Below are 72089 nucleotides of genomic sequence, written 5' to 3'. Positions count from 1 at the left end.
AAGAAGAATTTCTGTAATGAGGTCTTGAAAAGTGGTCCTATCTGTGGCAGTCAGCGCCGTAGCAGTCGTCGGAGCACATTTAATGGGCCGGTTGTGCTGGCGGTACTGGTTTTGGAGGGCTCGCTATATAGCCGTAGCGTCCTCTTCAAACTCACTCACGGTTTTAGGTGGGTTGCGTACCAAGCCGGCAAACACCTGTTTTTGACACCATGCATGAGATGCCGTAGCTTCCTTGGCTCACTCATATCAGGGTCGGCACAGCAAAAAAGGCGAGCCATGTCTTCCGCAAACATAGCGACGCTCTCATTTGGCTGCTGGACGCGCACTTCAAGCAGGCGCAGCGCATTGTCTCGCCAATCACTTCTCACAAAAGTGTCTACCAGCTGGCGGTGGAAGTCATTTCATGTGGATAAGCTGGAATCGCGGTTTTCGAACCATTTTCTAGCATTATCTTTAAGGCAAAAATAAACATTGCAAAGCTTCTGGTCTGCTCTCCACTGGTTGATATTGGCCACTCGTTCTAACTGGTCGAGCCAGTCCTCCACATCTTCAAACGGTTCCCCGTGAAAGCACTCTGGCACTTTTGTGTTCTGAAGAGTCACTGGTGTGGGGTTGGGATGTGCCATGGCTTGGGAGACCTGAGGAACTTGGTTGTTTGAAGAGTCGTTCGGCAGATGGCTGTACTCCGGGGCTAGGCCTAGAAGGCGGCGACTAGCGCGATGGACAGCGTGTCGATGTCTGGGATCTGCTGTGGACTGCCGGAAGGAGTCTTATGCACACCATGCGCGCTCCACCAGTGTCACGTCTCGACAGATCGCCAAGGAGGGCATAAAGTTAGACGGTTTGAATGGTCAACCAAAACGAGTCTTGCGTTGAATCATCTTTCTCTTCCAGGCTCGCGCTTGTGGTCCCAGTCATCATCTTTGGCACCGTCTTTTATGCGGCAATATATATATATATATATATATATATTGTAGTGTGGTAATCTTCGTCATCATAGCCACTGACATGCATCGCGTGCTGGCGCACTCGAGGACGGAGACGTTGGTTGTTGTCTTTGTGATTCGCTACGCCTGACGCTCTGCTGTGAGTTCATCCTGTACAGCTGAAGCTATCTGCGTCGACTGAATAAACACACCCACTGCAATTGGTGCAGGTGCTGCTAGGTACAATTCCGTCCACCCTGGAAAAATAAGCCGCACATTACCATCTGCTTCTACAATGCCGGACGATACTTCTTCAACATCGCCGCCCCTCCCAACCACGGTCCTGTATTCGAGAGCTCTACGGCAGCGTGATCCATGTCTCTTCAGTGGCACCGCCTTTCAAGACGTCGACGATTGGTTGTCGGTGTACGACCGTGTCAGTAGTTACAACGGATGGGACGACACTATCAAGCTAAGTAACATAATCTTTTTTTCTGACTGAAGTGGCGAACCTCTGATTTCTCAACTATGAGGCAGACCTGCCATCTTGGCCAGCATTTAAGAAGAATTTTGCGAAAGTGTTCGGCCACCTTGCGGCGCAAGCTCCGAGCTTGCGCGCGCGCACTCAGCATGCCGAAGAGTCGTTCACCAGTTATATAGAAGACCTCGTTGACCTGTGCAAGCGTGTCGACCCCCTAATGTCCGAAGCAGATAAGATCGAAAACATCTTGAAAAGCATATCAGAGGGCACGCGCCAGATGCTCTGGGTGAAATGTCCTGCCACGGTCAGTGATGTGATCTAACTTTGCCAGAGTTACGACGAGGTTCGTAAAAAGCGGGCTTCTACCCGGCAGTCCGGTGTTAGAGACGACGCCATCTCCACACTAGCGCTGGGCGGTTCTACTGCATCAGAGGACAGCCCTTTGCTTCAACAAATCAAAGCCTTCGTTCGAGAAGAGGTCGCCCGCCAGCTATCACTGGTCCCTCAGTTACAAGATACTGGCCGCCTTGTTCCTGACATGGCTCCGTCTATGGAACCTACCATACGAAGTGCCATGCAAGATCCCAGCTCCATGCTCCCATCTAGCCCTGTGCTGCCGCCCAGCCCCGTGCCGGCGCAAGCAACGGCACCACCGACTTGCGCCCAAGTTGCGTCCAGGCCGCTAATGCTATCAGCATCTCTTTCCTACCAGGCGGCTCCTTCCAACCTTCTTTCGCCTTTGCCTGGGTCTGCATTCTATGTCCCTACTCCAAGGGTACGCCAACGCCCTACGAACCCTTGGCGTACCCAAGAAAATCGGCCAATCTACTACTCTTGCGGGCTGCCGGCCCATGTCGCACGCCTTTGCCGCCAACGCCTTCCACCTTCTCGCCCTGACCTCTGGAACTACTCATATGATAAGCAACAGCCCTCGCCGAGAACTCCGCCCGTTTCCAACTTGGTATTTTGCAACAATCAAACGAATACCACTCGCCGATCATCTTCCCCTCGTCGCCGTTCCCAGTCCCCGCTTCTCCAACGTTCTGCCGGTGCTGTTGAGGGAAACTAATAGTGGCAGTTCCCGGGGCGAGAACTGCGCTTGGTTCGAACTCTTCAAGTCCTCCGTGTTCTCCCGCTAACATATTACAAGTGTTTGCCGACGGCGTCGCAATACTTGTTCTTGTCGACACGGGTGCTGCCGTATCCGTCATCTGTGAAGCTCTCTGCCGTCGTCTTCGTGAGGTGACCACCGCGCTTTCCGACTTTTCTCTTCGAACCGCCTCATCACAGCGCATTCATCCCTCAGTGGCGTGCACGCTCCGTGTTCTCATCGAAGACGTCTTATAGACCATCGAGTTTATTGTACTGTCTCACTGCTCACACGAGATCATCCTGGGCTACGATTTCTTTTCCACTCATCGTGCCATTATTGAGTGCTCCCAAGCGGAAATTTCCTTTTTTCCTCTTTGAGATACCGTCTTGTGGGACGTCCCTACCCGGTCTGCGAAACTCCTTGTCGCCAATGACACAGACATTCCTCCATTTTCTGGTGCCCTCATGCCACTCTGCTGTGAAAGTGTTACTACTTGGACTGTTTTCTTTACACCTTCCGATGCCGCTTCACGCGATCCCTGCCTCCTGCCTCCATTTGCTGTTCTCAAGTTCAAAGATAGTCTTAGTGCAATGTAGGTCTCGAATCCATTTTCGTGCCCGTCTGTTCTGCTACGCGTTGAGTACCTCGGTCCTATTGAAGAACTTGATCCGGCGCTTTTAAATACTCTTCCTGCTAGGACTACTTAATTGGACGTTAATGTTCTCAGCTCTTGCGATTTAGCGACCGCTTCCACACTACCTGATGTTCTTCAACAAGCTAATGACGCAGATCGTTCACCCGCGCAACGCGATCAACTCGCTGCTCTTCTACGGAGCTTCACGTCTGCCTTCGACCCTCCCCACACTGCTTTGGGTCGCACCCCAAGCGGCAAGCCTATGGTCGGCCCGCACTCGGCCCTTGCCAATATGGCCGACTGAAACTCACCGGGCCGACCTAGGCCACCTACCTCAGCCCGAGGTCGGGGATTGACAATGGCCTAAGAACGGCCGAGCATCGGCAGTCGACCTCGGGCCGACGAGTACGGCCGACTTGGCCAGCCTATTGCCGCGCTAGGGTCATGCATGGGCCATGGCTTGCCGACTTGACCAGCCTACTGCCGCGCTAGGGTCATGAATGGGCCATGGCTTATCCACACATGGCCCAACCACTTCGGCGGTACTCGCTGGCCGGTGGTTTATCCACCGTCGGCAATGCACCTCGGGCCAACGAGTATGGCCGACTTGGCCAGCCTACTGCCGCGCTAGGGTCATGCATATGGGCCATGGCTTACCCAGACATGGCCCAACCACTTCGGCGGTACACGCTGCCCGGTGGTTTATCCATGTATAATTGGTGGTCTACTCATCCATGGCCTATGGTGTACCCATTAAAACGTCTGCAGTTCAATTGTGCATAGACAATTAGCGCTGCGGCAGTATTTTGAGATGCGCATCTTCTCCTCCAAGCGGGCTCTAACTTTGTGGCATCAGTAATGGTGTTCTCCGGGCAGGTGAAAAGCAACCCATACGTATGCAGCTCAAAAAAGCCTGAGCATCGGCAAATGTAGGTTTAAACAGCACTTTTTATTGGTTTTTCTTAAATATTCGAAACATGCTCAAAGCCCTGCTAATAAAAAAATGGCACTTACAGCTTACTAAGTTTGTGAGGCTTCACATCAATTTATTCTGGCTTTCAGCTTCTAGACTGAGTTGAAGATGTCACGTTTCCCTGCTCGTTGTGCCCGCCATCCTATTACTTCACTGTCACGAGCCATCGCTTGATTGCTGCCGCGGTCTTCCTGGAGAGGACGTCACTCAGGTACATGCTACCTCTCCTCAGGCATCCTAGAAAATATACGAAAGAAAATATCAGCCTTCATTCCGTATTCATATGAGTTTCCTAGCCTGTTAAAATGATAAAAGGCTCTCACTCAAGCAATTATAAGGACCTTCAGTGGTATCAGTAGTGATGTAGTCATCCGATGATATGTGAAGTCATTTGAAATATGAGGTGCACCATTTTTACACATATACTGCTTGTCCAAGCAAATTTGATCCAAGGGATAAAAAAGACATTTCCGAGGCAGGGGAAGGAAACCAGAAACATATTGCTGGAAGCTACCTTGAGCGCCACAGAAAAGGTTTTGTTTGGAATCCTTAATTGACATTATTTACCTAAATTACTGATTAATGACTTACACAATAAATGGTGTTGCTACTTTGAAGAGTACCGGCACAAACCGCGTTTCATTATTAGCGACAAAGAACCATCCCGTCTGCATTTCGTTCCCCAGATACAATAGGAAACCCCGAAAATACAAAAATCAGATTGCCGGACAATACAATCGAGGCCTTGGCTTGGCTCGACAGCCCTGTGTAGCGTTAGACCTATAAGTTGCCTATGATTTCTTTGTCCGCGCCAGCCCAACCGTTCAACAAGACCGTATTTGTACTTTACAGCTGAAAAATAATGTATTTGTATCCTTACCGCTTTGTAGTCATTATCCGCATTGCAAAGTTCAGCGCGCTCAGTGTAACTCGCGCCTTCATGTGCGCCAAAGGGCTGACGCGAGGCAACCATCGCCAGCATATCACCCTTACTCATGCATGGGACCAGCCATCATAGCGGCAGGTTGTTTCGTCCGCTCAAAATCATGTTGAGAGCAGCACAATTGAGGTGTGCGAATGGTCTGGTAACGGTAACGGTATCTACATAACCGGTATGTACATAACACCGCAGATAAAAAAAAAAGGTACACATGAGGTTTCTAACCGCAAATATCGAAACAGAGGTTTCCGAACGTGCTCACCGACTTTGTAAGTCGTATTTATTGTCTAAAGTGAATATTTAGTACTTGGTGCGAATAACCTCACTTCCCTACGTACAAAATAAAACTTTACTGTGCTGTCCTAAGAGGCTGCCGGCAATGCGTCATCGGTTTCCATCGCCTGTTTCTAATGGTTTATTTCTAACCCTTGGCTCAAGCTATCAAGCAGAGCAGGTGTAATGTAACTTGAATAAAACCTGCATGAGATCATACATATGGGTATATTTTTAAGCTTTGCAGATTTCACTTACAAATATTACGAGAATCGCGTCACTGCGGTCTTTCTTTAAAATTGACACCAATATTCGTGGCTAAAATAAAGTACTCAACGTATTAATTCAGCTTCGCAAGTGCAGCTGTAACAGAAAGTGAGGGCTGGTGACACCGAAGGTGTGCCTAGCTTTCAAATTTTCTTAGATGTCCCAACAGTTCGAAATATGCAATTTTAAAAATAAGCCCTTGATAGTGGCTTTCTCATAGCGTATATGGGTGCCTTAATAAGAAACATAATAGAGGTCCCATGACCATCTTTCGTTTCAAATGAATTTTTTATATGTGGTGGGCAAATATCTGCACACAAAGGAATTAACCTTAGTTTTGCAAGATACGGCGTAGTTTCGTCGAAAACAAAAAAATTATTACGGTATATCTTTAGAGGTAGAAAACGCTGTTTTTGCCATTTCAAAATGTTGCAAATTTGGATACCATGATTTTGTCATCTACTATTTTTTACTCACTAAATATATGGAGGTTTTACATTTACAAACAGTATTAGGAACCTGTTTTGTTTTTGCAGTTGAGGTATTAAAAAATCGCGAACTTTGGTTCAGGAGCGATGCGCTGTAAAAATATGCATTTTTAACCTTTTATACTGGAATGTGATGCATTAGGTCGGTTGCACTAAATATGTTTCCACATCCTAACGCATGTTCTTAATTTCAGGCAATATTTGGAGCTCCAGACTGCTAGGTGTGTTCTACACAACGCATCAAAATTGCCCAAAATTCGAAAACAGCAGTAAAGGGTAAATTTGCTGCAATTAAAAAAAAGACCACCTTCGATCTTCAAATACCTCTCAAGAATCTTCAGTACCTCAACAATATCGCGGACTAAAAAGTGTTGCGTTATATTGTTTAAAAATATAACATTAAATATTAAACCAAGTGCTTGTCCTGATAATGGCCAAATTCAGCCTGCATTCTTGCAAGATCCAATACTATCCTGGCACTGAAACTATTTCTCTGCATTATCTAGGTTCCATTCTTTATTTCTGGAAAAACTTGAAGCTCTAGGTTTGTTTTGTTCTACATATAATATTTAAATCGGCCAAAATTTAAAAAAAATGGTAAAGTAAGGAGAACTGATTAGGACTGAAGAAAATGCCGCAACATCGATTTTTATCGAAATCTCTGGAAACAATGCAAAGTACTTTGTTAATATGAGTCAGTAAATATATTGAATTCTGCAAAATGTAAAATTAGAAATATAAAAATGCCTGTTTTTAATCTATAGATTTGCTTATATGACTCCCCCTTATAGAGTAGGCATCAAAACTTCAATTTAGTATTTGCTGAATTTAGTTACATTTTACTGTAAGTAAAATATAAAGCCTTGTCAGCGCTAATAAAGCCTTTTTCTGCTTGTCAGCAAGGACATAATCTAGCTTAAAACGGTATTAATTCGCTATTTCTGTCAATTCCATGGCAGAACGCAAGTGAAGGCTGCACTTTTTCTCTGTCTTTCATTCTTTTTTATTTCTAGGTGCAGTAGTATTCAATCTAGTCTATTAATATATTATTCCATTTCTCAGCTTTGACCATAACTAACGATACTATATTTTTGAAGATGGTTTTTAAATGTGTAATTTTTATAATGCAATCATAAGCAAATTGCTTTCCAGCGTTACAGAGAACACACATAGCAGCTTAGATCTCCAGATTCTGCCTTAAATTAACAATATAACCTGCGTAATAAAGACAGAATATTTTAGTGCAAACAACGTAACGCATCACGCCAGTATGTAAGGTTGAAAATAAACATTTTTGTAGCGCGTTGCGCTTGAAGCAACGTTTGCGATATTTTACTAAATCAACTGCATCAATGAAACAAGCTTTCAATACTTCTTATACAAATAAACGTTATGTTGATGTGGTGAGTAAAAAACAATGCATGACAAAATTTTAGTGCGCAAGCAGCAGGCCTCCAAACGTGCAACATTTTGAAATGACAAAAACGGGGTTTTCCAGCTTAAGTGATAGGTTTTTTTTTTTTTTTTTTCTGAGGAAACTACGCCGCATCTTGCATACCTAAGGGTCTTTCCTTTGTGTCGAGAGATTAGCCCACGACATAGGAAAATTTAATTAAAACAAAATTGTCATCACTCCACGATTACTGTTCCTGTCCAAAGACATCCATATTTATTTTCATTTCGTCTCTTCAAACAGGCTGGTTTAGGCAATGCGGTGAATAAAAATGTAATCATATATATTAAAAATTTCCGCGCTACACGTTGTACCTAAAGCTACCTATTTTGTCACAACTGTCATTCGTTATTTGTAGCTGAAACAACATCACAAAAGGAATTCGATTGCAAATTGTTCGCGAGTTAAATAGGCGTACGGGATGACACACGTGTACTCTGCAGAATACAATTTAACAAATGGCAGTCACAAACTATAGGCAAATAAGGCTATGATACGGAGCATATGTATTACTCCGGTTAACAGTAAAAAAGTCGACTTTTACCATATTAACATATTCGACAAACTATTGCATGTTCACATAGGAACACAATTAATGAACTCATTCACGCATCTAATGTCTATGGGCATTAGATGCGTGGATGACTTCGCTTTATTCCAATTCGAGCGTCACTGAAAATAATTGAACGAGGAAAAATTTAATGTCTACGCAATTTTCAGCGAGTATACCACAAAATATACTAAGGTGCTTCATATATAGTCACATCACCTAGCAAGTGAAGTGGGATAACAGAACTAATCAGACACTCACCCTGATCAGCATTTCGCTTTTGCGTCATCTTTGTAAGTTTTTAGGCAGGCTTCTCCACTGATTATCCTCTTCTATATACCCTTGCCACCCACAGGACACAGATCTTCTGGGGGCACCGAACTGTTGGTTTTCGCACCAGTGATACAACTTAATCGATCCATTTCTACGTTGAAAACATTCCGATGCGCATCTAAAAAAATGAAAGCATGTATGTGTAGGCTAAATCATTCACACATGATAAAACAATATTATTTGAACAATAAAATCAAATGATCACACTCGAAGCAACAAGAAAGTGGTGGAGAGATAGGAATTGAAGCAATGAAAGGCGGTTGCTTACTGCAAAAAGCCAATAGCAAGAGGTCCACCGTCTAGAAGAATAGGCAATAAAAATAAGGCACATTTAAAGGTGCATGCAGCAGTTACAGTGATGCAGTGCTACCTTTTGTTAGGCAAGCTTTTCCGCTGATTATCTTCTTCTTTATTCCCCTTCCAACCACAGGACACAGATCTTCTGGGGGCACCGAACTGTTGGTTTTCGCACCAGTGATACAACTTAATCGATCCATTTCTACGTTGAAAACATTCCGATGCGCATTTAAAAAAATGAAAGCATGTATGTGTAGGCTAAATCATTCACACATGATAAAACAATATTATTTGAACAATAAAATCAAATGATCACACCCGGAGCAACAAAGTGATGGAGAGATAGAAATTGAAGCAATGAAAGACGGTTGCTTACTGAACAAATTCAATAGCAAGAGGTCCTGCGTCTATAAGAATAGGCAATAAAATTATGGCACATTTAAAGGTGCATGCAGCAGTTACAGTGATGCAGTGTTACCTTTTTTGTTTCACTGCAGCGGTTGGTATAAATATTGCAGAAATTGCTAGGCATCTCAGGTAACCCCATTGAAAACCTCATCCAAGGTTGCTGCGGCGTGCTATTTGCAGCTGTTAACGGTAAGACAGGCTATCCTATGAGTGCATGTTCATTTCCTCCTTTTTGTATCTTGAATGAAAGCGACTGAACAGTGGGTGTTGTAAGAGGTGCAGCGTCCCTAGGAATAGGGAACAAAATTAAGTTTTGCTTGTAATAAACAAAGGTACAAAAAGGAGCAAATATGCTTACAATAATAGCATGATGACCTACCTTTTCATCAACAGCTGTAAACAACCTGTCACTACTAGTCGGTTCTTTGGATAGGGTTGTCAATGCCAGAGCTTAAAGCTGAGAGCAATATGATAAATATTTATTGCGGTCACGGCCGTAAAGAATTAGCACAATACTCCAGTACTGTAACTATTCAATCGTCCATTTATACATATTGTTCATTAAAGAACCATGAACATCTTATTAAGTTGCTCTTTTCTACTCCCAAATGATTTCCTATACAATTAGAATACGTGGATCGCTGCTTCGGTTTAAAATTTTTGTACGATGGCTATGACGTGCACTTCATGCATACAGTACGTGAGGCACAAAGAGCTATAACTGCCGAACAGGCGGACCTGACGTCCTGTCCCATTTAAAGTGCGCGCCGTGATCGAGCGCTTCGCGAGCTATATATCTCGGACGATATGGTCGCCTCATACCGGCCGTCAGTTTTTTGTACAATGTGTCCCACGAGCACGTTGTTTACTTTCCAGTGACAGGGGCGCAGTGCACACACGACTGATGCGCCTTTTTGCTTGTTTTGTTATTTTCCTCAGCCTTCGAAGCGCGTCTGCGAAACCGCTCTCCTATTGTCGCCGCTTCCTGACAGCGCGCCCTCACCTGAAGGTGCGTTCTCAGAAGGGGGGCGTCGATTAAAAAAATTTTGAAAAGGGGCTCACTTGCGCTGTTCACGGCTTTCAAATCCTCAATATGATATTAACCATTATAAACGTGGAGGTTCATTATGACTTAATCATAGCCTAATCATCAAGCGGCATCACGCACATAACGTCTGCCCCACTGTCAAATTCGCTTGCACAGACCGCACGGACAATTTTCAAAGCATCGTCTGTAAATTTGAAAACAAAAAAACTGCCCTAACTCTTAAAAAAATAAAAAACTGAGCGAACATGGCTTCCTGCACGCAGAAAAGACGCTGTCCAAAATATATGTACAAAGCTGAGCGCGTAGTATTCGGTTACTAATTGATTGCGGCGCGCTGCGCAGTCAAAAAACTGCGCAAATGGCTGCCGGTAGTGTTCTGTCGCGCGTTGGTGGCACACACACCTATTATGCACGGCTTCTCTATTTTCGGCGCAAATGTTGTTCATATCGCAGCCGGTAAATAATTCCACGCCCTTGCTTGTATGTAACCCGGACGAAAATTCGCTTAGTTCTTGAAGTCATGCTTCGCGCAGTTGTTTCGAGGAGAATACGGAAAGAGAACATTTGGGACTGGTAGGAGATTATATAGAACCAATTATGAAGCAATGGCATGCTGCAAAGATATATACTCACGGTCTAAGATGACGGCTTTCACTTAGTCCGAGAATGCCGATGGTTTCCCGCCGTTGCTGTAATCCTACTCCGGCGACATTTCACAGCTCTACTATTCACAGATATGTAGCAAGCACAAACCGGAGCACCTGTAACGTATATAGGCGCAAGAAAAAAAAATTATGCACAGCACAATGAATAAGAAAATTAACGAGGGAAGCAATTAAAGAAAGGTATAAGAAGCAGTGACAAGTCTTGTAGCGTCTTCATCAAGCTCTGAAATGAACGCTTCGGGAGGAGGCCGCACAGCCGCGCAGCGGGGGATTCGTAGACGAGGTGGAACAATGAACTGCTCAACCAGTGCGCGTCGATTCCCGCCGCGGTGTTGTGTTCGCAAGGGCTGCGCGTGGGAACGAAGGACCAACGACCCTCTCGACATTCCATTCCTCCTTTACCCCAGCCTCTCCTGTCTGCATCGGCCAGCCGTGCCCAGAGATTGGACCGCGCCGATGAGCGGCCGCCAGCGCGCACCGCTCGAGTCGAGGTCTAATAAATAGTTTTTTTCTGTCCGCAAAAGCATTGTTTCTTCAAGCCAACCGCGGACATAACATTTAAAAAAATATAGAAAGCCTCCCCATCTACCATCCACAGCGTTGGTAAATCTATAGAGTTGGTGCATCGACAAATGCGCACGTCATCTTTCCCCTCCCGCTTCCACCTATGATCGAACAAAAGACGGTCGTTCGACCTTTTATATTTACTTCAAAATATTATATATTGTTGCATGATGACTGATTAATAATATCGAAGAGGCGGAGTTCCGAGCTTCTGTGCTGTTCTGGCCAAATTTAGTTATAGATTACACAAACTATGTTCAAGTTAGCTAGCTGACAATTATCTGACTGAATATGTACAAGTTTTTATTTGTATTCAGTTAATTTTCGCTATTCGGGTAAGAGTAGATGTTTTTATAAAAATTCTCAAGATCGGCCCAAGAAACGAAATTTTCCTAAATTGCAGGCCTTTGTTTCAGAAAAGGTTCATGGTAGAGCAGCAATAATTCCACACTATGTTCTCGGCATAGTTATCCGCAAACAGGTAAAGCTTATATTTTTGTGACATTTGAATACAGATACGATCGCGCTAGTTTACAGAAAACAGCGAACATTGAAAATTTCTTAGGACAATAAAAAAAAAACTGTTTTAACACTGTTTAAACTTTTTCCGCCTATTCTACACTACCTCAGCTTTCAAAATTATTAAAAACACCGTGCATAATTTTGTTGCGCTAGTAATTATGGCCACTTTGATAAGGCCTTTGTCCAATTATAGCGCACCGCGCAGATCGGAAGTCCCGAATTTGTGAACCGTTCAAGGTTTTTAAATTTTGGCATATTATTGTAACAGGGAGAAATACATTTATAAAAGAGGATTAAAGATATATGCATTGGGAAACAGCCAAGGAGCCTGGCAATGAGGGCCCCCAGTTCGACGCACTTCTTTTTCTTAATCTTCCACAAACGAGCGCGCCACTTCGTCCTCATCATTCTCCAGCTATAAAAGTATTTCTTCGGTTATTGTTTGTCTCGACTTCGCAAATTGACGGTGACAGACACAGCAATGAATGATTCAGAATCAGTTTTGTATGCGTCGAATTCCTGATGCGCTGTGGCATCAGGCACCACACAGACGTTTTTCGCAATCACCTTCACCTTAATGCGAATTACAGAAGGAAGCGATAACGTACAATGAGCAAGCAACGTATTCCAAATCATTTCAGTAGAATGGAAAAATTGTGAAGGGCATGGAAAACTGCCTCAGTAAAACACAGTGTTTCTGGGCTGCATCCGTTTTCTTCGAATGACTCGACAGCGCACATTATTTTCATTCCTGTACAGTGTCTTCCATGCAGTCCTGGCTAGCGTGAACGCGCGGCAAAAGGCCCACTTCAGGCCGTCTGGATGCCGTCATCTGAGAGAGGCACGAGCATCCGGTTACCAATTGTTTTTTTTTTCCTTTTTTTTAGCATTCCATACCTTGCTTTGCCACTGCAGCACCAGTTATGCCTTCCACCGATCGCATCTGGCGCAGCAGTTTCTCATGCGGCAGAGGCTGTCGCCCGCGCTGGTGAAGCGGGCTTCCCGACAGTGGTCGCATCTCATTAACTTCACCCCGTGTTATTGGCGTCCGGTTGCGGTGCGAAAAACAGGCGGATAGAATAGTGAAGCTCTAGTGCCGATGCGTTGAACTGCTACAAGGAAGTATTTTTTATTAGTTTTGGGTAGCTTCACCATAATATATGCATCGAAGTCTGTCGGTCTGAAGACGCAAAAACGAGCTCTCACTGCTCCGCCTCTTAAAACGAACGTCTAGGGTGAGCACACCGCCGCGCTCATGGCCGCTCCGGTTATCTCAACATCTCAACATTACTGTCCTCATTTCCGTCGACATCTTTTCCCTACTGTTGGACATATTTTTAGAACCTGAAATCCAATCCTGCTTGCATTTTATTCGCTTAGTGGCCAAGAAGTCAGACCTACAGCAATTGCAAATTCCTGTTTAAGGGTCTTATTGGACTGGTCGTAACTAACAGTGCATCAATATTGTGCAATGTGTTTTGATTGACATTGCAAATTGATGTAGAGAAGAATACGTGAACAAAGTTTAAAAAGATATCATAAACGGTTTTTTTTATTCTCCTCAGAAATTTTCATTGTAATAACGGTGAAGGTGATTGCGAAAAACGTCTGTGGGCTGCCCTATGCCACAGCGCATCAGGAACTCTATGCATACAAAGCTGACTCCGATTCATTCAGTGCTGTGTCTGTCACAGCTAGTTTGCAACGTCGAGACAAAAAATGACAGATGATGATGAGGACGAAGTGGCGCGCTCGTTTGTGGAAGATCAAAAAAAAAAGAAGTGCGTCGAACTCATTGCCTGGCTCCTTGGCTGAATACAAGTACCTTCGCACTTGTATTCAGAACTCGAGCGTAACCACGGAGCCATCACGCCTTATACGCTTCAGATTCGGATATCAATTTTGTAGACATTTTGCGGAATCCTTGTGGATTGTGGGCGAATGTTCTACTTATCATGGGTCCCGAAAGCGATAGCGAGCATGCATAGGCGGAATTTCTCGCCGTTCTTCCTAAGGCTCAATAGGCCTCACTCTGGAAGCGACGGACCAACTGAGCATAGGCATTAAAAACAGTTGAGCAGAGGCAATTTACGAGACTTTTGTGGCCACAGGCCGACAAAAACGACCTTCCTTTTGAGACGTGTGTTAGCGAGGTAAGCACACCTGCGAGAAAAAGTGGAGAGGCCGCGCGCTTTGAAAAAGTCTGCACGTTCGCCTTTTCTGACGGTGAAGCGGTTATTTCTCTTTAAGGTACTCTCCTAAATGTACTTGCCATCTTGCCCAAACAATTTTGTCTGGCGCATTGTTTTGTATAAAATAAAAAAAAAGCAATCGTAGCTGTTTGCTCGAAACTGTACGTGTTGGTTCAATGCTGGGAACTAAAGCTGGAACGTGAAACCGAAGAAGGTTCTTGCCTCTATCAGCCTCTCTCGCCTCCCTGCTGTTCACCGGTAGTCTGCGCAGAGCGTGCGCAAGCCAACAGCGCATGTGAGACGCGCCAGCACAGTCGGTGGGAAACAGGCGGAGGAAGAGGGTGGATGTTTACTCTGCGGGCGCGTTGAGGCCAAATTACAGACGCCGAGGCGCGCGTTTCATCGTACTGGGCGCGCCGCTTTCGAGCTCGCACGATGTCGACAATCGCCGAACCTTTCGCTTTCGCCGTAGTCCTTTTATGTTCTCTCTCCGAGTGCGTTTTTTTTTTTCATTTTTTTTTGTCTAGATATATAATCTCGCTATTACTGCCTGTAATATATAGATATTGATGCTTATTCGCTTATTTAGTCGAGTTTGCATTTTTCCTCCTTTTCGCGTTTCAGGGTTTGAACTGTTGTCATATTACCTTTATGGATTCCGTTACGCGTGTTTTTAAGTTGCGTTTCTTCGTGACAGCAAATAAATGCATATTGTAGAGCCCGAAGAAGAAGCGCGATCGCTTTGACAAAGACGGCGACGCTGCTGCCGTGACTCGCACGCGTGCGCTGTTCCGCTGCTGTTGTCCTGCACTGTGCAGTTGCCCCTACTTCGAACCATTCTTTGCTGTGTCTGTCACAGCTAGTTTGCAACGTCGAGACAAAACGTTGCTGGATGATGATGAGAATGATGAAGACGAAGTGGCGCGCTCGTTTGCGTAAGATTAAGAAAAAAGTGCGTCGAGCGGGGGGCCCTCATTGCCTAGCTCCTTGGCTGTCTCTCATTGTATATATCTTAATTCCTCTTTTGCAAATATCTTTTTCCCTGTTACAATATTATTGTCACGTCTCGGTAGAACGCCAAGGAGGGCCTAGCGTTAGATGGTTTGGATGGTCGACCAGAGCGAGTCTTGCGTTCAAGCTTCTTTCTCTTCCAGGCTCGCGCTTGTCGTCTCATATGTCATCTTTTGCTTCGCCTTCTATGTGTCATTTGCCCCCCTCCTCAGGAAGCATCGTCTCGATGAGGTCGTGGGCGATTCACAAATGCCTAGAATCTTCAGATCTGCGTGGTGCGCTACGCCTTGCACCAGGGCCTTATTGAAGTGGCCGTAATTACTTGCGCACCAAAATTATGTAAGGTGTTTTAATGATTTCGAAAGCTGGGGTATAGTGGAGAATACGTAGTGAAAGTTTAAACAATGTTTAAACTATCTTTACTTTCCTAAGAAATGTTCAATGTTTGCTGTTTTCTTTAAATTAGCACGATCGTACTGTGTATTGAAAAGTTATATAAATATAATACATAACTATGCTGACAACATAGTGTGAGTTTTTTGCTGCTCTGCCATAAACCTTTTTTGAAATAATTAGGTCTGCAAAGTAGAAAAATTTCGTTTCTTCGGCCGATTTTGTGAAAATTTATAAAAACATCTACACTACCTTGAAAAGCGAAAAATAACTGAATACAAATAAAAACATGCATATATTTAGTCCGATAATTTTCAATTAACTGTAACATATCTTGCGTAATTCAAAACCAAAGTTGTCCAAAAGAGCAGAGAAGATAAGCGCGAAACTCCGCCTCTTCATTATTAATTTCGTGTGGCCGTAAAAATGTTTTGGCAGCAAAACCAATTGCAGATCTCTCCTTTCCATTTATCTGACAATGTTATATAAACTTTGGAAATTAATATAAAAGGTCGATCGACTATCTTTTTTTTTTTCTTACGTGGAAACATTCTACTATTTTTTTCTTCCTTTTCCACCGCCTAGCGCGGTTGGAATGATCGGACTCTAAACTAATAGGCGGAACAAACTAATTTGTTTTTATTGCCGATATATATGTTGAGCGCCATATAAATGTACCGGGGCTTGTCATGCTCGCAGTCTGCGCGAAAAACTGTCATTTCTTTCTTTTTTTACCACCGTGTGAATGCCCAAAGCTAAAATGGCAAACTCGGGTCTTCCAGCTTTTCATTTTCCAGGGATTGCGTCTAGAAAGTACACACATCGTATTCGTTCCTTTCCCAGGTAAACAGACGATGCTGCACGTAGTTCCTTATGGATAATGCAAAAGCACTAGGACAAAAAACGGCTGAGAAAACGGTCATTTGTTCGATCAACTTGCAGCAACGTTTTCTTTCTCGGCAATGAAAAAGCTACCTTCTAATCACTAATTTAATGTCACATAATCGTGCTATGGCCACATGGTTTCGTTTTGTATGCGCGTTCTCACTAACAACTGGATTTGTACTAGAGGTTAAGTAGATCCAGGGATGTAATCGGCATACACTACAAGCATATTGGGTCGGGAGTGCTAGCCAGCTTCCTGGCCAACATGGCACGCGGCCGACCGTGGGCTGCCAAATGCCCGAGCAACCGTTGCCAAACAGGTCGGCATTCAGTTGGGGTTAAAAGCTCGGGCCATGGTTGCTGGCCGACATCTGCCCAACCTAGTACATGGCCGACTATGGGCCGCCCAATGGCCGAGCTACCATGGCCAAATTGGTCGGAGTTCAGTCGGGTGCTCGAGCTTGGGCCGTGCTTGATGGCCGACTTCCGCCCTACCTGGCACATGGCCAACCATGGGCCGTCATTCGACCGAGCCCTGAATGCCGGCAGGTCGGCTGCCGACCAGCTGCCGATGACCGGCATAGGTCGGCAGTCGGCCATTGCTGCTTGGGACGTCTGTCGTTACGCACACAATCGACACTGGAACAAACGCACCTTTACGACAGCATCCTTATCGCGCGTCGGCCTCTGAGCGCAAATTCATTGCTAATAACATGGATGATATGCTTCGCCAGGCCGTCATACAGCCATCAAACAGTCCATGGGCTTCTCCGGTTGCTTTGGTCACCAAGAAATAATGTTTCATTCGGTTTTGCGTTGATTACCGCGGGATAAACAAGATCACGCGCAAAGATGTCTATTCTCTGCCGCGAATCGACGACGCCTTAGACTGTTTACAGAAAGCCAAGTATTTCTCCTCTTTGAATTCGTGCTCTGGCTACTGGCAGGTGTCGACGGCTGACGATGACCGCTCGAAAACTGCCTTTATAACACCGGACGGCTTATGAGTTCAACGTTATGCCCTTTGGCTTTTGCAATTCCCCGGCTACTTTCGAGCGCCTGATGGATATTGTTCTTCGTGGACTCAAGTGGCAGACCTGTCTTTGTTATCTGGATGATACAGTAGTTTTTTCTACCGACTTTTCTTCTCACCTTCTCCGCCTTAAGCATGTCCTCACGTGTCTCGCCGACGCTGGGCTTCAGTTGAATTTGAAGAAGTGCCCCTTTGCCGCTCAAAAACTCACAATTTTAAGCAACGTAGTTCTAAGGGCGGCATTATTCCTGACCCCACCAAAGTTCGCGCAGTTGCATAGTTTCCGAAGCCAACCTCCCTGAAGCAGCTCAGGAGCTTTATCGGCCTCTGCTCCTACTTTCGACGTTTCATCTTCAAATTCGCCTCTATCATCGCTCCTCTGACCCAGCTCCTTGCCGGCAGCTCCGACCTTTCCACCTGGACTCCAGGCTGCGATAAAGCCTTCGGCACTTTACGCCACCTTTTGGTTTCACCTCCTATTATACGCCACTGATCCGACTGCGCCTACGGAGATTCACACTGACGCGAGCGGTATTGGGCTTGGTGCCGTCCTCACTTAACGTAAGCCTGGTTTCAGCGAGAATGTTGTGTCATACGCCAGCCGAACATTAACGACAGCAGAGTCTAATTATCCAGTAACAGAAAGAGAATGTTTGGCCATTATTTGGGCTATCGGAAAATTTCATCCCTATGTGTACGGCCGACCGTTTTATGTCGTGCCCGATCACCATGCTTTGTGCTGGCTGGCCTCTCTGAAAGACCCTTCCGGTCAATTTGCTCGCTGGGCTCTCTCTCTCCAGGAGTATGACATTCATGTTATTTATCGATCAGGTCTGAAGCATGCGGACGGGGATGCTCTTTAACACTCGCCATTGCCTAGTGATACCTCGTCTGCCCATGTCTGTGCTTATGATTTGTCGACTCTTGTCACTGTCGACATGGCTACCTAGCAGCGGATTATCAGTGCATCACTGGAATTTTCGAATTTTTTTAAGCCCTTCTCCAGATCATTCATCCAAAGCGCTCATCCGACAAACCCACCACTTCTCCATTCGTGACGGTCTTCTCTGTCACCGCAATTATTTCCTTGATGGACGGAAGTGGCTCCTAGTCATCCCGCGTCATCTCCGTGCCGACATTTGTGCTGCGTACCATGGTGACCCACGGTGTGCCCACGGTGGCGTATTGAAAACCTACACACGCCTACGTCTGCGATTTTATTGGTGTGGAACGTACCGCTTTGTACGACATTTTGTGTGTGCCTGCGAATCTTGTCAACGCCGAAAAACTCCTCAGAAGATCCCTGTTTCGTTGCTGTCGTTGCCCTGTCCTGCTCGTCCGTTTGACCGCATTGGCATAGATCTCTATGGGTCTCTTCCTACTACTGCCGCTGGAAACCGATGGATTATCGTGGCAGTAGACCACCTTACTCGCTATACTGAAACATCACCGTTACCCTCTGCCTCCGCAAGAGACATTACTTTGTTTCTTCTCAACAACTTGATTCTTCGCCACGGGACTCCGAAGGAACTACTCAGTGACCGCGGACGCGTTTTCTTGTCCGATGTTCTTGAGGGCCTTCTGAAAGAATGCCGCCTCATTAAGCGCACCGATACTTTTTACCCCCCTCAGACGAATGGCCTGACCGAACGCTTCAACCGTACTCTGAGGGACATCCTGGCCATGGACGTCAACTACGCTCATTCCAACTGGGACCAGGTTCTTCCCTTCATATCCTACGCGTACAACACTGCAATACAGACCCCCACTAGATTCTCTCCCTTCTTTGTTTACGGGCGCTAGTCAACCTGCACAATGGACGCGCTTTTTCCCTACCGCCCTGATGTCCCTGAATCGACGCCACTTTCGGACGCCGCCAAGTACGCAGAAGAATGACTTCAGCTCGCTCGTTTGCTTACAACGGAAAACCAGTGTTTACAAAAGCACCACCTCGACGCCGTCGAGGCTTCTTCATGTGCACCTAACTCCCTGGTGTGGCTCTGGGTCCCTGCCAGAACCGCCGGATTTCAAACAAGCTTCTTGCTCATTATCACGGTCCATACCGAGTCCTCCAACAAACATCTCCTGTCAACTACGTAGTTGAGCCTGTTACACCCTCTACGGACTTCCGTCACCATGGACCCGAAACAGCTCATGTGAACCAAATCAAGCCTACTACGATGTGTCTGTCCTTTTGGCTCCATAAGTCGCCAAGATGATTCCTTCTCTCCCCGGGGGGAAAATGTAGTGTGGTAATCTTCGTCATCATAGCCACTGACATGCATCGCGTGCTGGCCCACTCGAGGACGAAAAAGTTGGTCGTTGTACACGCAGCGGCAAGAGCGTGCGCTGCCCCGGCTGCGGATTAGACGCCGAAGCGCTGCGCTCAAAAAATTATATGGGTTTTATGTTTTCAGTATCATTCATATCCTCCTTTCAGTTGTCCATAGCTGTCATTGTTTAACTTTCTTCCGCATTGCATCTCTTTCATCAATCCAAATTTTTTGTTCGTAATAGTTAGAACATAATTAGGTTGCGCCTGTTCCCTCACCTAAAGTCGTCTCTTCATGTCTTTTAACATTACACCTAATATAAATAACACCACACTTATTGGTTTCGTCGTCACTTTAAATTTAACCCTTTTGGTTAAGATTCACGGATCCACCCTGCAGGTGTGTGTTGGAAAAAATGCTGCGGTTATATAACTTTATATTAAGATTCACGAGCACCTTACGTTCGCGCTCCTTCAAATTCTTTTTTTTTTTGCTACCTGTTCCACTTGTTTGTTTAGGTGAGCGGGGAAAACTGTCATAAAATACGCTTTGCCTTTTCCAAATTCTTGCCTCTAGTTGCTTATTAGGAACTGTTGTTCTCTACTATGGCGGCTCTGCAATTGGTGTAGATATCTGCTAATATTTTTAGATATAGCGCTTCGAAGCCTAGTTCTGTGAGGTCTGCTTGATGGCAAACATTTTGCTTCATTAAAGAGCTTTCTCATAATCTCTTAGAGCTCTGCTTAGCGACTGGCTATATTACAAGCAATCCTGTACCACTTAGTTTGTAGGTGAATATATTTTATGGTTTGTTAGGCACAAAGAAATCACAGCGGCGTTTTTGTTCATGGAAGCTGCGGTTTTCCTGATTTTGTTGAATAATACATTACTATATAGCTTGCATGCATAATCGACAATAATGTAGATGCACCCTAAAATTTCATTTCTACTCTTTGCAGGCCTGTTATTCTTAAGACATTCTTTACAGGGAAAGGCATAAGGTACTGCATAAATAGGATTCTTTCTTTTTATTACTATTAGATTTGGTAGTCTCATCACCCCGGCATTCTCGCTATTAGAAATCAGCCGATAGAAACAGCGTTAACACCTGCATTGCCTAGGATCGGCCAATCACTGTTAAAAATATAAGTGAACACGATACGCACAAACATGTAATCACTCAGCATGTAATTGCTATCAATTAAGAGCTGCCATCATAAAGAGAAAGCCCTAGAAAAAAAACGACACAGCTGACTCATTTTAATTTTTCCTTGCTACACTTATTTCGTCATTATTGTCAACGGAGTATAAAAAGGCTCTTTCTGAAACCCATTGTCTACGCTAACGTGCTGGAATTGACATAAAAGTCTTTCAGGATGCGTTTTTTTGGGACCACTTTCTCCATATTCCTGGCTTTGGCTGTTCTTTACAGTGACGTGGAAGGGAGCGACAATAATATTAGCAGTAAAAGAGGGAAGCAAGAAAAGTCGTCAGGTAAGATTTATGCTTATTGATTGTAAACCGTAGCAACTGTACATCCAAGTGTGTTATGAAGAGAGATTTATTAGACATATAAAAACGTATTGTTTTGTTTGTTGTGAGCTCTACTGCACTTCCGCCTGCTGATATTTGTACTGTGCTAATGCATTATTGTCACGGCCAAAACTCATGTTGTGTCACTTATAATAAAGTATAAGCTTGAAAGAAAAAAGTGCACATTCTCTCTCCAACACTTTCTTGGTACATGAACACACATTATAGCTCCTGTCTGCTATCTACCGGGGAAAATGCTGTACTAATATAATCATACATTCTAAGTACTTTTTAAGAAAAACAGTTATTTTCGAACATGCAGACGCATCACACCTTTTTCGACTTCGGTACCGGCCGTGATAAAGTATCGAAACAAATCTCTTTGCGCATGCTTGTTCACGTACATGAAATTTGCTTTTCGCCTTATTATGAAGTAATGTTTTGATAATTTTTCAAGCATAATATTTAGTATGCTATATCCTTTGACAGACTAGCTAACATTGTTATGAAGCCGTGTCTAACGAAGCTGCACGGAAGTTCGTGCGCCACCTTGGGAAGAGTGTAAAGAAGTCCGGTTCTGCATGGAGAGGCCTTGTTTGGCAGCTCCTGAAAACTCTTTCTTGTCATGTGGCCGCGTGACTCCAGACAATCTAGGGAGACTCAGATCCGGGCTATGGAATCCACCAGCTACTAGTGGCAGTGCTTTCCCCTTCATTTTTTGCTCACACTGCTGATACCAGATTTTTCTATGGAATGGGACCTATAACGGTAGCCAGTTCAGACTGACCATGTATTTCCCTGTCAGTCCTCCTCATCAAATGCCCCCCCCCCCCCCTCCACCAAGGTTGCATGATGGTCAGAGCAGTCGAATTCATAACTCTTGAAGGAGGAATTAAATTCAGGTTTCTGCGGCCACTTTTCGAATGAGGCGAAATGCAAAGCACCCGTGTACTGTGCGATATCAGCGGAAGTTAAAGAAGCCTGGTGGTGGAAATTTCCCGACCCGTCCAATACGGCGTCCCTGATCGCAACAGTTGCTTTCGGACTTTAAAATATACAAACAGCATCCACTAAAGCTTCTACAGTGCAGTACATTTCTGAAACATCTACGGTGGCATAAAATGGAGGGTGCTTTCTTGTTTCTCTCTACCTGCCACAACTAAGACTTGCTTCTACAGGAACACAGGTTAACTTTCACACTTTATCATTATTTAATTTTTGCCGTGATTTTTAGTTTGTGACTATATACTTACTCTATCTTGTGACTATATAGACTTGGCGACTATATATATCAAGTGCTTCGGTTATTAACATCACGTGTTTTCTCTTTTTTAACCAGTATCAGATTATGGTATTTTGCCTTGGTCAAAATATATCTATTTATCAAACTGTTTCTATTAACAAAGTCTTTCTGTCCTAGGGATGAAGAAGAGGAAAAAGATGGCCACGCAGTAGGAAAGAGAACTGAAAAAGGGTTGAGAAGGAGCCTCAGTTCTAAAGCCTAACCGTTTCAAAATGGTGTCTTCGTCTGGGCAGCGCGATCATCACTAGCGGGGGTTTATATATGGTTTTGGTTTCGAAGAAGAGCATTCAGGGAGGTGAGAGGTTGGAGGGTTGAAGAAAAAAGCAGGGCAAGAAGTGAAATATTGTTTCCTTATCTTAAGGTATTATTCCCCAGAGCTCACTATTCTAGCAGATACATGCCAATCGAAAGAAATGGTATGCCAGCCCCAACCATGCTGCTCGAAGAACAGTTCTCCAACAATTTCGGTATGAAAGATACCTAACCTGGCACCACATGGAGGTCTGTTAGTGATGCACAAAGTTTAAATGACGCGCCAGAGGCAGTAAGCGTGGAAGGTTCACGACACAATTGAATATCACCATGTGTGACGTTGCATACTAGTTTTATATGTTGTCGATGCCGTTGTCCAATTCCCCGCTTTAGTGGCTTGACAAAGGCTAGCATTGCAGTTAGTAGAGGATCGCCGCTGGTTTACGTTGAGCTCCGCTGCAGCCCCGCTGAGGAGTGCAAGCGCAGCGTAGCGTTCTGTATCACTCGACTTAAAAAACCATATAACTCGTATAACTTCCAACAAAACATGGACCGCATTGAAAGCTAGGGCAAAAAATGGGGCATGGCTTTGAATGCTGCAAAATGTCATTCTATTTCTTTTACGCACAGGTGTACTCCTATTTTGTATGACTATCTTTTAAACAACCAGGGTTTATCTAAAATGACAAATTTTAAATATCTCACTGTTTATTTTTTGGCTGACCTGACCTGGAGAAAACAGGCTGAATACATAACGACTAAGGCATCAAGAATATTAAATTTTTCGAAAAGGAATTTCAGAAACGCTGCTCTTAAGGTTAAGGAACAATTATATTTCACTAACATCAGACCAATTATTTTCTCGCCTGTACAGTCTGGGACGCTCGCATTTAAATTTATTGTGCTATGCTTGAATGCGTGCAAAATGCCGCAGCGCTGTTTGTCACTAACAAATATTGTTTTATTTATCGAAGTAGCAGCATTAAGCCGACGCTTAAATGAGACTCTGGAGGAACGTCGTTTACGAAATAAGTTACAATTTCTTTACCGCATTTATTAAAAAAAAAAACCTACTCTTAACCCAAAAACCTATTTGCTGCTATCGAATTTTGTATCTAAAAGGCGCGATCATAAATGGAGAATACGCAAAATTTAATGTCGTACTGATATATTCAAACGGTCTTTCTTAACGCATGCCATCAATGAGTGGAATAAACTACCTCAATGTATTTTTGAATGCGAGTCCGAGGCTAAGCTTCGAGCATTGTTGTCAGGCTAGTGATGTGCATGAATCCGGAGTTGCTATTTTCTATTTATCATCTTCTTTCCTTTTTTCCGTGAAACCTGACTGATGTGAATGCACAGTTAATGCTCTCGTTAGTTGTTTTTTTGTTTTCATGTGTCATATATTATTTTCCATCCAATACAAAAGGTTGTCACATGCTGTATCATTCATTTCTGTATCTATGTATCCCCCCCTTACAATTATGCCTTCACGGCGCTGCAGAAAAAAAATAAGTAAAATAAAAAAAGAAAAAGAATACTGCAACGTATACAGCGCCATATTGCGCGTACTGGAGCGGTGCTGAGCTGCGCCACTTATTGCAGAAAAAAAGAGTTATGCTGAAACAAATGTGAATACCCGTTGCTTCATTATAATATTAGAGCTAAATAAGGACGTCATTTTGGTGTCTAGTGCATTGCCTAATAATATTGGTTCTTTTCATCCGCTAGTCACTATGCCGTGGTAAGTAAAATATTGTAGGGCATTTTTGTTTCCTACAGGAGGCCTCCCTGTAGCTCTTCGGAACGTTGCGCGAACATTTCATAAATCAGCGGGAAAGCTGCCTTCATTGCTTTTTTCTTTAAGTTGAAACACATAGAAGTGACCAGAGTAACGCCGCCTTCAAAAATTGGCCTTTAACCCCTTCTTCGTGAGTAGTCGACAACAATCTGATCGTACGCACTTGTAGTCTGCTGCTCACGTCATGACCTTTATGGTCAGTCTTGTACCTAACCACAGGGACATCAATACAGAAGTTAGCTTTAGACGGCATGTTTATATGTTTGGCACTTACAAACTTTACTCTAGAGGTGCCTGTTCTCAATTTTTGCCCGCAATTATGTATATGATAGCAATAATGAATTATGGCGAATCAGGAAACAGCAAGCATAGTTAACAATTAGCTGCCCTCGTTACATCTACATTCTTTATAAATTAATTTTGGGTGTAATTAATGTTTCACTTCTGTAAGGGTTTGCTGTCAAAATATTATAAATGTGAATACTATTGCATTCGCTATGACTTGCAGCTCTCCGAAAAGTAGCGCAGTGCTCCTGGGGCAAACCCGCAGAGCCGAAACCTGAGGTCCGCAAGACGTAAATGGAGACGGTTTCGCGGTTCAAGAGATAGGCATCACCCCAGATATTTGCTTTGCTATCCTGCTCTCCTTCTTGCCCTCCGAAACAAGAAAATCCGGTGCCGAACTGATAACAGGGCGGGCCGATGAACGCGTTTGGCATATTTAACGATTTGGCTTATTAATTATTATCATTATATTAAAATATTTTACATTACGTTAATGTATATATATATATATATATATATATATATATATATATATATATATGAAGGAAAGAAGCCAACAGTCGGCGAGGCCAAGGAAAGCGTTGGGGATGGTCCTTTATGTCTTTACATATATATATATATATATATATATATATATATATATATATATATATATATATATATATATATATATATATATATATATATATATATAAAATTTTTATTATAAATTATTAACGGAATTAAGCGGAATATATATATATATATATATATATATATATATATAATTTTTATTATAAATTATTAACGGAATTAAGCGGCAAATATGGAACGTATCAGGAATTTCGAGACATAAAAACGACGTTTCATTAACAAACGAGAGAAAGAGAGAGCACCCTTTAATGAGAAACAGAGAATTTAGCCGGCATTTAGGTTTTTCTGGCATTCTACTCTGTGCAGGAAGGAGAATTCGGGAGGGAATGATTGAAAAAATAATGGTGAAAAAAATAATAGAAATGAAGGGGGAGATAAAATCCGGCCATTAGATACGTATTAAGGGGCATGGATTAATGATATAAAATGAAATGATGAAAGGTATGATCCGACAAATGTGCTTATAGAATTCACAGCTTGAAAAAATGGCACTGGGAAACATGCAAAGTGAATTCAGAGTTTGTCAAGGAGTCAAATGTCTTTCAAATAAGTTATTAAAAAAATAATTGCAAGTCTGCTGCCTAGAGCAGGCTAAGGGACCTAAATTACTGTTCATTGTCAAAGCAATGGGGAGAACTTCTCCATGCTATGTTCATAGTACGCACGCTCGTCAGCGTACGCAGGGCACGCAAGTAGGATATGTTCACATTTTTAATCGAGCCACAGTTGTCACAGTTCGGACTGTTTATTTCACCGAAGCAGTAGCGGAAGCCATTTGTATATGCACAGTTAAGGTGAAGTCGGTGTTAAAACGTTTCTAGTTTGCGAGGAAATTTCAGGAGTTTGATCTTAGATGTGGGTCAATTGAGTAAAGAAAATGGTAGTGTCGTGTCGGCAAGCTGCAAAGCCGATACTCTGCAGCTGGTTTGTTGACATGGTTTGTTGAGGACATGGTTTGTTGAGGGTGCATAAAGGGCACAGGATGAAGTGCCTTGAGCAGTTGAACCCTCGGTAAATATGTGGGTGTACTGAGTATATTCCTTAACTAAGTAAGCGAGCGTGGCTTGCAGAAGTGCTGCCTCTCGCATCTATGCCAGGAACAGATATGTTCACCTTTAGAGAAGATAGTGTTCATGGAAGAAAGGTGAGTGGTAGTAGATTACGTGGCTGAATAATAGTAGGAAGGGCCAGAAGCTGTACAGCTTTACCAAACCCAGAGTTGGAGTGAGTTTGGTCAACACGGTGCAAGAAATGCTTTTTCCCTTGGAGGACATGTCGGAAATGGGTAGCATAGTTTCTAGGGCGGCAATCACATATAGCGGGAGACATCCTGCTTCTGCAAGTGTTCCTGACGCAGAGGATCTCTTTGGGAGTCCAAGGTATATCTGCAAACAATTGTTCCCTGCGGCTTCAAGGATATTCTTGCTTGTTGGAGACAACCCATGAATACTGGTAAATAGTAGCGTAACGCTCCTTTAGTGTAGGCCTTTTCAAGCAGAACCATGGGCCTGTTGTTGCTGCCCCATCGTGTTCCCGCCATGACTCTGAAAACCTGCGATGCTACTGTGGTTCGTTTGTGGAGGTTGTTTAATCAAAGGTGCCCCAAGAGAGGTTACTGTCGATAATAACACCTAGGAATCACTGTGATCGTACATACGATAGTCACCGTCCACCCAGAAGGGGCGGGTATGAGTCATTGCTTTCCTTATAACAGCCATAGCCATACTTTTCTGGTGAGAGGCGAAGACTTTGTGCAGCCAGGTACATTGAGATCTGCCGCAACGCGCTCAAAATTCGCTCCTGCGTTGTATAACGCGAGCCTGATGCAGTCCAGATGCAGATATTATCTCCGAAAATTGTTAAGTGTACTCCTCGTGGAAGGCTTCTTGTTATATGTATGCGGGCAATATTGAACAGGAGAGGGCTGAGAACAATTCCCGGAGGTGCGCCCCTCTTCACTGCTTGAAAGAGGGTTAGACGATGTGGTGGGCTCATAAAAATGTGCCGCTGTTGTATATAGTGTCCAATTCAGTTGTAAAGCTTTCTTCTGAGGCCAAGGCTGGCCAAGGCTGCGAGAATTTTATGATGAAATGCAGTCAAGAGCAACCTTGATGTCAAGGAAAATGGCTCCCGGGATGTACCCAGCGTGAAGGTACTCTTCAAGTGATGAGACAAGGGTAATTACATTATCTTTCGCAGACGTATTCAGGTGAAACCCGTTCATTTCTTGAGGATGTTCATTTCGGCTCTCGAAGAACCAGACGACGCATTCGGAGATCATTCGCTCCACAAGCTTATCTACGAAACTGAGTAGGAAGATGGGTCGGAAGATTGCATGCCTTGTTGGCTGTTTAGAAGGTTTCAGAATGGGCATAATTTCCGCCAACTTCCATTACGTGGGAACCTCACCCGACATTCAGAAAGAATTGTAGTATTCCAGAAGTCGAAGGCGGCAATTGTGAGGTAGCTTTGCAATCGCGTCATAGGCCACCTCATCATGACCCGGAGACGTCCGTCTGTTTAATTCCGCTATAGCTGTGGATACCTCTTCGATAGTGAAAGTTAGGTCCATCGCTGGCACTGCCGCCTGGGGGATGCCTGACAGACCATCTGTCGAATATGCGGAAGGCCGTGACCCCGCGGACGAGTGTGCGTACTATGAACATAGTCTGCAGTATGCTTCTGAGATTTCTTTAATAAATTTTAGTTCATGCAGAGGTACTGGTGAAGCTGTTGAAGGGGCTTGCGCATACCGCGAACTATCTGCCAAATTTTGGCTACTGATTGGAGCATATCCAGCGTAGAACAAAGGTCACGCCATCTTTGCCGACTAAGCTTATCGAGGTAGCGTGGAATGTGACATTGTGTTCGTCGGCAGGCACGAATATCTTTAATGTTTTTTTTCTGCGCAAAGCTTTCCTTTCATCTCGCCTGCGAATAGCGCACAGCCTTTGAAATCTTTGATCATTTGAGGGTGAGCTATCGCATTTAGCTGTGATTCGCGTGATGTCTCTCAGACAATACGGCATTGTCGATATTAATTCCTCATTTCGGATTGCGGTAGTAATTTCTCTGCTTGCATCGTCTTTGTATATATCCCAGTGTGTAGATTATGAAGGATGCCTGGTACATGTCCTCTGCGTGGCCACCCAACGGCGCATGTCTGGCTTCTTCTTCGCGTGGTCTTTTGTTAGCAGGGCTCTGATCTGTTGCCGCCACTAGAGGGGCCGCATGAGTAGCCGGTGGCTCTGCAGCCATCAATGCGCCATGGAGTGCGGCTGATGGTGGTGTTTCGTGTCGAAAGGCATACGGTGCAGAGCGCCTAGCAGGTCGCTTGACATGCTTCCGCCGGTGGCCAGGGACCCCCAGATCGTCGCACGTTGTGGACACCAGCGGCAAAAACACGGAATACTCTAAAACTACGCCGAAACTTAGAGACCCGTCGGAGACAACTATCAAATATTCATCGTATTCTTCTCTTTCCATTAATTTTCATTAGGAAAATTTAGGCGAAAGCAGTAGTGCGCCTTCATTCTCTGATGCAGCAACGTCGCGTGCTCCAAGAAGCGAGCTCGCGAGAGTAGTCGAACTTTATTTTGAGGAATACTCGCAACGCCAATTCGCTCCTATGGATGAAAGATGTACTGACATAGTGAAACGCATTATTCAGGCATACCGGGATGAGTTCGCCTGTCCGGCGCTCCTCATAATCGGCCTCCTGGTGCAACAAGCCCTGACGAGGACGAGCTTATATATAGTGGCTGCCGCGCATGCAAATTCTTCAGATACAGCAAATGAGATCGAAGAAGGCACCGAGTGTCCGCCAGTAATTGCACCGTTACAATTCAGCTTTTAGAAGTAGGCCCCAGGAACCGAGTAGCAGTCCGGAAGCCACGCATGCCTTTCGCTAGGAAAGGAGATAACACGTTGGATACTTGCGCATGAACGTAGGTAACGGAATCTTGATGATTAGAAACAATTACTCTTTAGTAACGAAAGCACTGTCCCGTGTGGGACTCAAGGCGGCATGCATGGGGTGCCATCAGCTCTCGGTATAACCAGCAATACGTTTAGAGAGTTGCCTCCTGTGTTAGAGCCTTTGTGAATGTGTGTGTTTGTGGGGAAGGGGGGGGGGGGGGCAGTGTCCGGTGTGTTTCTCCTTGACATCCACAGAATTGCCTCATCTGGCATCTAAGTACCGTGACATAATCAACTACGTGATAATATTGTACTTGTTGAGTGATTCATTACGAACTGCGCCTACTTGTTTCAATAGGATCTCTCTTCGATTCAAACAGCGAAAACATCAGAGAAAATCTGAAAAGTCGAGAAGTGCCGCAAATTGAGTGGGTCCCAAAAAGCGTCGATCTGAGTATTATTCAAGCTGAGTGGGGTCGCTGAAATTGTGTCTGATCAAATGCCCTCTGTCGACATCATCTGCTGATACCCTCTGTGGTATAGTGAGAGCAGAAAGGAGCCTTCTGCAAGGTGACACGGCTAACCACTGTATGCCTTTCTTCCGTCAAGAATCGAAACATTTATCGCCGTTCACAGAGCAATGACACTTTATTAAGTCCTGGATGTAGTTTGTAATGATTGTTTTATAGCCAGATGTGTTGGGTTACTGAACTTTGGAGCGAAGAATAATTGAATAAACATTGATTGTTAGTGTTTCATCAGTCCGTTTTATTTAGTATACTATATCGGACCTTTCATGATAGCGTAGATAACAGTGCAAACTGCTTGGCCTTTTTCATGAGTCGCTAAAATGCGAGAGCCAGACTAACACTTTTACCTGGTTAAAAAACAGAGAAAATTAATCGGACAAAGCGTAGATAATTGTCACACAACGTGCTCGCCATATGTGTTCTCCTAGATAGTGATTATAAAATGAATTTTACTCTTCATCAGGTTATATATAGTACATCTTGTTTAGTATAATTGCTCTCGTTTTAATGTAGCTTTTATTATTATTCGTTAACTAGAGTATCGTGGTCAAAAATACTCTCTATGCTATAGCATAAGGTCATTTTGTACTTAATAGATTGTCAAGTATAACTGCCCTGACACTTTCCGAGCGAATAACTACTCTTCAATAGTGATTGTAATTAAAATTTGAGCTATATGCTCTAGTGTCAAGTCATATATTGTTGAAAAGTCTTGGACAAGTAAAATCAGGAGTTAAACCTCCTGAAAATCATAGACGAGCTAGCACACTTCTATCTCGGTTCAGCCACGGTTAAACAGCTGTCATTTCTATTTGCATAAAGTGGCATACTACGTGAGATCTTTTTTATTTTTGCGCGAGGCATCATTTACTGTGCTCACAATAATGCACTAAAAACTATCGTAATATCAAGATGAAGGATACCAAGTTTACTTCAAAACAAGGGAATTAGTTTTACATGCAGCAAATTTGTAGCAGTGTAACATTTTAACTAAGTTAGATGAGCTAGCTTGGTTTCACTTGGTATCTGTGTAGGTTATTGTTTAATTTTGAATTTACTTGTTGATACGTTTTCAATTATATATGTGCGGACGTTGTGGCGTAGAGCTTATTTTTTGTCACAAAAAGTGAATAGTGGTATAAATTTAGACCTTCAAATAGTGTGGAGAAATTGTGACCTTGTTCCCTCACAACAAGTTTAGTTTAACTTACATACTCTAAATAACACCAATTGTTAAGGCTTGCAATCAATTCAATGCAGGTATAGTCGGAGTGAGCAGTCCTGAGCGGTCCTGAGTGAGCGGAGTGAGCGGACTTGATTCTGCAGTGCACACCTCAGTTTTATACAACATAAATAATTACAGTAGTCAATTAGCACGTATATTTTGTTCAGCGCAATTATGCTCGATATCAGCTACAGATCAATGTATGAATTGATGACGTAGCGTGAAGCTAACATTTTATTGTGAATTTACGAAATGCAATGAATTACTGCGAGTAATTAGCAGGCTGAGTCCTATAGTCTAGGCTCAGTTCGAACTTAAGAGCTTTGTAACAGATGGAATAAATTTTCATTTACGACATTCAGTAAAGCCAACTGGGTCTAAGAGCTGGGAGTTCGTTTTGTGTGCAATGTGTCTTAGTGTGGAAAGAGCCCAATGGGTGGCCAACAGCGCGTATTTAATTTTGCCTATGGAAGACAGTATCATCTATACAGAAATGATTATTAGCGGCGAAGGTTTTGTTGCAGGCTTGTTGGTTTCGCATTCCTTAAAAGTTTTAATATTCCTCAAACACAGCACAAAGTGAGGAAAGAACAGCGCCTGTGTGGGTCTTTGCTGTCTTAGTCGAGTGTTCAAGCTCTTCCTTATTAAGAGGTTATGAGCGACAAGCGCTGTAAACTTCATGTGCCTCCTACATTTCACATATTTAACTTGGCAAGCATCTGGACTTACGATACCATGCTTCATTTGCCCTTGCTTTTTTTTTTTTTTTTGCTTGCAAGAAAAAGAAGCGAGCCTTTGATACAAGTGCGAAGAGAGGAGGGCCAAGATGACATCAAGAGGCGTGTCGAATTAACCATACAAGAAAGAAGCATGTCGAAAGGGCGCTTGAGACTTAGATTTAAAGAAGAAAGACGAGGAGATAAGGGTAATATATCAGCGGTGATGCGTATTTCTGGAACGCCAAAACGTTCTCCCTTTTCTCCTTGCCGGCGACACATGTAGACGCTGCGAACTCGACCCCTTGAGCGCTGGGGGACACTTCGGAGCATTGCGAGTCGTACTGAGTGCGATAGTGCGTTTTAGGGATTTTGCATAAATCATTAATTCTCCAAAGCCTGCAAATATATGAGGGTTTATATAGCATGGTATAATGAGAAAGCCGTGATGTAGCTTTAACACGCATGGTTTTGGTATTTTATGTATTTGCTATTTTCTTGTGTTTCGTATCATGTGAAATGAGTGTGACCAAATGAAAATGAAACCGAAATATATGAATGCAGTTTTTACGCATAGTCAACCGAGATTATTTTTTGTATTTCAGGAAGTTGTGAAGTAGGAAATGAAGCCATTCCTAACAACACGACCAGGAATTTGACACACCCATGCGTTCACGTCATGTGCCTTGAAGGCATACCGATATTCACCGAGTGAGTATCTTTCAAGATAAAGTTTTCAGCGTGTAGATTTTCTCGTTGTGAACAGATTCTAATTGCTCATTTTCCAACACATGTTCGGAAAAACAGTGTGTATTGACAATCAGTTGTTTTGAGGATGGTTTAAAATAGTCTGAAGAGAGGATGGAAACCGGGTCACTCATATGTTTAATGACTCTCAATACCTCTTAGTAATGTAAGGTAGAATTGCACAACACATTCATTAATAATTTATTTAGGTGTTTTTTAATTGTGCTATTATCCTATAAAAGAATTTGCAAGCCACTATTTCACTGTAAATTTGAGTCAGCTACGAAAAGGGGCATTAAATGTAGCAGGAACAAATAACCAATCGGTTTATCTTACGACCACTCAGGTGATATGGTATAAGTTGGCATTCTATATTTTTGCCTGATTAGCACTGGATTACCTCGGGGACGTGATGTAAACACCACCATGCTCACAGAAGTGGCCCAGATTGATTTTAGATGAAAGCAAGATTTGCGCAAGTTCTTGCTGACAGTCGGAGTGTGTATTATTCGAGTTCTAAAGGTACAGATGACATTGATTCCCATCTCAAAAGAGCTGACCGGGTTAGCAGCTCCTGGCGATTCTGGCAGGGCATGTTGTCTCCTGATCTCACTGAAGGCGCCAACTATTCAGTTTCTTTGCCATGCAATCAGCCAACTATTACCGGAAAGGAAATCTTCGCCGGCACACAGAGCAAGCTACATTTTTTGAAGTGGAAGCACTAGTGCTAGCTCCCTAAAATTAGCCTCGTATACTTTTATACATACAGTGCAGAAGGCTTCAACCAATGAATAAGCATGCGCGGTTTAATGCAAGAATTAAAACGGTGTTTATTGAAAAGGAAAATATGAACAATGCGGCGGCGTACAGGAGTGTAAATAAGCTGAAGAAAAGTTTCAAACGATAAATATCCATTCAGAAACATCTATCTATCTACATTTACAGTCGGGGACAAGAATTTGCGCGTCGCGGATTTGTGGAACGTTTATTTCTAGTTTGTTCTCTGATATTTTTCTATGAATGGTGAGCGCATGCCCCCTCAAGATTCAGCACATTTCATTCGCCATATTTTCCCGACAATACGGAAATAATTATTTTTCACGAGCTCGCGCAGCACAACCTTTTTTCCCTGATGGTACTTGAAACAAACACCTAAAATGTTTACTCTGCCTAAACGGTGTAAAAGAATTTCCTTTTTTCTTACACCGCCAACGCATTGCCTCAGTAGTTGTGGTTAAACATGAATTAAATTTATGTTGATTATTTCTATGAGCAAAACAAAACTATCTCCTTCAACGCCGACTTTGAGATGAAGTCAGCCGCGAAATTTTTGTTGTGTCTTGAATTTGCAGGGTGACGTTTTTACGTGAATACTTGTAATGTTAAGAGAATATAATGAGCCTAAATATAATTGAGTATATATTATATAGAATGCATAATATTTAAAATAAATTCTGTCAGCATCTTAACATATAATTTCAAACACTAATTTTAGCTACATAAAATGCAAGCTAATACGCAGCAGAAGAAAACAAGTTTACACAATCGTGAATCTTGATTTTGTAGAAAAATATACTTTCTGTCCAGCTGTACAGAAGAAGACTATAGGAGAAATGGTGGTCCAAAAAAGTCTTCAGAAGGGTATCCTAAATGCTGCTGGAGGAGCAACGTCGGAGGAAGCTTGGGATTTGGAGTGAATAACAGACGAGAACCCCCACCTAGCCCATTTCATGGGTCATAACGCAGATAATCTTCCAATCATGTTACTATTAAAATAAAATTAATTGTCGTAACACACACACGTGTGCGCTTCTGAGCACTATTTTGTAAAACAACGAATCGAAGGTATGCCAATAGAAAGCATCATAAATAGAAGCCATAAAGAAAAGATTACTTTGATTCAAATTAATTTGGTTTGGACTTCATAAAATTGCAAACTGACGTCACCTCTAAAATACACAAAATTGAAGGGCTAGGTAATTATGACAACTTGGCCTTTGGCTGCAATAAACATGCCGCTTGCGTTTTGGCCTTTATCAAAACCCACATGGCGGCCAGAATCGCAGCTGCGACCTCACTCAGAGGTGTCGGGGGCACTAACCACAAACCCACCTTGGCGAGGCGATGAAAGAAGTTATGATTTGCAACAAATGTTAACAGGCGTAATGCGTTTAAGCTAGAAGAATACTGAGCATCACGATGTACTAGTGACTGTACCTTACAAAACATTGCATAACATATACTTAAAACCAAAGACATATAGCGCTGATGCATATAAGGAAGCTTTTCTTTTTGAGCAAATTTAGGAAGCAACACGAATCGAAAAGTAAATATTCAGTGCAGGAAAAATTATGCTAAAGATTTCTCAATATTTTTAATTTAATAGGGTCTATTAGCTGTCTTAGGAAAAGCGGCCAGTATTATTTTAATTAATAATATTATTATTATTATTATTTATCAATACTCCAATCACATCAAGGGATTTTAGCAGTCTGGGACGCAATACATATGTAAAGGGTATTGAATTTATTGCCCATAATATTGAATTTAGCTATATATTTTAATGGACCCGCAGGGGATGCTATATTGCGGGAGCAGGTCAGCTGAAAGAACAGTGTCGGCAAGTGAATACTGGTGAACTTATTAGAATCCGAATATACACTTAGAAATATTAGTACAATTTTTTTATGAGCACTTATGATGGTCACGTGCAGATGTATATTTGGTTTTAATCTTGCTTTGAGGCGTATTAAAACAGGGTTTCCACTGGCGATTATTGCGTTCGACTTCTGCGACAGCTTGTTGTAGACTTCGTTCGACAGCTGTCGTTAAGTTCCACGTCGGCACCTCGGATGAAGGGGAGCTTACATCGAGCCTTACGCAATATCAACATCACCTTGACAGCGTCCGCGCGGTTTACAGTCACCTTCGACTTGTGGTGTAACATAATTTCTGTCATTGTTTCGAAACCGCTATTTATGGTCTGAATTAAATGGCCGAGGAGACTTGTGGGAGTTGTATTAGTGGAATATTTCCGCCTACTGCGTCAGGTAAATAACAAAAAAAGTCGACAATGACAGCGTACAACGCTGTATCCCGGTGCCATGTGCATTGAAAGGCGCCAAGCAAATATTTCCGATCACATTGTACTGATGTTTGAGCGCTGTAATTGCCAAACGCTAAGCTTCAGACAGTGATGAGGGAGGTCTGAAATACATCAGACATACGCACAAATAGACATGCTTAAGACGCGCGATTACGGAGTCGGACATTAATACCAATGCAGTAATAAAGCTGGTATTTCGCAGCTGCAAATAGACATATAAACATGCAGATGCGCACTGAAACATAAACTACCGACAATAAATCTGCTTGTCCAGCCTATGCTAATTCCGTCCTTTAACGCGCGCTAAATTACTTTCTTGGCCTTGCATTTTCACGATTGCACGTGATACCTTGAATGTGATTTCGCAGTGTTCTGAACTGAATAGACAGTTGTAGTTTCACGTACGTACATGCAGAGTTCACGTGAGTGAACGTGAGCTGTCCACGTAACCATAACGTACATACCTTTTGAAACGTACGCGACGAGCGCCGCGGGTTGTTTCTACCGCCAAAATGGACAGCTTCTCTTGGCCGTAAAGTAAAACCTGCTTGGTCTCAAAAGCTGTTCGCAACAGTGCGAAAGGAAGGGGAGACCTAGTTACAATTAGTCTCATGTGCACTACAATATATATTTCTGCTCCTATGTGCCTATTGCCACACTAATTGGTGGGGGCGGCAGTTGGAGCGCAGTTATCTATTATAGTGCGTAGGGGCGAGTGTCACATAGAAACACAATTAACTAGTGTAGTGCGTATGGTCCTACATGGGTCAGGGTTTCCGTGCTTTTTGAAGTGCTGAAAACATTGTGTGAGGCGAAGTATAGGCGGGAAGGGTAAGGAGATAAGCGCTTTGTGGCGGTTCGAACGTTTTTTACCACCTAAGGAAAGTGCAGTAAAATGTTGCTACGAAGCTGCAGTCAATTTCTAAGGTAATAGCCTTTCTTGTTTCGTGAGGGAAAAATAAGAGTATGTCGACAGAGACTGTCATCTCACTCCCGACACTGGGTTAAGAACCAGCGCCAGAACCAACAGATCTGATTCGCTGGCCAAGTTACACTACTGACGCAGTAGATCACGGATCGTTTAAAACTTCAATACACTCTCGCACTCTGCAGTAAACATCGTCGTCCTGACAACGTTTTTAAACACACCAAGGATTCGATTTTTTCGAACAGGCGATCGGAAGTTTGAGATGTCCCGAATTTAAGATGGCGATCAAACTCAAAGACGAAGGCGAAGTCCACAGTCATCCATTGAAGAGTCGGTTTAAACTGCGTTGAAAGGTCCTCCTGGAAGATGTAAGAATTTATAAAGGCAGGCTGGAAGTGGCCTATTCCCTCTACGGATCCTTATAAGAATTCCGAAATTCTGATCAAGTAGCTCTTTCTACGGAGACCATGTTGAAATCCCAGATTCCGAGCTCTATGAGGCAGCAGGCGCAGCTTCAGAAAACTGTATGGCGTGAATATTGAAATTACCTAATGGAGGGTGATTTTATTGTCTTTTTTATATTGCATTTAATTTTGGTCTAAAATATTTAGTTTTGTCATCACATTTGAGGGCAAAAATATAATTGGACAAAAAGGGGAAGTAGCTGGTCTGTGTCGTCACGTCCTAACAGTATCATCGGCAGTCTGCAAATGGCGTCCTGATTGAGAGAAAAAAAGGGGACACTGCTGGATGCATTGAAAGTTTCCTGGCCTTCAAGAAATCGGCGCTTTTAAACTACTCAGCAAGTAAGAAAAGCCAAATATCATGTTAACATTACTGGTTACTCTGGAAGTGAGCCACTGAAACACGCACTCTTCTTATTACGTAAACCATATAAGCAGGGTTGAGCAGGTTTGAAATGTGCAATAGCAATAGCAATAACTATATTTACTTTCTCTACTTTTTCTAACGTCTTCGTTCCCAATATGAAAAGCGTGAAAGGACAATACGGAGTAGTGCCCCACACTAGGGCTCTCTGCGTTAAACAACTACCGCGAGGTGAGGCGTAAGTGGGAGAAAAAAATATTCCTCGTAGTATCTACTTTGCGACTATATTAGAAAAGGTTATGCTGACAAGACAGAGAGAGGGAGCGAAAATAGAATAGAAAGGCAAGGAGGTTAACCAGGTGATGCCAGTAGGCTGCTCTACACGTGGGGAGGCGAACAAAGGGAGAAAAAGGAATAGAAAGAGCACCAAGGGTTGAAAAATTCTACTCACTGGCCATTATTGTTTGTTTCAAAAAAACGCTCAAATAATGTTTGATTAGGTAGAGCTTATTGAGGCGAAAGCTTTGTAAGCTTGTGAGTGTGGACAGGACTTTCATGTCCGCAGGGGGCGTCCCACCATTATTGTGGAGAAGTTAATTGATTTATGAGTAAAATAAGGATTATGTGGCTGTAGAGGGTCAAACAAGGCGTCTGTGCGCACAATATCGTAAATGTGGTATAAATTTTTTAGTAATTGAAGTCAAGAAATCAGTTAGATTTTAAAATAAGCAAGGATGGCGATTTAGTGTGCAGACCTTAATCAGCCACGGAAGACGAAATTGTGAAAAATACGTCATTTTGTGCAAAATTGTGGCAAATGCCAAATTTTCCTTATTAGGCCGACATTAAATTACATAGTAATTAGGTACATACACATATAGGACACAACTCTGCAGAGTAGTTCCCAAGCAGCACACCAGCATTGGTCCAACAATGGTTCATCACTGGAAAAGAATGGCATCAATATTGGACTGATATTGGCATTTGGGCATTTTACTACATTCTCCATTCTTGGCCCATCTTTCGTTCCAAGATTGGTCCAGTGTTCAACCAAGCTGGAGCCACCAATGTAGGCACAATATTAGACTTTCCGTTCATGCACCATGATTCTTGCCAATACTGTCCAGCATTATACCATCATTGTATTACCAATATTTGTTTAATACCAGCTATTCCATTGATGGCCCATTGTCAATGCCAATATCTTACCAATGGTTAGCCATTGCAGGTGCACTGGCTACTCCATTCATGCCGCATATTGTCGATACCAATATTAATCCAATGGTTTATGGGTACACCGGCTACTCCATTCATGTGCCATTGATGATGTCAAGATTACACATTTTGTGGCACTGCCTGTGCAGGCCATAAAATGCAGCCTTTTTCATTCTAGCCATATTCGTGACCGCACATCGAACTTGCTGGGACAATAATGGCCTTTCAAATAGGAGTGGCCATATAAATTCAAATTGTTGCTCATGAGCAACCAGTAGATATTCACAAAACAAGGGCATGGTTCACAAAAAGATAATATTTATTGCAATTGTTACTATAGACGGCAGTTGTTACTAGCCAGCGCTGAGGGCACACACAGCAGCAGTTAGCGGGGCAGTGGCAGGGTTGGTCAGGGCAGGGCGGGCTCTCGGGAAGTGGAAGGGGCCAGGGAGCTGGAGGGCACACTCATAGGCGTAGTGAGGGGGCTGACCCTGCAATTGCATTCACAAGTGGCATGCCTGGTTCGCCAGGGGAGGTTTCAGCATAACGCCTTTTTCTTCCACCCCCCCGTCACAGGAACCAGGCAGCCACCTGCGAATAAATGCGTGTGCCTCCAAATCGTCCACCCCAACTTTTTCGCAAATGGCACCTGCACAAAAACAATGAGGAAACAAAATTTACAACACTATTACGAGGCATATAAAATCGCGCGCATTATTTTAGGAAGATGTAGAAAATTCCAGGGTTCATGTACCGAAATTTATGGTCAATGAGAAACACTATACTGATGAGTTCCAGACTAGTTTCAGCTGCCTTGGGTTTATTAGGATGAAAGACGCACATACATTGCATAGCATGTGCCCTGTTGCATTTTGATCGCCTCCACAGCAATACGGCTGAGACAGCCAGTGTTTCATCCCACACTAGGAATTAGTGCTTGATTATCGGCCGTCTCCGCATATGACTGGCGCGCTAGTTTTTTGCCGCTCCTACGCTTTCTGCGATGTGCAAACAGTTTATACTATATTAATCGTTACCAAGAGAATGTTCGGCGACCATTTTCATTTTTTTTAAATGGCTAGATATAATATACACAAGCGATCTAAGCCCACGACTGCTGCACTGGCCGCTGGTTAGCTGATATACGCTTTTGACTGGTTTTGTGGGTAGTTCACTTAAACGGGAGCTCACTTAAACGGGTAGCTCACAGGTGCATCATTTTTACACCTATACTGCTTGTCCAAGCAAATTTGATCCAAGGGATAAAAAAAAAACATTTCGGAGGCAGGCAAAGAAAACCAGATATATATTGCTGGAAGCTACCTTGAGCGCCACAGAAAAGGTTTTGTTTGGAATCCTTATTGACATTATTTACCTAAATTACTGATTAATGACTTACACAATAAATGGTGTTGCTACTTTGAAGAGTACCGGCACAATCCACGTTTGATTATTTGTGATAAAGAACCCTCACGTCTGCATTTTGAACGCCAGATACAATAGGAAACCACGAAAATACAGAACTCTGATTCCCAGACAATACAATTGAGGACTTGGCTTGGCTCGACAGCCTTGTGTAGCGTTAGACCTACAAGTTGCCTATGGTTTCTTCGTCCGCGCCAGCACATCGTCCAACAAGACTGTATTTGTATTTTACAGCTGAAAAATACTGTTAAACTCATTTATATCCTTACCGCTTTGTAGTCATTATCCGCATTGCAAAGTTCGGCGCGCTCATTGTAACTCGAGCCTTCATGTGCGCCAAAGGGCCGACGCGAAGCAACCATCGCCAGCATATCACCCTTACTCATGCATGGGGCTAGCAATCTTAGCGGCAGGTTGTTTTGTCCGCTCAAAATCATGTTGTGAGCAGCACAGTTGAGGTGCGCGAATGGGCTGGTAACGGTTTCGGTATCTACATAATCCGGAATTTATCTACAGCTGGAAAAAAAGGTACACATGAGGTTTCTAACCGCAAATATTGAAACTGGGGTTTCCGAACGTGCTCACTGACTCTGTAAGTCCTATTTATTGTCTAAAGTGAATATTTAGTACTTGAAGCGAATAACCTCACTTCCCCACGTACAAAATAAAAATTTTCTGCGCTGTCCTAAGTGGCTGCCAGCAATGCACCACCGGTTTCCATCGTCTGTTTCTAATGGTTTATTTATAACCCTTGGCTCAAGCTATGGGGCGCAGCAGGTGTAATGTAGCTTGAATAAAACCTGCAAGAGATCATATATATGGGTACATTTGTAAGGTTTACAGATTTCGCTTACAAATTCTACAGGAATCGCGTCACTGCGGCCTTTCTTTAAAATTGACACGTAATAGCGCTATATCCGTGGCTAAAATAAAGTAATCAACGCATTAATTCAGCTTAGCAAATGCAGCTGTAACAGAAAGTGAGGGCTGGCTACACCTAAGGTGTGCCTAGCTTTCTAATTTTCTTAGATGGCACAACCGTTCGAAATATGGAATATTAAAAAAAGCCCTTGATATTGGCTTTCTCACAGCGTATTATGGGTGCCTTAGATAAGAAACATAGTCGAGGTCCCATGGCCATCTTTCGTTTCCAATGAAATTCTTATATGTGGTGGGCAAGTATCTAGACACAAAAGAATTAACCTTAGTTTTTCAAGATTCGCGTAGTTTCCTCGAAAAAAAAAAAACAATTGTATGGTATATCTCTAGAGGTAGAAAACGCTGTTTTTGCCATTTCAAAATGTTGCAAGTTTGGATGCCATGATTTTGTCATCTGCTCTTTTTTACTCACTAAATATATGCAGGTTTTATATTTACAAACACTATTAGAAACCTATTTTGTTTTTGCAGTTGTGTTATTAAAAAATCGCAAACTTTTCTTCAGGAACGATACGCTGCAAAAATATTCATTTTAAACCTTATGTACTGGCATATGATGCATTAGGTTGGTTGCACTAAATATGTTTTCACTTCCTGACGCATGTTCTTAATTCCAGGCAGTATCTGGAGCTCCAGACCACTAGGTGTGTTCTCCACAACGCATCAAAATTGCTCAGAATTCGAAAACAGCAGTAAAGGGCAAATTTGCTGCAATTAAAAAAAGATCATCTTCGATTTTCATTCAAATCCCTCTCAAAAATCTTTTGTACCTCAAAAATATCACGGACTAAAAAGTGTTGCGTTGTACTGTTTAAATATATAACATTAAATATTAAACCGAGTGCTTGTGCTGATAATGGCCAAACTCAGCCTGCATTCTTGCAAGATCCAATAATATCTTGGCACAGAAACTATTTTTCTACATTATCTAGGTTCCATTCTTTATTTCTGAAAAAATTTGAAGCTCTAGATTTGTGTGTGTACCTGCATATTATTTTGAAATTGGACAAAAGTAAGAAAATGGTAAAATAAGGAAAACTGATTAGAATTGAAGAAACGGCCGCAACATCAATTTTTATCAAAATCTGTGGAAACAATGCAAAGTGCTTTGTTAATTTGAGTCAGTAAATATATTGAATTCTGCAAAATGTAATATTAGAAATATAAAAATGCTTGTTTTTGTTCTATAGATGTGCGCTCCCGCTTATGGAATAGGCATCAAAACTTCAATTTAGTATTTGCTTAATTTAGTTACATTTTACCTTAAGTAAAATTTAAAACATTGTCAGCGCTTAACACCGTTTTTCTGCTTCTGGGACAAATACTTAATATAGCTTAAAATGGTATTAATTCACTATTTCTGTCAATTTCATGGCAGAACGCAAGTGAAGGCTGAACTTTTTCTCTGTTCTGCATTCTTTTTTATTGCTAGGTGCAATAGTATTCAATCTAGGTTATTAATATATTATTCCATTTGTCAGCTTTGACCACCACTAACAATACTATATTTTTGAAGATGATTTTTCAATGTGTAATGTTTATAATTACAATCTTAAGCAAATCGCTTTCCAGCATAATACTTTTGGTGGCGTTACAGAGAACACACATAGCAGCTTAGAGCTCCAAATTCTGCCTTAAATTAACAATATGACCTGCGTAATAAACACAGAATATTTTAGTGCAAACAACGCAATGCGTCACGCCAGTATGTGAGGTTGAACATTAACATTTTTGTAGCGCGTTGTTCTTGAAGCAAAGTTTGCGATTTTTTACTAAATCAACTGCATCAATGAAACACACTTTTAATACTTCTTATACAAGTAAACGTTACCCAAATGCGGTGAGTAAAAAACAGTGGATGACAAAATTTTACGCAACCAGCCGGCCTCCAAACGTGCAACTTTTTGAAACGACAAAAACGGCGTTTTCCAGCTTTAGTGATAGGCGTTTTTTTTTTTTTTTTTTTTCGAGAATACTACGCCGCATCTGGCAAACCTAAGGGTCATTCCTTTGTGTCGAGACATTAGCCCACGACATATGAAAATTTAATTAAAAAAATGGTCATGGCACCACGATTACTGTTCCTGTCCGAAGACATCCATATTTGTTTTCATTTCGTCTCTTCAACACGCTGGTTTAGCCAATGCGGTGAATAAAAATATCGTCGCATATATTAAAGATTTTCGCGCTATATGTTATACCTAAAGCTACCTATATTGTCACAACTGTCATACATTATTTGTAGCTGAAACATCACAAAAGGGATTCGATTGCAAATTGTTCGCTAGTTAAATAGACGTACGAGATGACACACGTATACTTTGTAATATACAATTTAGGAAAGAGCAGATACAAACTACAGGCGAATAATGCTATGATGTGGAGCATATGCATTACTCCGGTTAACAGTAAAAAAATCAACTTTTAACATATTAATATATTCGACAAACTATTGCATGCTCACATAGGAACACAATTAATGAGCTCATCCACGCATCTAATGTCTATGGGCATTAGACGTGTGGATGACTTCGTTTTATTCCAATTCGTGCGTCACTCAAAATAATTGAACGAGAAAAAAGTTAATGTCTACACAATTTTCAGTGAGTATACCACAAATTATACTAAGGTGCTTCATATATGTCACATCACCTAGCAAGTGAAATGGGAAAACAGAAGTAATCAGACTCTAACCCTGATCAGCATTTCGCTTTTGCGCCATCTTTGTAAGTTTTTAGGCAGGCTTTTCCACTGATTATCCTCTTCTTTATACCCCTGCCACCCACAAGACACAAATCTTCTGGGGGTACCGAACTGTTGGTTTTCGCACCAGTGGTACAACTTAATCGATCCATTTATACGTAGAAAACACTCTCGATGCGCACCTAAAAAAAATGAAAGCATGTATGTGTAGGCGAAATCATTCACCGGCGATTTAATAATATGATTTGAACAATAAAATCAAAGGATCACACTCGAAGTAACAAAAAAGTGGTGGAGAGATAGGAATTGAAGCAATGAAAGGCGGTTGCTTTCTGCAAAAAGCCAATAGCAAGAGGTCCACCGTCTAGGCAATAAAAATAAGGCATATTTAAAGGTGCATGCAGCAGTTACAGTGATGCAGTGCTACCTTTTTTTAGGCAGGCTTTTCCGCTGATTTTCTTCTTCTTTATTGCCCTTCCAACCACAGGACACATATCTTCTGGGGGTTGTCGGTTTTCGCACCAGTGATACAACTCAATCGATCCACTTCTACGTAGAAAACGCTCCCGATGCGCATCTAAAAAAATGAAAGCATGTATGTGCAGGCTAAATAATTCACACATGATAAAACAATATGATTTGAACAATGAAATCAAATGATCACACCCAGAGCAACAAGAAAGTGGTGGAGAGATAGAAATTGAAGCAATGAAAGACGGTTGCTTACTGAACAAAGCCTATAGTAAGAGGTCCTGCGTCTATAAGAATAGGCAATAAATTAAGGCACGTTTATAGGTGCATGCAGCAGTTAAAGTGATGCAGTGTTACCTTTCTGTTTCACTGCAGTGATTGGTATAAATATTACAGCAATTGCTAGGCATCTCAGGTAACCCCATTGAAAACTTCATCCAAAGTACCGAGGAGCAGTGGCGTGTTATTTGCAGCTGTTAACGGAAAGACAGGCTATCCTATGAGTGCATGCGCATTTCCTCCTTTTTGTATACTTGAATAAAAGCGACTGAACAGTGAGTGTTGTAAGAGGTGCAGCGTCCCTAGGAATTGGGAACAAAATTAAGTTTTAGTAAACAGAGGTACAAAAAGAAGCAAATATGCCTGCAATAATAGCATGATGGCCTACCTTTTGATCAACAGCTGTAAACAACCTGTCACTGCCAGTTGGTTCTTTAGATAGGCTTATCAATGCCAGAGCTTAAAGCTAAGAGCAATACGAGTAATGTTTATTGCGGTCACGGCCGTAAATAATTCTAGCGGAACACTCCATTACTGTAACTATTCAACCGTCCATTTATACATATCGTTCATTAAAGAACCATGCACATCATATTAAGTTGCTCTTTTCTACTCCCAAATGATTTCCTATAGAATTAGAATACGTGGATCGCTGCCTCGGTTTCAACATTCTTGCACGATGGCTATGGCGTGCACTTCATGCATACGGTACGGCACGTGAGGTACAAAGAGGTGTAATTGCCGAACAGGCGGACCTGACGTCCTGTCCCATTTCGCATGAAAGTGTGCGCCGTCATCGAGCGCTTCGCGAGCAATATTTCGGACGATATGGTTGCCTCATACTGGCCGTCAGTGTTTTGTACATTGTGTCCCGCGTGCACGTTGTTTACTTTGCAGTGACAGGGACGCAGTGCACACACGGCTGATGTGCCTTTTTGCTTGTATTGTTATTTTCCCCCGCCCTCGAAGCCCGTCTGCGAAATCGCTCTCCTATTGTCGCCGCTTTCTGATAACGCCCTCACCTGAAGGCACGTGCTCAGAAGGGGGGCGTCGATTAAGAAAATTTTGAAAAGGGGCTCACTTGCGCTGTTCACGGCTTTCAATTCCTCAATATGATATTAACCATTATAAAAGTGGAGGTTCATTATGACTTAATTATAGCCTAGTCATCAAGCGGCATCACGCACATGTCTGCCCCACTGTAAAATTCGCTTGCACAGACGGCACGAACAGTTTTCAAAACTTCGTCTGTACATCTGAAAACAAAAAACTGCCCTTAACTCTTAACAAAATCCAAAAACTGTGCGAACATGGCTTCCTGCGCGCAGAAGAGAGGCTGTCCAAAATATATGTACAAAGCCGGGCGCATAGTATCTGGTTACTAATTGGTTGCGGCGCGCTGCACAGTCAAAAAAACTGCGCAAATGGCTGCCTGCAGTGTTCTGTCACGTGTTGGTGGCATACACCCCTGTTATGCACGGCTCCTCTATTTTCGGCGCAAATGCTATTCATATCGCAGCCAGCAAATAAGTCCACGCACTTGCTTGCATGTAACCCGGACGAAAATTCGCTTAGTTCTTGAAGTCATGCTTCGCGCAGTTGTTTCGAGGAGAATAAGGAAAGAGAACATTTGGGACTGGTAGGAGATTATATAGAACCAATTATGAAGCAGTGGCATGCTGCAAAGAGATATACTCACGGTCTAAGATGACGGCGTTCACTGAGTCTGATAATGCCGATGGTATCCCGCCGTTGCTGTAATCCGTACTCCGGCGACATTTCACAGCTCAGCTATTCACTGATATGTAGCAAGCACCAACCGGAGCACATGGACATGTATAGGCGCAAGAGAAAATTATGCACAGCACAATGAAAAAGAAAATTAATGAGGGAAGAAATTAAAGAAAGGTTTAAGAAGCTGTCACAAGTCTTGTAGCGTCTCCAACAAGCTCTGAAATGAACGCTTCGGGAGGAGGCCGCACAGCAGCGCAGCTGGGGATGCTGTCTGTTGTGTCTTGCACGTAGACGCGTAGGCGAGGGGGAACAACGACCCGCTCAACCAGCGCATGATTCCCGCCGCGGTGTTGTGTTCGCAAGGGCTGCGCGTGGGAACGAAGGACCAACGACCCTCTCAACATTCCATTCCGCCCTCTTCTGCTTGCACCGGCCAGCCGTGACTTCGGACCGTGCCGATGAGCGGCCGCCAGCGCGCACCACTCGAGTCGAGTTCTAATAAATAGTTTTGTTTTGTGTGTTCGCAAACGCATTGTTTCTTCAAGTCAACCACGGACAAACATTTTCTAAAAAAAATAGAAAGCCTCCCCATCTACCATCCACATTCTTGCGTAAATCCATACAGCTGGTGCATCGACAAATGCGCGCGTCCCCTCCCTTTCGCCACCTATGATCGAACAAAGGATGGTCGTTCGACCTTTTATATTTACTTCAAAATATTATATACTGTTGCGTGATGACTGATTAATAATGTCAAAGAGGTGGAGTTCCGAGCTTCTCTTCTATTGTGGCCAACTTTGGTTATAGATTATACAAATTATGCTCAAGTTAGCTAGCTGAAAATTATCCGACTAAATATATACATGTTTTTATTTGTATTCAGTTAATGTTCGCTTTTCGGGTATGAGTTGATGTTTTTATAAAAATTCTAAACATCGGCCCAGGAAACGAAAATTTTCCTAATTTGCAGGCCTTTATTTCAGAAAAGGTTCATGGTAGAGCAGCAATAATTCCACAATATGTTCTCAGCATAATTATCCGCAAACAGCTAAAGCTCATATTTTTATGACATTTGGATACAGAGATACGATCGCGCTAATTTACAGAAAACAGCGAACATTGAAAATTTTTAGGAAAACAAAAACAGTTTTCACATTGTTTAAACTTTTTCCACCTATTCTACACTACCTCAGCTTTCAAAACCATTAAAACACCTTGCATAATTTTGTTGCGCAAGTAATTATGGCCACATCGATAAAGCCTTTGTCCAATTATAGCGCACCGCGCTGTTCTGAACATTCTACGGAATTTGTGAATTGTTCAAGGTTTTTAAATTTTGGCATATAATTTTGTAACAGGGAGAAATATATTTACAAAAGAGGATTAAAGATATATACATTGAGGAACAGCCAAGGAGCCAGGCTACGAGGGCCGCCCATTCGACGCACTTCTTTTTCTTAATCTTCCACAAACGAGCGCGCCACTTCGTCCTCATCATTCTCCAGCTGTAACAATATTTCTTCGCTCATGTTTTGTCTCGACTTCGCAAATCGACGGTGACAGACACAGCAATGAATGATTCAGAATCAATTTTGTGCGCGTCGAGGTCCTGAAGCGCTGTGGCATCAGGCAATACACAGACGTTTTTCGCAATCACCTTCACCTTAACGCGGATTGCACAAAAAGACGATAACGTTCAATGAGCAAGCAACGTATTCCAAATCATTTTAGTAGAATGAAAGAATTGGAAAGGGCATGGAAAACTGCCTCATTAAAACAGTGTTTGTAGGCTGCATTCGTTTTTTCGAATGACTCGACAGCGCACATTATTTTCATTCCTGTACAGTTTTTTTTTTATTCCTTTGCCACCGCCTAGCGCGGTTGGAATGGTCAAACTCTAAACTAATAGGCGGAAAAAACTTTTTTTTTGTTTATTGGCGATATATATGTTGTGCGCCATATAAATGTACCGGGGCCTTCATGCTCGCAGTCTGCACGAAAAACTGTCATTTTTTTTTTACCACCGTGTGAATGCCCAAAACTAAAATGGTAACCTCGCGAGTCTTCCGGCTTTTCATTTTCCAGTGATTGCGTCTAGAAAGTACACACATCGTATTCGGTCCTTTCTCCAGGTAAACAGACGATGCTGCGCGTAGTTCCTTATGGATAATACAAAAGCACTAGAACAAAAACATCGCTGAGAAAATGGTCATTTGTTCCTTCAACTTGAGGCAACGTTTTCCTTCTCGGCAATGAAAAAGCTACCTTCTAATCACTAATTTAATGTCACATGAACATGCTATGGCGACACGATTTCGTTTTTATGCGCGTTCTCACTGACAAACTATAGGTTACGTATAGATGCAGGGATGTAATCGGCATCCAATACAGGCATATTGGGTCGTGAGTGCTAGCTGGTCTGGGGTATACATATGTGGTCGCACGGTCGTGCTATCATTAGATATAATTGTGCGACAAACGTATGCGCCTGCGACGAAATCTGCATGCATGCCAATAGGCTAAAACCATAAACACATATAGCTGACCCCCAAAGGTGCGCCGCATATATGAGCGCACCGAAAAGACGAATCCAGACAGTTGCAGCGGTACGTGCTTGAATGCGTTATAGTAATTGTCGTCCCGTACGTGGTACTTGGTGAGGTCCGAACGATCGGCTGAAATGTTGTCGGAATTAAATGCCGCGGTTTGGCGTCCAGCGCACGTGTATTCAACCATAAAAATGGAGAATTTGTTTTGATTGAATGGTCAACGGAAAATATTCACTTCGGCAGCCCATTAAAGCTGCGTTTTTAGGATGGCAATGACATTTGCGAGATCAGGGGAAAAAGTGGTCCATCGTGGGCAGTTTTCATACAGGGATAGCTAATACTGGAAAAACACAAGACAAATTGCAATGGTCCATTACAGCCAGTTTAAAACAACGGAACGGTCAACGTCGGAAGAACACAGGACACCTTGGTTCATTGTAGCCAGTTTTAAAAACTGAACGGGCAACGCCGGAAGAACACTGGACAACATGGTCCATTGTAGCCAGTTTTAAAAAAGGAACGGCCAACGACGGCGGAACACAGGACAACTTGGTCCATTGTAGCCATCTTTAAAAAACTGAACATCCAATACTGGAAGAACAGAGGATAACATTGTCCATTGTAGCCATGTTTAAAAACCGGAACATCCAATGCCGGAAGAACACAGGACAACTTGGTCCATTGTAGCCAGTTTTAAAAAACGGTAAGCCCAATGACGGAGGAAGGCAGGACAGCTTGGCCCATTATAGCCAGTTTCAAAACCCGTGCAACCATTATTGGAGGAACAACGGCAATCTCGGTCCAACATAGACATTCTGTATGTACGGCAGTGCCAATATCGGGAACTCACTGTACATCTTGGCCCAAGCTAGCCAGTGTTGGCTACTGGCAGCGCCAACACTGGGAGAGCACTGGCTAGACTGGGCCATTGTTGGACATTGTGTTGACTGGCATGTCCTATGTTGGGAGCATGCTAGTTAGGCTGGCCCAATGTAGGGCCACTGCTTGCCGTCGTACTTACAACATTGGCCCAATGCTTTGTGCTGCCTGGGTTTCACAGACGCGGCTAGAAACAGGTGTGGCAGGCCGCTCTTCGACTGGCTTCACCCAGAAACAGCTGCCGGCGTACAGCGCATGTGCGTGACGTCATGTGTAGCGCCACCACCAGCCGCGCTCGCGCCAGCTGCTACTCCTCTGCCACCACTTCCCAACAACGATCGCCAGCGTGCTGTGCATGTGCGTGTTGTTATACCTAGTGCACCTTCGCGCTCGTGCCATCCTCTTCTTGCCCCTGCCTCCTGTACGCCGACTACAGGGAATGCCGCATGGCGCCTAAGCGGACTCCATTGTCTCCAATTACTAAGCATGCTGGCGTTACTGAATCGAAACGCAAGCAGCGAGTAGCTAAGCGTCCTTCTACCACAGTAGTCGTCCATTTCGAATGTCACCGAAAACGAAGCTGAATAAGGACAAGGAATACAAGCGTGTCCAGACCTCACCCAACACCAAAGCCAAGAAGCAAAGGATGCAAAATCAAAAAGAAGCAGATAAGTAAAAAAGTGGCAAATGAGTCCAAAGAGTATCAGGAAATGCTGTAAAAGCGATCTGTACTTTTGTCCCATCCCAAAACGCGAGAACAGCCTGAATAACGTAGGGCCTATCTCGCTCACATCTTGGATAGGATAGGTAATGAAGCATGTTGTGCGTTTTTGAAAAATTGAAAAAAAAATATTTCCAGGAAATGTGCCTCGTGCGAAAAGCTACAACGATAGCTTAAGAGATGCCCGAGACCCAGTAAAGGCAGAGCAACAAAACATGTGAAATCAAGGCGAACATACACATATATAACATGAACTACAGAAAGAGGACAAATATACAAATGAAACAGCAAATTAAAACGTAGCACTGTAAATTACCGGCCTACAATCATCGAACAGTATGCACGCCACATGGCAAAACGTAAAGGGAATAAAGGGAGTATCCTTATAGTAATGTTCAAGGCTAGGAACAAAAAGTACAGAATACAGTGCGGAGTTGATGAAATACAGCTTGAAGTCCTTAATTGAGGCGGTAAAGATGTTTGAGTTATGCTATAATGATTTAGTAAGCGTGGTAAAGTAAAACGAATGCTCTGGTTACCCTATAACGTCCCTATAACGTACCCTAAGGAACGTTCCATATTTGTTTACTTCTGGTGTGAAAGGGTGTTACGTAAGGCTTAGGTCCCGCAATATTCTTCAAGAAGTCAGTTAAGCATTGAGGTGACAGTTGAGGACACTGAAGTAAACGATACTCAAACATGGTATGTATAGAATGAATCCTATAGTGTGAAAATAATGTTTCCGTGTGGGCAGTGTAACATGCACCAGCGATCAGTCTAATGGCCTTCTTTTGGAGACCGAGTACGGTGTTCAGATTTATTTTGGATGTTGTACCCCAAACGAGGGAACAGTAATTTATGTGTGATTGAATTATAGCGTGATAAACAAGGAGCTTATGCTTTGGGGAAAATTCGTTCCGAAGTCTTGAGAGGAAGCAAACAGATCTAGTAAGCTTGCTTTCAATATACATTATATGGTCAGACCACTTCAATGCGAGAGTCGAATACAACACCGAGCTATTTGAACTTGTCTACAATTTCAGTAATGTTATTGTCTAAATTCAGAGTAATGTTTACAGTAATATCCAGGCTAAGGGGTCGAAAAAAATAGACTACAAGACTTTGCGGAAGATATTCGCTTCTGCCATAAATAATGCTGGGCTTCAGAAGGGAACTTGACGTGTAGAAGTAAGCCCAAAGTGTGTAACTCTGTTTGTTTTGTTGTCCTGTACTCGGCTGATATGTGAATATATCTTGTTCTGTTTATCTGTTACATTCTGAATTGTTAGTGCCGTCCAAAATCGGTGTTTCTTGCATAGGTTGCTATCTAGAAATGCTACCTCACATTTCATTTTAGCTGTCTATAAAGCTACATAGGGTTTCAAATTGGGCGAGTTGGTGATTGATAAGTTAAAAACATTGTTGCGCTTATGAAAAACTTAGACACAGACATATTGCGCCCCAGATATACACTCGTGAACATGCTAAGTGATTCAATCTTACTATTTTTGAAAAGATGTCCAGAGCAGAAATCTCACACCATTACCAATTTTTGCCTCAGTACGGAGTGAAGACACTGCCAACGAAGACGAGTAGACCTAAAGAGAGCCTCAAATCAAACGGGAGATAAATGGCAGCAGTAAGGATAGAGCTTGACGCTAGCTCCTCTATTTTCGAGTGGTAGGCAGCACGATGTTCAGTTTGCAGGGACATGCAGCCCCATATCTCTGCAGACGGCTTTTCAACGCCGCAGATGAAAAAATACTCATCATCTATTAGTCCGTTTCTACGTGACATAAGAATAACGTATTTGACTTCGATTGCAAGGTACCGGCTGTGCTCAATCCCCATCACATGATCCCCTTGAGAAGCAAAAATATGAATTGCAGCGCTTTCAAACACATCCATTGGTATATTCATGTGACATGCCAATTCCTTTGACAATTAGTACCAAACCACGCCACCTGCTTGCTACAACCTGTTAGAAGTATGCTTGTAATTTTCGGTCCTGTGAGGTTCTAAACAGCCCTAGAAACAACTACCTCCGGAGAATGTTTGCAAAATGGCAGTTCGAACGCTCACTTTTGAGCAAAATAGTTTAGAAGAGCCAAAACAGCACCGATACAAATATTAGGCTACTAATTGACGGCAGTTTCAAAAGCCGTTTCACAGCTCTGCATGAGGATAATAATTTATAAATCTCTCTTATGCATATAACGATATTCATTCACCCATACTAACATATTCATCGAGTGGCTTCAAAGCAGGCACCACTAAAGCAGATTAATCCTTCGGTAAAAGTTATGCATTCAAGTGTTTTGTGCTCCCGTGTATGACCAAAACACCAGACCCAATAAAGAACGAGGATTGAATATTTTATTGGTGACTTAAACCGCGCTCATTTGCGCCAGATAATCTCAATACAAGCTGCCAAATTAATCGCTCAAAAAAGCGCGCGGCGCATATCCTTAAGATATCCTTGTCTATTCTTAGGTACATTTTTCACAAAACTATTTGTAGCGTATGCTCAGCAGTTTAACATAGGCAATCAAAGCTTCTGAAACCGTTTTTATTGGCGGATGAGATAAAAACTCCTGTTCTCGCAGAAAATTCCACCTTTAAAATTATATTTATATTGGCCATTTCAGAAAGAACAAAAAATTAACTTGTACCAAAAATACGCACGAAAAAAGATTTCATTTTAAAAAAGCTGCTTCTAGGAAAATCAAGCCTGAAGAACATATTTAAAACGACGTAAAACGAATATTTAATACACAATATATATGAATGCTGCTCGTGTCAGGCTAACTGGTAGATGAGCTCATTTAAAACAACTTACACAAATACGGAGTGACTTAAATTGCATTACAGTTTGCATAAGAGCTACGGCAGGACCTAAGCACGAGAATGCGCGAGTGCATCGATGAGCCAATAATAATTAACATTTATTTGCACATTCACACTTTACCATAAGCTATCAACCAACCTGATTTCTAGGTATACATTAAAATGTACAGTCGTGATCCTTGTGAAACGCAATGCTCGAGAGCACGGCAGATAGCCTCGTCCAGAGCTAGTGGTGAAGCCAGAGTGCATCGTTTGAAATGCAATGGAGAGGGCGTGCTGTTGCTTCTGCTGGCCGCACGACATGCACTACGAGCAATTTTCGCATTGCAGCTAAAAACTAAGTTCGCCGTCATGCTACCGATAACTAATATCACCACTCGTTTCGCACAAGGTGCAGAAATGATTGTGAGCGAAAAAACGGAAGTACGATTCATTGACGCTTGCCAAAAAAATTGAAGCAGAAACTAACATGGACATAAACTGACGCGACAAATCGTTGGGCAGTTTTATCTGTTTTAATGTCTTTACTAATGAATCGGATACAGCACAAATCTATTTATGGGTACCTGCCTCATCGTTCCGAAACGAATGCTAGTGTAGCAGTTGAACGGACGCTTCAACAGCAGCAGACGACAGAAGTTAAGCAGATAAAACCACGGAAAGCTTTGTCATATTCGTTTCATTTCATTTTCATTTCCTTGCTTTTATTCACAAGCGCCGATTAAACGTGCTTCTTTGCAACCAGCCACTGTCCCATTTGCGAGGCGAAAGCTATTATAGTTGATGTCGGAAGTGTGACGCCGTACAGCTTTTTAGCTGGCGATTGAATGATTGAAACACGATTATTCACAGCCCTTAGTCATGCAATTTTGCTGCGAACATCTGTGTGGGCATCTGGCCCCACCACAGTCACGGCGGCTGAGGCGGGTGCTAGTTTTATTGTCTTTGACATCCGCCATAAAGCTTGGCTCTGGGCCAAGGCAGGCAGGCAGGCAGGCAGGCAGGCAGGCAGGCAGGCAGGCAGGCAGGCAGGCAGGCAGGCAGGCAGGCAGGCAGGCAGGCAGGCAGGCAGGCAGGCAGGCAGGCAGGCAGGCAGGCAGGCAGGCAGGCAGGCAGGCAGGCAGGCAGGCAGGCAGGCAGGCAGGCAGGCAGGCAGGCAGGCAGGCAGGCAGGCAGGCAGGCAGGCAGGCAGGCAGGCAGGCAGGCAGGCAGGCAGGCAGGCAGGCAGGCAGGCAGGCAGGCAGGCAGGCAGGCAGGCAGGCAGGCAGGCAGGCAGGCAGGCAGGCAGGCAGGCAGGCAGGCAGGCAGGCAGGCAGGCAGGCAGGCAGGCAGGCAGGCAGGCAGGCAGGCAGGCAGGCAGGCAGGCAGGCAGGCAGGCAGGCAGGCAGGCAGGCAGGCAGGCAGGCAGGCAGGCAGGCAGGCAGGCAGGCAGGCAGGCAGGCAGGCAGGCAGGCAGGCAGGCAGGCAGGCAGGCAGGCAGGCAGGCAGGCAGGCAGGCAGGCAGGCAGGCAGGCAGGCAGGCAGGCAGGCAGGCAGGCAGGCAGGCAGGCAGGCAGGCAGGCAGGCAGGCAGGCAGGCAGGCAGGCAGGCAGGCAGGCAGGCAGGCAGGCAGGCAGGCAGGCAGGCAGGCAGGCAGGCAGGCAGGCAGGCAGGCAGGCAGGCAGGCAGGCAGGCAGGCAGGCAGGCAGGCAGGCAGGCAGGCAGGCAGGCAGGCAGGCAGGCAGGCAGGCAGGCAGGCAGGCAGGCAGGCAGGCAGGCAGGCAGGCAGGCAGGCAGGCAGGCAGGCAGGCAGGCAGGCAGGCAGGCAGGCAGGCAGGCAGGCAGGCAGGCAGGCAGGCAGGCAGGCAGGCAGGCAGGCAGGCAGGCAGGCAGGCAGGCAGGCAGGCAGGCAGGCAGGCAGGCAGGCAGGCAGGCAGGCAGGCAGGCAGGCAGGCAGGCAGGCAGGCAGGCAGGCAGGCAGGCAGGCAGGCAGGCAGGCAGGCAGGCAGGCAGGCAGGCAGGCAGGCAGGCAGGCAGGCAGGCAGGCAGGCAGGCAGGCAGGCAGGCAGGCAGGCAGGCAGGCAGGCAGGCAGGCAGGCAGGCAGGCAGGCAGGCAGGCAGGCAGGCAGGCAGGCAGGCAGGCAGGCAGGCAGGCAGGCAGGCAGGCAGGCAGGCAGGCAGGCAGGCAGGCAGGCAGGCAGGCAGGCAGGCAGGCAGGCAGGCAGGCAGGCAGGCAGGCAGGCAGGCAGGCAGGCAGGCAGGCAGGCAGGCAGGCAGGCAGGCAGGCAGGCAGGCAGGCAGGCAGGCAGGCAGGCAGGCAGGCAGGCAGGCAGGCAGGCAGGCAGGCAGGCAGGCAGGCAGGCAGGCAGGCAGGCAGGCAGGCAGGCAGGCAGGCAGGCAGGCAGGCAGGCAGGCAGGCAGGCAGGCAGGCAGGCAGGCAGGCAGGCAGGCAGGCAGGCAGGCAGGCAGGCAGGCAGGCAGGCAGGCAGGCAGGCAGGCAGGCAGGCAGGCAGGCAGGCAGGCAGGCAGGCAGGCAGGCAGGCAGGCAGGCAGGCAGGCAGGCAGGCAGGCAGGCAGGCAGGCAGGCAGGCAGGCAGGCAGGCAGGCAGGCAGGCAGGCAGGCAGGCAGGCAGGCAGGCAGGCAGGCAGGCAGGCAGGCAGGCAGGCAGGCAGGCAGGCAGGCAGGCAGGCAGGCAGGCAGGCAGGCAGGCAGGCAGGCAGGCAGGCAGGCAGGCAGGCAGGCAGGCAGGCAGGCAGGCAGGCAGGCAGGCAGGCAGGCAGGCAGGCAGGCAGGCAGGCAGGCAGGCAGGCAGGCAGGCAGGCAGGCAGGCAGGCAGGCAGGCAGGCAGGCAGGCAGGCAGGCAGGCAGGCAGGCAGGCAGGCAGGCAGGCAGGCAGGCAGGCAGGCAGGCAGGCAGGCAGGCAGGCAGGCAGGCAGGCAGGCAGGCAGGCAGGCAGGCAGGCAGGCAGGCAGGCAGGCAGGCAGGCAGGCAGGCAGGCAGGCAGGCAGGCAGGCAGGCAGGCAGGCAGGCAGGCAGGCAGGCAGGCAGGCAGGCAGGCAGGCAGGCAGGCAGGCAGGCAGGCAGGCAGGCAGGCAGGCAGGCAGGCAGGCAGGCAGGCAGGCAGGCAGGCAGGCAGGCAGGCAGGCAGGCAGGCAGGCAGGCAGGCAGGCAGGCAGGCAGGCAGGCAGGCAGGCAGGCAGGCAGGCAGGCAGGCAGGCAGGCAGGCAGGCAGGCAGGCAGGCAGGCAGGCAGGCAGGCAGGCAGGCAGGCAGGCAGGCAGGCAGGCAGGCAGGCAGGCAGGCAGGCAGGCAGGCAGGCAGGCAGGCAGGCAGGCAGGCAGGCAGGCAGGCAGGCAGGCAGGCAGGCAGGCAGGCAGGCAGGCAGGCAGGCAGGCAGGCAGGCAGGCAGGCAGGCAGGCAGGCAGGCAGGCAGGCAGGCAGGCAGGCAGGCAGGCAGGCAGGCAGGCAGGCAGGCAGGCAGGCAGGCAGGCAGGCAGGCAGGCAGGCAGGCAGGCAGGCAGGCAGGCAGGCAGGCAGGCAGGCAGGCAGGCAGGCAGGCAGGCAGGCAGGCAGGCAGGCAGGCAGGCAGGCAGGCAGGCAGGCAGGCAGGCAGGCAGGCAGGCAGGCAGGCAGGCAGGCAGGCAGGCAGGCAGGCAGGCAGGCAGGCAGGCAGGCAGGCAGGCAGGCAGGCAGGCAGGCAGGCAGGCAGGCAGGCAGGCAGGCAGGCAGGCAGGCAGGCAGGCAGGCAGGCAGGCAGGCAGGCAGGCAGGCAGGCAGGCAGGCAGTATCAGTTATCAGTTATCAGTTATCAGTTATCAGTTAAGTTATCATAGATAATTGTATCAGTCTATATGCGATGCCTGCCTGCCATGATTACGGCACTTACCGCAGCAATACTTTTAGAAATTATAAGTCTGCCGTGTAGATTATGGTCCTAACTAGAGAGGCATTTTAATCGCGCATGCTTAGATGCTAAAGTATGATTTTGAGAGGCGGTTATATCAGGTCACGTTGTTTTGCTGTTAAAAGAATGATTTGCCTTTGAGAGCTACAAGGATGAGAAATGTATGATTTTAGAATAAATGCTGGCCTCCTCTTTATAGGTAACACTGTCTCTTTTATAAAAATCAAGCTGTGGTTACGGCGCTCGGCTGCTGTTCCCAAAGACGCGAAATCGAATCCCGCCCTGGGCGGCGGTTTTTCGATGGAGGCGAAAAGCAAAGCACCCGTATGCTGTGTGATGTCAGTGTAGGTGGTCGAAATTTGCGAAGTACTCCACTACGGCGTCTCTCATAGCCTGAGTCGCTTTGGGACGTTAAACCCCACAAACCGAACCAAACCAATCTTGCCATGAGCAGAGCTTTCCTTATTGTGGATGATGAGTTTCGCGCTTGGGCATAGCGGGCAACATTATTATAGTTGTTGCAGCTGCCAGAAAAGAGCTTCTCGCCGCAGAGCTGAATTATTTTTTGTACCACTCCCACGTTAATAGTTTTCTACCAAATGTTTCAGTTCATTCTGTCCCGCAGCAGTGCTTAATAATCTGGCCGCATCGCCATTGAGTACCACCGCCCACTCGGTACTTGACCTCCTTCTTTTTCCCGCGTTTCTCTGGAGTCATCTTCATCCCAAAACTAGTTATTTTTGGTAGGAAAACCCAGCGAAATTCTTGGCAGTCTCGTAAGCCTATTCATTTTTATTCCTGTATACTTTAAACGTGATTGCAAGTGTCACCACGCAATTTGCAAGACAAAGGGCTGAAAATGAACGCTTGTCGCAACCTTCCACCTTCTTGCGGAGAATGTAATGCTTAATGATATCAAGGCTCAATTATAGGTTTTTTGCTGCGTCATAAACGTCGAAGTTCCATACCTACGGAAGTTTCAATCTTTTGGAAAGTTAAGCTATTCTTCATATTCTTGATATTTTACGCCAAGGTTTTTGCGACATTATAGTTTCGTAGAAGCAGTTTTATACGCCAGTTCGTAAAAAATAAACCACCACGCATATCCCTTCCTTGACACTCGCAAGATAATTGAACGACGATGTTGTGAAGCCAATAGTCAGAAAAGGCTTAGATAATAGTAGGAAACTGTGATAAATGTATAGTACAGAATAAAAAATTTAAACAAATACATTAAATAACAGCAACAGCCCTTCACCTCGGTCGTGATTTATATCCGAAGTATCGTCGTTATGAAATAAAATAACGTGCTCACGTTTCACGATGCCAATAGCACACTTAATATTTTCACGACTGAAGAAGCCGTAGATGTGAGAGTAGGCGTTGTGCGGATGTACAGGTTCGTACCAGCCAACTCACGAAGTGTTCTTCGAATCTTCGAACTTTGTCCAGCCCGAACGCTCTCCGCGTAACAATCACAGGTTCCTCATGTTTGCATTTCGGCGCGGAAGCCGCGGGATGCAATGCAATTTATATCGAAGGTCTTGCTAAGCCGCTCTGTTAGGCCGTTTGTTTGCGGATTGTATGCGGTGGTTATTCAATGTTCTTTATTGATCAGTGTTAGAATAGCCCGTAAAAGCTAAGCAGTGAATGCCTTCCTCTGGTTAGTGATGATGCCAGATAGAGCATCATGTGTAAGAACGATGTAATGCATAAAAAACTGCGCCATATCAGCGGCAGTACGTCGCGCAAAGGCATTAATTTCAGCGAAGCAAGTCAAGTAGTCTGTGGCAACTACAATCCACTTATATCCGTTCGACGATAAAGGAAAGCGCCCAAAGAGGTCTATGGTCAAATTGTCGAAAAGTATATGCGGGGGCTTGATAGACTGAAGCATGCCAGGAGATCAAAGTGCAAGTTCCTTCCGCCGCTGACATTGGCCGCAGGTACGTACGTAATGCTTGACGTTTCCACTTGGGACACAATCTGTGGCCAGCAATAATTTTTCTGGACAGAGAGAGTTCGCGAGATACCAAGATAACCAGAGGTCGATTTTTTATGATGTGCAGAAGGCCTTTATTTCTTAAATGAAATCATAGGACGAGAAGGTAAATTTTTGCACTGGCAGCAGAAACTTTTTTTTAAAAGATGCCGCTTTCTATTCAGAAGGACAAAAGCCCAAAAGCTAGGTGCTGGGAAAAACCAGATGCCCTCCTTCGAGATGATCGATCAGTATAGTCGTACAGTAGTGCTTTCTTAGGGGCTCCATCGGTGGTCCACGTTGGACATACTGTGTACCGGCGGAATTTAGTCTACATTCTGCTACATAAATCCAGACTGAACTAAAGGCATAATTTATGAAAGGGCAAAAAGCCATTCTGGTTGATTGTCCTACAATAAACTATATATATACGGTGGTGGTGTGAGTTCTCGCCGCCATCATTATCGCCTTGACGAGGCGAGAACAATAACATCTGCATTACTGCCAGTTAACGCTAACAGTCATATCAAAGTTGTTTTTGGCGTGAACTTCAGAATTTCCGCAGATCGCGTTGTTCAAAGAGCATAATTTTTTAGGGCAGAAGCCTGGAGTTCACCTAGTATCATTTGTATTTAACGTAACATTTCCAATTATTTCTTATAGCTCACCTCCTTATCCGGCTTTCAGTAAGTGCAAGAGAAGCAAATTCTCAGAAACATAAAGCTCTCAAATCACAATAGCAAGCAAAGCGCTCTAGCTATGATATATGATATGAATTTTTGATTGAAATGCAATATAAATGTGGTATATTTCATTGAATGATGTTATGTTTATTTAGAATTTTTTATTACAATTGGAACACTTGTGAATCCTTGCTTTGAAACAATTTTACACTTGACGAGATGTCATGGAAAGTAAGGCGGTATTTGCGTCAGATAAATTTCCACGTATTCGCGCCGACCCTAACAAGCATCTGAATCTCTGTACGGAAGACCCTGACTGCAATACAAAGACAGAACAAATACAGTATTCTCTGTCAAATTTTTTCTCGGAGCACTTTATTAAACTATAAAGTCAGTTCTTTTTTAGAGAAATTGACAAGGCCTAAAGCATGTCCTTAATCATGTCCTTCGATACGCGAATTAAAGTGGCCAAGATTCCTTAAACCTCACTTACCATACCATACCTTACCACATTAGGCGCAGATGCAGCATGCTCCGTGAAGGGGCTTTGGCAGAAAGGAAGATGTAAATAAGAATGCAATGAGGACAGCTGCTTCACCTAGTGCCATCCGAAGAGCTGCATCGGTGCATGTTGTTCATTGCGTGAACCTGAAGTAAACACAATGTTGCAGCTTAAAATAAATTTTTCTAAACGTCGCTTTTATTTTATTATACCAGATATGTGTAAAAGTCGGATAAATCTAAATACTTCAGTATATCACTCTGTGATACAAATTACATATAGATAGATAATGCACACATAAATATGTACCCCGCCGGGGTGGCGCAGTGGTTACGACGCTCGACTACTGTTCCCAAGGACGCGGGATCGAATCCCGGCCTCGGCGGCAGCTTTTCGCTGGAGGCGAAAAGCAAGGCGCCCGTGTATTGTGCGATGTCAGTGCACGTTAAAGAACCTCAGGTGGTCGAAATTTCCGGAGTCTTCCACTACGGCGTCTCTCATAGCCTGAGTCGCTTTGGGACGTTAAACCCCACAAACCAACCAACCAACATAAATATGTTTATAGTGCGAGCTCTTTTCGATATAAGCTACAAAGCTTATGAATTCAATAACAGCTCTAATTCTACTAATAATTTTACCAAAGGTACTAACTCAGTTTGGAAAGTCAGAAGCAGGATAATACATAATTACTCGAATTTTTACCTGTGCACCCTACTCGCTAAGTCGATCGCAATTGTGCCTGGAATTACGTATGGGATATATCCCAATCAAATCCTAAGTAGGCGGCTTGAGCGTGCTGGGTACTTTTTGTAAATTGTCTATAGTAATGATGCGTTGTGGTCGCTCTGTCCGCACATGTTCACAGTATGTTCGAGGCCACTGACGACAGGTAGTGCCTTGTTAAACTTCACTTCATCGCTAACGCCTCTCAGCAAGAATTCGTGATCATTTGCCTACCTAACCGGCACATGGGGCGACAGAATACCGACTGTTCGCATGTGTCCTTGTCCTGCGCTGACCTATTGTAGACGACGAAAAGTGTCATAGGTCAGTATAGAGTATAGAGGCGTGTCCCGGTGTTTACGATCTCTCTCTTTCTCTTTCTCTCTAAATATATATATATATGTGTGTGTGTGTGTGTGTGTGTGTGTGTGTGTGTGTGTGTGTGTGTGTGTGTGTGTGTGTGTGTGTGTGTGCGTGCGTGCGTGCGTGCGTGCGTGCGTGTGTGTGTGTGTGTGTGTGTGTGTGTGTGTGTGTGTGTGTGTGTGTGTGTGTGTGTGTGTGTGTGTGTGTGTGTGTGTGTGTGTGTGTGTGTGTGTGTGTGTGTGTGTGTGTGAGTGTGTGTGTGTGTACAAAGGCTTCGTAGTCTGGTTTCACTCCTAGCAATCGATGGCGAGCTTTCTAGTCTGCCTGTTAAATTTGTGCGCTGTATTGGAGTGTCAAACCTGGGACACTAAAAATGGGGACCTGGTCGGAGATCCACAATTTGAACGATAAAGTATTATCACAACTAAGGACTTAGAGTATACCTTCTTTTAAACAAGTGATATGTTTGTTGCGTCCGCCTTGTCTCTGCAAACTCGTTAATCTCATCCGCACAAATACAGCAAAGCACTTTGCTGCATTCTGCTATGTTTCACTTGTCACGGAATGCGATCTGAACAATTCGAAAATCGGTTGCCGTGTGATCATGTTAGACAGGCAATTTTATGAGTCCTTCATATAAACTGAATACTAACTGCAGTCGTTTTCTGAACAATTTCTGCTCTCAGCCAGCCTCTTAACGGTGCAATATCATTTTATACTCATATAGCCAGTAAAGAAAAGCTGGAATATACATTGTTTCTGAAATGCAGAACCGCCAGTCATTAGATTCCTAGCTAAATGCGCGTAATTCATATTCTATTCTAGCTTCTTTAGCACTCGCGGTTAGGATTTGTGGTTGTCACCTATGCTAGGTAGGTATATTCTCATGCCACTCCCTGTGACTTACTGAGTAATGTGCTGAATCATTCCTACGTTATTCACGCTTGAGTAAATTTTTGCATGCTGTTGGAAAACCTATATGGCTCATTCTACAAAAAAAATAACGATGGCTTCCCTGCCGCCGGCAGCGCCTACCAGAAAACCTCAGGTCGTAATGCAAGATTTTATGTCACACACCGGTAAACAATTCGAAGACTTCTTTAATTTCACGACTGGACGCCGTGAAACAAAGCGAATCATTAATGCACGACATGGTGCTCACAAGTAAAGGCCACCGAATTTGTGAAATGTTGTACCGTTATAAAAATCGTATTAGATTAGAAATTATTTTACAAAATCTATTCTCATAGGTGTGATTTCCGCCAGTGACCATAATGTTGAGAGCCAAACACGCCATCGAGTGGGCCACTCAACGCACACTGTAAGGCCTAGAGCTAAAAAGAGTTAGTTGCTTTAGACTTCAGAGAACATAAACAACTTTGAGTGTGCTCCTTAATTTCCTGTTCAACCATCGTTCTGCATTTCTATGCAAATCATTGATCTAAATTAGCAATTCGTACCCTGAGTTACCTAGCCAAGCAACGTCATCGAGAAAAATAGATGACTTGGATGTTCTCATTTACGTATCCCTAACAATACCTACTTCATGTCTTTGACTACGTCCGGGAAACAAGAGAGAACCAGAATTTAGTTTGTTTCCCTGTCAAACTATTTCCTTAATATTCTTTCACCTTTTTCTTCTGTGTATTATTTATGGCACAGAAAAGACCACTTTAAACCTTCTCACATTAAGGTGACACTTTTGTACAAGTTTTCTAAATGGCTTGTTTCGCCAGTTGCAAAATAAGTTTTGCTCTGTCATTTCTTTTACATTGAGTTTAGCAAAATATTACTGACTGGCGTTGGTTATCTCATTCTCTCTGCTGTTTTTCCCTCTTCACGTTAGATTCAATATTCCCCTCCGTGGTTCTCGCCATGTTATCAATTGAAACCTAAAACGATTCGTAAACTCACTGTTTTTGCAATTAGCTTTGTACCGGAAATATATAGCTCTATATACTCTTCTTTAGGAATACTGATAACTGCAAATGTTAAACATAGTTGACTTGAACAATTCGCTTCACCTGTTTCATTCACACCCTCCGGGTAATTAGCGATTACCATCACTGCGTATATGCCTTCTTTTACTACTTGACCTTCGCTTCCTATCGTACATTGCTCTTCATCATATAGTGACTCGGTAGCTTGCATACATATCTTCCTGAATTTCTGCATATATGTCGTCTCAATTAATGATTCTGTGATTTCCGCATGACTGTTAATGTGTAGCCTCATTCAAATGCCTTTTTCTGAAGACAATGTGTAAAGTTTGCTTGTATTCAACGCATATATATATATAAAACCTAGATATCAGAATTAATATGTATGAGTCGCCAGAGTTTGCAGGCCTTTTACTTTATTGAAGTCTGAGGTATGTCTGATTCGGATAGCCATTACCATATACAGTTATTTTATATGTAATGAACGGTTAGCTGATAGGTGTTTTAACCTTTGCCTTTAAGTTCCATTTCTTACCAATTTTGAGAAATTCTGGAACACATGAAATCGTAAAGCACTCGGTACAGAGAACAGCCCGCTCTTCTATCTAACCGCCTTTGCAGAATCTCCCTGCCCTAATTATGTGCAATATATCAATGTCAACAGAAAGCAACAGCGCAATCGTTTATGTGCAATAAGGTCACCATTATGTGTTTTAAAAAATATGAAGTTTAATCACACAAACAATGTCATCGCTCAACTTTGAACCGCTGTTATGCTGAATGCTCTTTTGTATCCTTATAGATCAAAAAACATGCTTTAGGTCACGGTTTTATTTTCCTTCAGTTTATTTATTTCTGGCTTTATGTATGAGAACGTGCATATACAAGGGTAATACAATTTCATCCATATTATCCTCCAAAAGCCGGTGTAGTGTTAAAGAAACACACTGAGAACGCGTTCATTGGTAGTGTTTGCTCGCTTTGGTCGCATTTTACTGCCGTGTGGAAGGGAACGATAGTAACACTGTTATTAAAACGAAGATAGAAAAAGAGAGTTCAGGAATGTTTATGATTGCTTAGAGTAAAAAAGGCGACTTTATGAACTTCAGGGCTAATTCGAGATACCCGTAAAATGTAATTGCTTTGTTTAGTTATCTATACCGCATTAGAATGATTGCTCATATTTTGGCTAGGCAAATATATTTATTAAGATGGCTAAAACTGGGCCTTAATTTTATAGTCTATAATGTCGGAATAGAAGCAGGAAAGCAGCAATTGTGCCCTCCCTCTCTAACATTTCTAAACAAAATTACCATGCGTGGCTTGGCTTATCTCCACCCTATCCAGCCATCAGTTTCTAATTTCTTACAGTTTGAATCCAGTTTCTTGGAAACCTTCACTTCAAAGTAGCAGACTATATGAAATTTTTGTTAGCGTTAACTTGCCTTTTCCTAATCCGATCCGTGCTATAGATTTTGGTGTATAATATCTAATTGTATCCTATGCATCGATTAAACCATGACACGGATCTAAATTTGCGGCATCGTATATGCGGCGTCATGTTCGCCGCGTCGTCTCTGTGACTTAACTTTACACAGGCAGTTGCACCCACCCTGCCCTATATTTTGTCCATCATAAAGCTTGAGCATACCTTTTTCATCCACTTTATTCTGTCTCTCGGGTTGAAATGTCAACAAATTCTTCCAAAAATATGAAAATGAGCAAGAAGGTGATCTCCACTGTCTCTGCATATGAAAAATGTAACCACTAGTATTGTCATGAGATCGAACAGTGCAAGTGAAACTTTATTCTCTTTGACAGTTTTTCTCCATAGTTGGCAGCGTATTAGAGCAAGTTGTTGCCATTATAGAAACACCCCCATATGCTACCTCTGCTTGTTGTCAAGGGATCAGGATCAAGCCTTCTAGGGAGGAACTGATTTTCTCCATTAGGGGTGACGATATGCGGCATACACCAAGCGCCGAGCCACAACGTGAGTGAACAATTGCAGGAGAAATACGAGAGAGTATTTTCTGAAAAGATTCCAGGAGATGAAGGACCCCCAGTCACACTGGAGTTGTTAAGAGTCGCGTAACCGAGGTTTTTGAAGGCTAGGCCGGTACCCTTTGCGCTCAGAGCTCCAGTTGAAAGGGAACTGGACAAACTAGGAGCAGAAAGGTATCATTGAGCCGACACAACATTCACAATAGGCCACACCACTGGTTGTAGTTCTCAAAAAGAACGGAACCATACGCCTCTGCGGAGACTACCGGAGCACCGTAAATCGTGCGACTAAAGCGTCGTCTTACCCTCTGCCGACACCTGGAGAAGTGTTCAGTGTACAACGCGGCGCAAGTCTTCCACACTCTAAACCTCACCCAGGCCTATCAACAACTGAAGGTGAGCGAACTGACGTCAGAATTACTGACCGTCAACGCACTGAAAGGCCTGTACAAGGTCAAGAGATTGCCCTTTAGCGTAGCTGCGGCCCCGGCCATATTTCAGAGGTTCATGGATACAGTACTTCAGGGAATCCCATGGGTTTGTGTCTACCTGGATGACGTCATAATCAGTGGCGCTTCCACGGAAGAGCATGCAGCGCGCCTAGAGCACGTTCTTGAAAGGCTAGTGAACGCAAATTTGCGTTTAAGCAAAGAACAATGCTGTTTTGCGGTGTCAGAGGTGCAACTTCTGGGACACCGAATTGATGCAGAAGGCATCCACGCTACCGAAGACAAAGTGCGAGCGATCACCGAAGCACGGACACCAGCAAACAAACATGAGCTACAGGCGTTTCTCGGACTCTTAACGTTCTACGACCGTTTCTTAGAACAACGAGCTACCGTGGCCGAAGACTTATACCAGCTGCTGCGAAAAGATGTGAAATGGACATGGTCGCCACGCCATCAGCAAGCATTCGACGCCCTGAAAAACCTGCTTCGAAGGTGTACAGTCCTCAGCGACTACGACGAAAGGAAGCCACTGCTAGGAAGGGAGGCCCCCGGCCTCTGCCTAGAATATTAATATCACCCAGTCATTTGCGGGCTTTAAGGGGTGGAGACACAAGTTTGGAAACACGATGCGCGGACTGCACTGCGTGTGAGCCGCGACTGGGTGATAATAAGATTCTGGGCAGAGGCCGGGATAAGACAGCGTGTGAACTTTTGAAGGCATTTCATATCGGGAAAAGGGGAGATAGGTGTGTTAGCGATACGTCAGTACGGCTCTGGAAGGCAGAGATCAGTTTTCTTGATCGTGCTTTGCAATATTCCTTGTTTTGAATTCCGTCTTTTTGCTATTGGTATGTACTGCGCATGTCTCTTTTTCAGCATGTATTTGCTGCTATTGCAGAAATAAATCCGATGAAAGTTAGCGCGTGTCCTGTGTCTACTTCTCTTGTGTGTGTTTTCAGTGCTCTTTATCTTTAGTCAGAAGCTATTTGTGGTGGCCTAACATTGACCACGATATTGAAACAACAGTCCGAAATTGCAAGCCTTGCCAAAGCAGCTGGAGCAATCCGTCGGAAGCTCCTCTCCCAGAATGGGAAAAGCCACACACACCTTGGCACACCCTGCGCATTGATTTTGCAGGCCCAATTGAAGGCTGCACTTTCCTTGTGCTCGTAGACGCCTACACCAAATGGCTTGAAATAAGGGAAATGCGACAGAAGACTTCGGCAGCAGTCACTGACAACCTCCGATCACTGTTCGCAACGTTCGGAATTCCCTGCAAGGTAGTGTCGGACAACGGAACACCGTTTGTATCTGCAGAGATTCTCAGGCTTTATCGCGACAACGGGATCTCATCAGTCACATCGGCCCCCTAACACCCAACGACAAACGGATAAGTCGAACGCTACGTGGCCGAGCTGAAACGTGCCCTTGAGAGAGACCAGACAGGGTCGCTGCAGCGCCGCCTTGCACGTTTTCTTTTCAAGCAGCACACAACAATACAAAACACGACAGGCCAGACCACAGCGAAAATGATGTTCGAGCGCGAAATGCGGACGCAGCTCACAGCTATTCTCCCGCAGCCAGAAACAGAGACGACCCGGGAAGAAATACCGATTCCGCGCTGTGGGACACTTGTAAGAGGCAGCGCGTCCTCCCCGCCAGTTTCTCAGAAAACAACGCTGGCAGAAAGCTACTGTTGTGAGACGCATAGTGGCACGTCGACACTTCAACCAGCTGCGTGGATTTACGACGCCTTCCGAGAGAGGTCCGGCAGCAGCGAGGAAATCTGCACCATCCTCCTGCATAGCCTGGCATCTCTCCACAGAAGAAAAGACTGCACTCAGGGCAGACCTATAAAGCACAGCGGACAACATCCAGCCTACAAGTGGTCCTTCCCTGTGCGCACAGAGCCAGCGCGTCTCCACGCGTCCTCACCGACCCTCTGCACGCTATCAGGCAACTTTTTAGTGGGAAGGAAGTGTTGTGTACGAAGTGCTGTGCTCGTCCGTTCTGTTGTGACTGGAGCAGTGCGCGCTAATGAACAGGCCCGCACTCCTCTTCGCGCTTAGCCGGGAGGACTCGCCGCCTGCCTGCGCTCCGCGGGACGCCCCCCACGGCGGGCTCCTTCACTCTCCTCTAGTTCTGGGAAGCAAGCCCCAACCCCTTCTTCGGCCTCCGTTCCCTCCGTTCTTCGCCCGGCAGTTCGGCCTACGCCTCGGCCGACGCTGGTCGCACCCTCATATCTGGTGAATAAACGAGGTTAACAGTTTAACAGTAGCGCGTACGTGTTTACTACATGACGACGCGCAAACACGACAGAATGTTACTCTCTTATAAGTGTGCGAAATACAATTACGGTTAAAGGTCTGTGTTGGAATGGCTTACAAATTATAGGGTCATCATATTTCATCCACTGTTGGTACACAAAGTTATCAAGAAAGATTACGGATTTTGTTCGAACAGTTACATGCATAATAGGGATGTATGTACACTAACAAGCGTATTTGCTAAAGCACACACTGGAATATAGAGCCCGCATATGGTTTTTATCTTCTGTCTGCCGTATTCACTATGTCAAAAGCTAACTGATGCTTCCAACGAAAACGATTGTTTCGTTTCCATATCCGTGGCTGGGCACCCTGTATATATTTAGGTACTGTGGAGGCATTTACAATCGACTTTCGACTGAACAGTTTCATTTCAGAAGCAAGTTATAAATTGTGTGGTTTTTGGAATTGACTGCTAGGAGCATTCTATTTCAGGCATGGTAACGGGATAAGGTGAACATGCCACCTCCGTACTAATGTAGGAGGTAGTCAGATGTCTTGCTTGGGAACAATTGTGTATAAGAATTATGATAAAATACCTTAGTCTCTGGTGACGTGCGGACTACATTGCCTGGTATGGCAGCTAAGTGGAGGAACTGCAGTGTATTATCAGGGACTCTAATGGTGAAACAGAATGGCAGGCGTAGAAATTGATGTGCCAACAAGAGTGTTTAGCTAGAGGAATTATTGAACGGAAGGACAGGTAAACCGAGCTTTTGGTGAGGAACTTCGGTTGCGAACCGCAATGTTTGCCGAGCAAAACAAAGATTGCGCATTCTGAAGAACTCCCGGAATGCGCAGGGCAGTACGCGTTTTCCGAAATCACAAAATCATTACAAACATCAACTACTCCAGTTATAATCGACGTTAACCCGGATCTCTTGCCTAATCAAAAACTTACCTAGAGATCATTATCGGCTCTTTCCGCGATTGTTTTGCAACAACCTCCAGGGTTAGGCCGACACCGCTCACAAAGCATCGAATTATTGTCGACGACAACCAGAGGCCATTACGTCAGTCGCCTTAGCCGGTGTCTCCAAAGGAGCGGGATGCAATTCGCCAGCAAATTCAGGAAATGCTCTAGGACGACGGGATCCAGCCGTCGATGAGCCCACGGGCGTCGCCTGTTGTTCTTGTGGCGAAGAGAGATGGGACCCTACGGTTCTGCGTTGATTACAGCCGTTTAAACAAGGTTACCATAAAAGACGTTTATCCTCTACCTCGCATTGATGACTCCCTAGACGGTCTGCGCCACGCCAAATAGATCTCATCGCTCGATTTACGCAGTCGTTATTGGCAGATAGAGGTGGACGAACGCGACGGGGAGAAGACCGCCTTTATTACCTCGGACGGTTTGCACGAATTCAGGGTGCTCCCTTTTCGCCTATGCTTGGTTCCTGCAACCTTCCAGCGGATGATGGACACTGTGCTTTCTGACCTGAAATGGCAGTCTTGCCTGGTGTGCCTGGAAGACGTTGTTAATTTTTCCGACACTTTCGAGGAACACCTGAGGCGCCTGCACACCGTTTTCGAGGCCATTCGCTCAGCCGGTCTGTTCCTTAAACCACAAAAGTGCCATTTCGCTTTCTAAAAGCGGATGTTTCTGGGCCACATTGTGAGTGCTAAGGGCGTTAGCTCAAACCCCGACAAGACAGCGGCCGTAGCTGCTTTCCCTATTCCAACCGACAAGCGAAGCGTGCGTAGTTTTCTGGGTCTTTGTGCCTACTATCGGCGTTTTGTGAAAAACTTCTCGCGGATAGCTGAGCCCCTAACTCGCCTCACAAAAGAGAATGAACAGTTCTGCTGGGGTAAAGAGCAACAGCGGTCATTTGAGAAACTACGAACTCATCTACAAATGGCGCCTATACATGGTCACTTCGACGACCAAACCGACACAGAACTGCACACAGACGCGAGTAACGCCGGCCTTGGAGAGGTTCTCGTACAATGGCAGGATGGTGTGGAACGCGTAATCGCATACAAAAGCCGCACCTTATCCCGGTCCGAGGTGAAATACTCTACTACCGAAAAGGAATATCTTGCTACTCTGTGGGCAGTGGCAAAATTTCGCCCCTACTTGTATGGCCGGCCTTTCCGAGTAGTGAGCGATCACCACTCACACTGTTGATTGCCGAACCTCAAAGATCCTCCAGGACGGATAGCATGCTGGAGCCTTCTACTTCAAGAATTTGATGTTACCATCGTTTATAAATCAGGCAAGAAGCACAGTGACGCGGACTGTTTGTTCCGCGTGCCTCTTGAGCATAACAGCACTGAGTTCGACGATGATTCGTTTTTTCTTGGCGCCATCTACGCGGACACTTTGGCCCAACAACAAAGAGACGACCTTGAACTACGGCAGCTCATTGAGTATCTAGAAGGAAATAATCCGACTCCGCCGCGAATGTTCTCGTGCGCATTGTCATCGTTCTGTTTACGAGACGGGATCCTGTACAAGAAGAAGAAGAAGAAGGTCGACGAAAGCTAATTACCTTCTCGTCATACCTAAGGCTATTCGCAAGGAAGTCCTGCAGGCGTCACACGACGGCATGTCTTCTGGTCACCTGGGTTTTTCCCGAACGTTTGAACGCATGCGCCAGAATTATTATTGGCCTAAGCTCACTGCGGTAGTTAAGCACTACGTCAAAACTTGCCGGAAGTGCCAATGTCGAAAGACACCGCCGACTAAGCCGGCCGGACTGCTACAACCTATTGATCCGCCACAATTCCTGTTCCAATAAGTCGGCACAAATTTACTCGGACCGTTTCCGGAGTCGTCCCTCGGTAATCGGTACAATGTGGTCGCCACCGACTATCTCAGCTGATAGTGTGAAACTAAAGCTCTTCTCCGCGGAACCACTGAGAAATTGGGACCTTTTTATGCAGAGCATTGTACTTCGTCACGGTGCACCCGCAGTCATTATAACTGACAGGGGAACAGCTTTGACCTCAGCGCTTACGCAGGAAGTTATGCGACTCAGTGGCGCAAGCCGCCGAAGAACAATTAACCGCTTATCACCTGCAAACAAATGGACTCACCGTACGGCTTAATAAGACAATCGCCGATACGATTCCAATGTATGTTGACAAGGATCATCGAAACTGGGATGCAATAATTCGCTATGTCACCTTCGCGTATAATACTGCACCGCAAGAAACGACGCACTTCACTCCGTTTCGTTTAGCCGACGGCCGCGAAGCCACGACTATGCTGGACGCAATGCTGCTTCCTGATAGTGCTAATCCCGCAGTCACGGGTGGTGATGAATTTGTTCTGCATGCCGAGACCGCTCGCCAACTTGCTCGACAGCGTATCCGGCCTCTTACACGGACTGGGCTCCACACCGAAACTCGTTCTCCGGGCTCGTAACTCGTATTTCTGTGGCGTAGGTTATATCGGTGAGCGTCTTTTTCTTGCTGGAGCCAGATACGCTGTCGAGCAAGTTGCGGAGACCGCTCGCCAAGTTGCTCGACAGCGTATACGGCGCCAGCAAGAAAAAGACGCTCACCGTTATAATCTACGCCACAGAAAGACGACTTACGAGCTCGGAGAACGAGTTTGGGTGTGGAGCCCAATCCGTGTAAGTGCGCGGTCTGAAAAGCTGCTTCGGCGATACTTTGGCCCGTATGATGTAGTCCGCCAACTCAGCGAGGGGAACAATGAAGTTCTGCCCCAGGGAACTGTCCGTTCCTCTCGACGGCCAACGTCCGAAGTGGTTCACGTTGCACGAATGAAGCCCTACCATGTTCGTTAGCCGCTCGTTCGCCCAGCCACCCAATACTACCGATGTTCCTTGTTGCTCGAATCGCTAACGGTCACGCCGAGGACGGCACCTTTCAAAGAGGGTGATAATGCCGCATTCCTAATCAATCTCGTGACGCCGTCATGCGGCCAGACTGGATTACCGACTTTTTAGCTGGCCTTAACCACGCTAGTGACCCCGGTCTTCTGCGTCTTCTCT

General features: G+C 44.6%; 1 long non-coding RNA gene across 1 annotated transcript; it reads right to left on the bottom strand.

Annotated features, from left to right (window-relative positions):
- Positions 1-38950: 38950 nt before the first annotated feature.
- LOC146180520 (uncharacterized) lies at positions 38951-46572 on the bottom strand. The gene is made up of 3 exons (XR_014700089.1): positions 46242-46572; positions 44220-44369; positions 38951-39374 (listed from the first exon to the last, which is right to left on the bottom strand). It is a non-coding gene; the product is annotated as an uncharacterized LOC146180520 (long non-coding RNA).
- Positions 46573-72089: the final 25517 nt, after the last annotated feature.

This window comes from Amblyomma maculatum, chromosome 8 (genome assembly GCF_055883805.1).
Source record: "Amblyomma maculatum isolate TAMU_Amacu chromosome 8, ASM5588380v1, whole genome shotgun sequence".
Classification (NCBI taxonomy): Eukaryota; Metazoa; Arthropoda; class Arachnida; order Ixodida; family Ixodidae; genus Amblyomma; species Amblyomma maculatum.
The sequence above is the reverse complement of the archived record's forward strand: the minus strand, read 5'-3'. Positions and strand labels throughout refer to the sequence as shown.